Source organism: Sinohyriopsis cumingii, chromosome 3, assembly GCF_028554795.1.
Source record: "Sinohyriopsis cumingii isolate HCF-2022 chromosome 3, ASM2855479v2, whole genome shotgun sequence".
Lineage (NCBI taxonomy): Eukaryota > Metazoa > Mollusca > Bivalvia > Unionida > Unionidae > Sinohyriopsis > Sinohyriopsis cumingii.
This window is the reverse complement of record NC_142963.1, coordinates 45,735,414-45,797,530: the sequence shown is the minus strand read 5'-3', so window position 1 is coordinate 45,797,530 and position 62,117 is coordinate 45,735,414. Positions and strand designations below refer to the sequence as shown.

General features: G+C 34.9%; 1 protein-coding gene across 1 annotated transcript; it reads left to right on the top strand.

Annotated features, from left to right (window-relative positions):
• The first annotated feature begins 9,852 nt into the window (after positions 1–9,852).
• LOC149802789 (transmembrane channel-like protein 7) lies at positions 9,853–58,795 on the top strand. Its single transcript, XM_089952222.1, has 17 exons — positions 9,853–10,542; positions 14,360–14,426; positions 15,577–15,658; positions 28,233–28,492; positions 29,029–29,174; positions 33,351–33,504; positions 35,501–35,662; positions 36,487–36,659; positions 37,078–37,195; positions 38,762–38,859; positions 40,123–40,230; positions 41,636–41,711; positions 46,135–46,265; positions 47,428–47,583; positions 48,416–48,494; positions 50,376–50,567; positions 52,606–58,795. The coding sequence occupies exons 1-17, from the start codon at positions 10,325–10,327 to the stop codon at positions 52,753–52,755; spliced, it is 2,370 nt and encodes a 789-aa protein (XP_089808348.1). The 5' UTR covers positions 9,853–10,324; the 3' UTR covers positions 52,756–58,795.
• Positions 58,796–62,117: the final 3,322 nt, after the last annotated feature.

Sequence of the window (62,117 nt, the reverse complement as noted above, 5' to 3'; positions counted from 1 at the left end):
GCAAAGAACAGACTAAAGACTAAACAATGCTTTCTTCCCATGACGTGTTTACGGCATGCTTGTTTGTAATTTTACGGCTTGTTTGTCTAGTCCTCTCTCTCTCTCTCTCTCTATGTGTGTGTGTTTGTATATATATATATATATATATATATATATATATATATATATATATATATATATCCCCTAATGTGGTAACTGGTACTGTAAATGGCTATCTGTTGTTTAAGATTAAGAACTGTACTAAATCAATTGTATTATTATAATTATAGGCATCATTACGAGTTTGAAGATCTACCAGCTCAGTTACTGTAGCTCCCTAGTCTTGTGTGTCGATTTTGAAAGACGAAATACGTTTTATTTTTTATAAATACGTCCTCTACGTTTCGACATTAGGCATGTAGGAACAATACTATATTGACTGAGCACGTGTTTAAAGTGACTTCCCCATGTCTAAACGTGACCCGCTTTTCCTGCTAAAGCAGCTATGCTACGTTTTTGAACAATTTACCACCGAAGAAGGCAGGATACCATTAAATAAACAATTTGCTGATTCGTATCATAGACCTTCATCTCCGTGAATCGAGAAAGGTAAGAACATATTCGATTTAGATTGATTTATTGGAAATTAAACACAATAACAAAATCTGGTTCATATAATTTCACTCCGGTACTCAAATGGTACTCTTCCAGTGTACCAATATTATTCTTCTTCGCTAATATTTGCAGTACTATTGTACTATATAATTTAGGTTGTGTAAGTGTTTGCGTGTATAATTGATTGCTCAGAAAAAAACTAAACAAGAAAGATTAATGAAAAAGGACACGAGCTCTTGGCCATCAAATGTCGATGTCGTTAATAGACCTATACTGCTTTTAATCCCTGTGTATAAACTACATGGTCTTTTATAATCACCTTTGCATTTTGCCCACGTGTGCCCTCGGTTGATATTAGCGTGCTTGCTTCGAGCATTTTGTTTTAAATTAACACTTTTCTAAAGCTAGTCATTGATCCTGAACTCTACATTAAAAATTGAATAGAGCCTAGTACTGTATTCATAACAGCTTACCGCGCAATCAATATGTTATGAATTATTCCACAGGGTATCTCAAGTGCAGTCAAAAAGTTATCAATTATTCCACATGTTATCTTACCGTGAAATCCCTATGTTTATAGGTTATTGCATTTGTATGGGAAATGTTGGACGGAATACTGCACGACCTTGGGAGTTCATAGTTTCCCATACAAACGCAGAACCTTTTTATATTATATGCTCATTTTTTATTCTACCTAAGGCTTAATTACGTAAACAAAATACACTACAAGAAACAAAGTAAATGAATGTATGCTGTATTCCAAACTAAATACACAAGCGCATATTCGTAATTACACAACAACAACATTATTACTGCGCACATAACTCCGTCCAGATAAATTTGAACTTAGTCGCGCGCCCGACATAACTTCCGAAAGAAAATGGCGTGTCTCGTTATACTTGAAATTTGGAGTCATATTGTTAATGAATGTGCATAGCAACAACTTTTCCATTTCATCTGGTATGAATAGATTTTCGTATTTGTTTCGAGTCTGCGAAATTTCGTGATTATGGACTGGATTTGTATGTGACAATTACACATGAAATACATGGGATTGAAGCAGCTAGGGAGAAGCGTGTTGACATCTGCAAATGTGTTTCTGTTTCTGTCACTGAATGTTTGAAATCATAATGTATGGAAAGTATGAAGACTTTCAATTGCAATTATCAAAACGATGCTATGGAATGTTATGCTTATTTCATTTTGAGTGCATTAAGGAGGATGTAATTGAATTTATCATCGAAATTGCAGTACAATTTCGAAATGTGTAATCAAGATTGAGTACCTATGACATGGCTCGTGTAATTCCGATCTGCATAACTATGAAAGTACATTTTGAGGAAATTCAGCTAAAGAAGACAGTATATGACTTGTCACTTGTATGTTATTTGTAAGGACCTGTTCTTGCGTCTGTTGTATACTGTAGCTATCCTAAATCCGAAACATTGTATCAACGCGGAAAGTGCCAAAGAGGCTGATATGTGTCAGTCCACGAAACATCTGTTGTAGTTCATTCAGAAACAAATTTAAACAACCACAACGTAAAGCGCCTACTACGCGAGTGTACATGATTTGTTTAAACATCAAAATTGCTGGCGTCTACGTTCATTGTTTGTTTACAATAGAAAGTAGTTCCTTTATGCACGTGAATGCTATATGTGTGTTGGCGCGCGGGTTCAGTATCGGATAATACTGCACGAGTCTGGCGATGTAAAGTTAACGGGGAAAAAATGAGCATATAATAAAAATTCCACATGGTATCTCACCGTGTAATCAATAGGTTATCTATTATTCCACAACATATCTCACCGTGCACTCAGTAGGTTATCAACTAGTCCACAGGGTGGACGTTTACTTTTAATTCCTTGATATTCAGAAATAAAATGCCGCAATGACGAAGAGTATTCTTGCGCGAGCTGTACTTTTGGCTCATGGTGTATCTGATGCAAGAAACGATCACAAGTAAATTTGCAAAGGCAGCAATACGCCATGTATTTGTTGACATTTCTCAAGACGTGTCATGTTCGTTTTCTTTCTATTTCTAAAGATGTGAGGAAGGTGGGAATAGCTTAGAAGGTGAGAACTAATAGTAGTAATGGTAGTGAAGATGAATGTGGTGGGAGTAGTAATGATAGTGTTGTTGGTGGTGTCTTATATGCGCATGAGTTTAATTGTTAGTGTCCCGAGATTTAGACACGCACTATTATAGGCCAGGTTAACAAATGCTATCGAATAAACTGGAAATATAAAACGATGTGAAAGATCACACTTGTTTAATTTACATTATATTCATATCTCTGATTGCTTTCAGTCTTTGTTAAAGCCGTAAAGTTATATTTATATTTTGAAATATATTTTCCAACATTAATGATTTCAGAATGTTTCCACTGACAACGATGCAAAATGCAACTGTAAATCCTTATTTGATGATACAAGGCCCACAAGCGAGTTCTCCAATCAGCTCCCTCATGTTAACCTATTGGACATGTGTACCCCAAAGTGGCCCACGTGTATGTCATCGTATGCCCTCAAAGTGGCCCATAAGGCTACTAATCATAATATATTTTCATTCGATATGACGATAAATAGTGAATGGTAATGTTGAAATACGGAATAAAATATTTTATTATTCGAAATTATACTGCATATTGATTAGGCTCAAACGTAACAGCATCAGTGTCAAACATTATCGACAATATACATGAAACCAAACGTCTTCGATACCAAAAAAGTACCAGGAGAATGGGTACACGTCGCTATACTGTGGCTATGAGTGTATCAATAAACTTCAAGTTGAAAAGTTGAAAGTAAGAACTGAAGTTAGTTTCGTTCCTGCTAGAAATCACAGACGTAAATTTATAAAGGATGCAAAACTATTTGCCGAATACCGAACTTAATCAGGTTTTTACGGAGTACAGTAGTTGTCTTTAAAATTTTATTTTATTTGTTTAACATTTTTAAAGATTTGTTTTGACAAATAGGTACATTATATATATATATATATATATATATATATATATATATATATATATATATATATATATATATATATATATATATATAGACAGACAATATTTCAACTTCAAGACAAAAAAGGTATACATTTTTACACTACTTTCAATCACTAGAGCACTAAAGGTACCAATTTATGCAAGTAGAGAATAAATGAAGAGTAGAAAATTAAATATTATTTAAATATATATTTTATATATAAGATAAGTATGCATATGCAATTATTTGCTTTTCAACAAAATTAATATGAAAGCTGCCTATCTAGGGGTACTCTTAACCTGTTCAAACCGGTTTATTAGAAGCCAATTTTATCGCTTAAGACTCGATTGGACAGATTTTAACTGGATCATACCAGTTCAGTCATGCTCAAACCGGTTTACATCAGTTTTTCCTGGCGAAGTAGGCATGGGTCAAGAAAGAGCAAGTCGATAAATGGAAACATCCCTAATATAAACCTCTGACACCAGAAGGACGGGGCATTCGCCACGGAAGTCCCACTTCCGAGGAGAAGCGTCATACTTTTCTCTGAGTTCATATTTACAGACATCGTACCCAATAACTCGAACCCGCCTTATTATGCGTGGAGAATGGGGCGCGTGATCAAGCACTTAGATAGCATCATGGCGAACATTCGCCAGTCTACAATTTCCGACCACCTGACATAGCGAAATCCAAACCTTTGCTTTAGTCAGAGCAAAGGATACATATGTCTGATTTATAATAATGAATGCGATGTGTGCTGGGAGCCCGGTCATGCCAAGTAATCCATAATTGCAGTATCGGCAGATGTACGCCTTTGTTTGATATCATGAATCTGTGGCCGGCCGTTTTGTCGCTGGCCCTGTTTATCCTTCCCGTGTCCTGATAATTCACGTACTGTTCTAAGGTTCAGCGCCGCATCTCTCTCTCTCTCTCTCTCTCTCTCTCTCTCTCTCTCTCTCTCTCTCTCTCTCTCTCGTCACAGAAGTGTCCATAAAGAGAAATGTTCAGCAAAAGCCTCAGTAAACCGAAAACTTCTTTAAACCAAAAGAAAATCTGAGTCCAAATGGATTTCGAGGAGTTTCACTTTATGAAACCAATCCATAACATAATACTGATAGCGAAAGCAGAATGCAAGCTTATATCTCACGTACCTCTTCAGCTGAAGATTGCTCTGGTAAAGTGGACAGCTTCCTGAAAAAGTACGTTTTATTCTGATTATACTGTCTGACGTTACTGTAAGTATCCGATTATGGTGAAATTCATGGCCAGAAATTTTATGGCAATCAGTTTATTTTCACCTCAAGCTCGTTGATCATGCAACTTTGGATAAACCGAACTCAATATTTGAAATAATTAAAGACGTAAATAAAGCACTCATGGGTACGGACGTATGCGGTAATGAACTCGATCACGTTTCAGTTCAGGTATAATGCATAAGCATTAATTACACACAATTCCGAGACATGTGCTGGAAGCAGTCATGAACAACTAATTATTTAAACTGAACACTTCAGGAAGTCCAACAACAGCCGGGTCTTTTACCACTGGCAGAGGGGCCAATCAAGTCAAGGCTGTGGTACCCTAGCAATGCTCGTAAATGACGTTAGTGACTGCCCTCAAAGAAGCAAAAGGTCACATTCATGAGAGCAGCCAAGGTTACAAAACTGTATACGGTAGCGATATCTCGGGCAGCCATAAAACCTTCCAGGGCTGCTCAAGAGTAAGTGTCACAGAGAATAGTACCTGCCGCGATACAGCTATTTGCGGACCTGGGATCTGGCTCGACATCTGACTTGACACCGCCAGTGATTCGAAGCCTGAAGAAATACCCATCACTCGCGCATGTTCAATGACTGAGATGCAGCACATTTGGCGGCCTGTTGGGTGACTCTCGGTCTGTGAGCTGTTGTGTACGTCCCAGGGGCGCCTGATGATAGGAACATGCGTGCTACCGACAAGGTATGGTCTTATTACACTTCTACCCTGGCCAAAGAGGTCGACATCTCTTGTCAACCGCTTTTTTACTATTTGGCGAGATGTTGTGTCTCCCTGGTGTTTTGTTTGCGAGGAACTACAAGTCGTATTGAATGGCACAGAGGGTCTTCAAAGGGGGTTTTAGCCTTGGATTAGCTCGTTGTACGGCGCCGCCCATTCCGCGTGAACCTGTCCCTCAGCCTGGGCGTGACCATAAGCCCTATACATGATTTCATCGGGTGCGATGAACACATTCTTGCTGAGTAGGAAAAGACTTGTCTTATCGCATTGTTCGCGCGAATGTATTGGCTCACGCTAGGAATGGTGGTGCACTTGTGGCAGACCTCTCGGCCCTACATTAGGCAATCACGGTAGAGCTTGTGCCAAATCTATGCTTTAACCATTGCGCTTGCCAGGCCCTAGTTGTCTTGCTTGAGCATTTAAGCATTATGATCGCCGGATGGAATACGACGTGAGCCGCAGACTTACACAATCTGCGATGGGGTCGCTATAATACTCATCGATAAACTTTCCAACGAACGTTTCGTTGGCGTTACGTCTGACGGGGTAGCCCTATGAAAGTCTCTCATGCCCTTTGTAGATATTCTCCATCTCATGATTAATTGCCGCTACAGGAGCTCTGCCTTAGCCCTTTCACGGAACTTTATCTATGTGCAATATATCTCATAGGTCGAGCACGAGTGGACCAACCCGAGGCTACCGTCGAGTATCCTACTGTTCCTAATAGCAGTGTCAGTTACAGGCGCCACAACCTTTAAGCAAATGTTGAGACCCTCAAGGTCGACGTAGATGACATATATCAAATTCATCGGTTTAAACATATGTTTAAAACAAAAACAGCTTTTTCTTTCCAGGAAACGGTATGATGGTCGGCTAGGGCTTATCGCAAGAAGACGTGGAGTCAGCAGGAGCAAATGGGCTTCCAATGCTCGTGTGTGCTATTATTAACTAGCATTATGGAGTGGTCTTTAGTTATATCCTTTGTTGTCGGCTTTAGCATAAGGTCTACGGTATTTTCTAGCACTTTGGTGGTTATGCAGTGGGGTAGAGTGTCCTGTCCAAGCCAGAGATATTAATGGCGATGGATTGTTTAACTCTCTCAAGCTTTGATATCTCTGAGATATTCATTGGAAACAAGCTTATCAAAATGGAGCTCGAGTTAACAGTGAGTATACTTACTAACGCGTAAAGTGTTGACGAGTGTGAAGGACTGAAAAGCAGTTCCAATTAAAAGTGTTGTTTTTTGCTGTTCTTTACTTTTACGACAGACCGCGTGGGAATTCTGCAATCGTGGAGATATGAGTGTTGCAATTATATGTTTGGTACTGCAACATCAGCAGCTCCATCGACTGAAACTTCACATCCTACACGCCTGAGCATTTTCCCGAGTACGTTTCGAGACCTGTCTCAATATCGGCGATGGATGTGGACACCAGGCTCTCTAGGTCGTTCGCCGTCAGAACTAAGACGCTCGGTTGCTGCGCAGGCACTCTGTATTCGACACGATGCTTATCAGGTGTCGAGCGTTCGCTTTTCAAGAAGAACCTCTAATATAAGGCATGCTTAAGATTCTTTCTTTCAATCTTTTGTTTCGACAGAAAATGGCTTTATTTCCTTGGTTGTCATTTTACATATACCACAACTTGTCACTTAGACACATCGACAGCGTGGCTGGCTCTGGCACTGCTGATATTGGGGATGATAGTGTGGTGACCCCGGCTTCTGTTAGGGTGGCTTAGCGCTTGACAGACTTCAATAGCTCATCTGGATGTTGTCACGCACTATAATCCGTTGCGGATCAGCATGTTGGTAGCGGAGACTAGCGAGGTTCACTCATTGCAGGGCATTAGCACGTAGGTATGAAGACATGCGATACCTCAAGTGTATACGTGAGGTGGCTTTGCAATGTAACCTAGCACGCAGCTTTTATCTAGATGATAAATTTCACTGGGTGTTGTCACATACTAATGTCCGTTGCTGGTCAACAGGATGGTTATGGAGGCAAGTGTGGTTCACTCGTTGCAGGTCAGCCGGTTGGCTATGGAGTCGTTATATACCTCACGTGTGTAAGTGAGGATGTGAATGGTGTAACAAAGCACACTACTTGTGCCTAAATGAGAGAGATCGCTGGCTTTGGTCGCGCCCTACAGTGAGTTGTAGCTTGAAGGGAAGACATAGAGGCATCAAAATCTTTCCTCTTTATTGTTTTCCGGGTTTAATATCTTGGTACGCTGCACAAACTTGTAGCTCGCCTGTCCTTTTTATAACTTTCTCACTGCCTTGAGTTTCCATGCTGCTTGAGTAGCCACAAAACTCAAATCTTGCCGAGCATCTTGCACTGGCATGTGAGTCGACCATGACGCAGCAATGTCTACTTCATTATATTTCGCAATCTAACATCTCTAATTAAGAGAAGTTACCTATGTTTATAAAGGAAATGCTTTGGTTAATACGTCATTACTTGATATTGTCTGGGTAAGGTCACAATCAAGTATTCAAAGGTGGAATTGTATAGATTGCTATACACGCATATATAATAGATAGATGGTCTGACCAGCAAATGTTTAACACTAAACATGTCTCACCACAGAGAAATATGGATACACATCTTGATGTCTAAAATGTAATTGGTTTTTTTTTAGTGTCAACGGGTTATTTAGTGTCAACGGATTATTTAGTGTTAACGGGTTCCTTGGTATGCTTTCAATAAGAAGACAGTATACCAAGATATTAAGCGATTGCCTTCTTTTTTGTAACGATGTTTCAATATACCGATACATCGTCTGTGAATGTTTGTTTTTTGTTGGGTTTTTTTTTTGGGGGGGGGGGTAGTTCCTTTCTTTCGCTCGTTCTTCATTTAATTTGGTGTATAAAATTAATAAGTAGATGCCATTATTCTGACATTTTCATGCGTTATAATATATAAAAGGTTTCATTTATTTGATTTGTTCAATCCAAGTATTGTAACAGCATTGGAAATTATAAGGTGAAATATATTACTTAACTTTCTGAAAACAATTAAATTAAAAGTGAAAGAGATATTTAAAAAAAATGAAATTCTATCATTTAACTTCGTAATAAGTAATACAATCACACTGTTGAAAGTGAATCAATAACTGTTCTAACTACAAATCAAATTGATCATTCCTGTGCGTACAGTCTCAAATGTCCGTCGAATTCCATCGAATTTACATTTTAAATGGATGAAACATAATACAGAATGATTGGATGTGCTATATTAATTTCCATTTTAAATGGGATAAACGCTATACAGAATGCGTGATATGCTATTCCAGTTACAAGAATAATGCACCAGTTATGTATGGATTTGAAATTGCAACGGGGATAGGTTGAATAATATGTGATGTCTCACTAAACGAATATTTTTAAACGCTTTTATAATGGATACATTAATCATATGAATTTGAAGCTTATGTAAATACATTAACAAATAATTTTGTTTCAAAACAAGAAGTCTGCAGTAAAGCAGGATTATTACAACAAGTTTTTCGGTTATATTTTGCCCTACACCATTATTCATATTTGCAAATATTTTACTCCCTTCAAGCTCCACCCACACGGGGTGAAATTTAAAACCATTGTCCACATCTACGCACCATTTCCAATCACACTTGATAGTTAAAGTTTCTCTCCAAAACGATACTGGAATTTCGCACCATTATTCTTGTTACGTTTCTTTTTCATGAATCTTATGAAATTTTCTAACCTTCTTTCTTCTATCTTGAGATCATTTTTTGTTCATTCGTTTCTTCGTTTTTCATTTTTTTTTTATTTCTCATGAGGATAGGGGTGGGTGTATTTTCTGTATTGACATTTTAGGTCCTTACCTTTAATCAGTGCTATATACCCCATATTGTGCTGACGTGTCGTTGGAAGGATCATGTTCATACCTTTTTCTGAAGTGGAGTGTGTGGAATGATTCCCAATCAGTCGTTTTCCATATTTTGTGTCATTATTATGCTACATGAGATCAAAAGTAAATACTGTAAACCTTAATAAACTAACTCAGATAAACCTCAGTATGGCATCTCTTTGAAAGAGATTTCATACAAACAAAAAAACTTAAGGCTGACTGGCATGCATGATCAACAAAACGGTATTTACGTTGTGAAAAGGGTTTGTCCTATTTATACCAGTCACGATCTGATTGTGGATAATGGAACTACCACACGTATATGTCCTTCTCAGTTTACCTTTCTTTACGCAGCCGCAAGGTATCCTGTTGTGTATTCTCCCAATCGATCATAAAGAAATTAGTACCTCATGGAACGGCGATTTATGATCAAGAAGCAATGACGTTAATAGTTTGTGTTTGTCTGCGTAATTAGAGCTTCAGGAAATCTGCAGATCAATATTATTGGCAAGCCTACTACAGCAACTTATTGCGGATTGACTGGACATATATATTTGGCTGTTTAATCCTTAAGTTTTAAACTAGACCGTCAGTTTGAAGGGAAAAAAAAAAACGAAATAACAAACCCCAACTGTTGATTTGATTACAACTTTTTCTATTCTTAGCGTGTATAGGACGAGAATATACGACATTGTACATTTATACAAGGCGTTTCATTGTGCATGATAACAATCTTAAAACAACAAAGAATTCCCCCGCACCGTAGAAAGCGGACAACAAGAATTCGTATAACGGTAAATCAGTAACTTCAGCGCTGCAAATACGTAAGAATTTGCTCTTCGTGTGTGTAAAAGATCAAGACAACAGATGGGTAAGAAAAACCGAGTTAGTCCGTCTCTGCCCACAGAGGAGGGTGGTGTTAGTTCTTGGGATGACGAAAATCCCGAATACCAGTACAAGGAAAAGCAAGAGGATAATAATGGGGTGCGTAAGAGGAAAAGAGCGAACAGTGCCATGGAAGTTTACATAGATAGGAGGTTTGGGAATAGACATGTTTGGACACCACCATTAAGTGAAAGGAAAAGGTAGGAGGATACGTCATGGTTGATTCGTTTTAGGTGCTTTCTTACTGTAGGGAAAATAGGAAAAGTTAGACTTATTGTCACTACTCTCCTTTATATATCATTAGATTATAGCCTTAAGATGTCTTTTATATCATATCCTTCCAGTGTTTGGACTGTCACAGATAGATAGATGTTGAAAACCATATTTATTTCCCAATTCATCAATTAGGACTTTATCGCAAAGCATGCCTAATATTTATATAATTGAATGAAACAGCTGAATCAAAAGCAAACTCACCAGTAGATATGCTTGCACCGAGCCCAGGTAAAGAACACCCATTCTATGATAATGACAACCCTGTTTGCAAAATTGATGTATTTATATGTAACCCTTGCGATGAGGTAAGGTTAGCAAGAACTGAGCAACTGCGTGATTAAATTTGATATCGTGTAAAACCACATTCAACTAATCAACCCGAAATATTACAAAAATAACCAAGCAAAACTTTCATTCTAATGTTCAACCTTACACTCATCTAAAAGCTCAGAGGATGATTGGTTAATGTTAATTCAGTGAGTAAGAAGACCTCCGATTTGTAGCGCAGTCTAGATTGGAGCGTCAAAATGTTTTTTTCTTTTTCTTTTTTATATTTTATTTTTTAGTCTTGTAACCAGATTTCCACCTGATACTAAGTTACCAGAGAAAGTCCAAGAAAATTTTAAAAGATGTGTTTAAAACTCACACTAGATGTCAACCGCACTTGCTCAAGGAAGTGACAAAAAAGTATCGTTAAAATACTACTTCTTTCCTGGCCACGATTTCTCCAACATAAGTCAAAACTTACGCATAGCCTTTAGACATTCGACTGATCGAATTTATCCGTCTGGGATGTTACACTGGCAGCAATTAACGGACCTTATTTGTATTGTTAACGAATACTGTAACAATATGATAAGCAATGAATGATTTATAGTTACATATAGATTATCCGAACGATCCCTTTTAGAATAAATATATTCATTCTTGATTACATAGCAATTATGATTATACATTATGTTCGGTGATCGTAAAATCTTTTTGGGACCAATAATAATAAGCATCAGCTAGATTCTTCTAAACGAACTAAACATGGACAAAACGAAAATTTCCAAATAATAAACTATTACAGTTTATTAATTCCCCCCCACCACTACCACCACTCTCTCTTTCTCTCTCTCTCTCTCTCTCTCTCTCTCTCTCTCTCTCTCCTGGAATCTTCCGACATAAGAGTTGAAATAGATTTAGTAAATATATGGTTACTTGCTAATTCAAAGGCTTTTATTATGTGTAAATAACGTACGTCTTTGTTTTATATAGATGTTGTGCATTTCGTTTATGTAAACAGTGAGTACAATGAACACCAACCTTGCCACCGTAATATGTCTGAGGCAATATTTGAAGAAAAAAGATGCCTTTCTGGAGCTGGACTCCCCAATGCAGCCGATCCGTACAGAACCAATGTGTATTCTACCTATTTACATAAATACATTATATTTCTTTCCTTGACGCCGATTTAATGACCACTTATCATGATGATACCAGATTGATGATTTATGATTACAAGTTCAAGGGAATATCTTCAAGCATGTTTGTCAGAATAGATAATGTCTTATCTAAAGTCAAAACACTTGTTGTGTACCGTTTCATTCTTGAATATATTACGCTCTCATGTTAAAATGCGCTGGTGAACTACAAGCTTTAAAGCACAGTGATAGTGAACAAATGATAATTAGGATCAACTATGATACCCCACCCCTTAAAAAAAACACAAAGAAAAGATGACGTAAACAAACACGAGAAGATGACGTAAATACTAACTGCATGTATGCATCCAGCTAAGTGTTCTCAATAACAAGAAAGAATACCGTTGATGTGGTATCAAGACATTGTTTGTATTGCACCAGATTTTGTCTTTCTGCAAGATAGTAAACGTTTTGCAATAATTTAATATTAGCTGCCGTTTCAATTGTCATCACTCAGTAGCTTAGGGTCTAACTATGCTGGCTACTGTTTAGTTGACGTTTGCTAAGTTAGCCCCCCCAGTGCAGGTCTCTAAAAGTAGGCATACTTTTGGCTGTGCTGTTATTACGTCCAAATATTTATGATAAACTCATTAGCCACCTCCCCTCCAATTCGTGTTATCCAATGATGGACATTTTCTTATTGTGACACGTTTGTCTTTTTATAAATGAGACTCGTTCATACTAAATTATCTAAACTTTGCTTTTGCTGGCCTGATTTGCCCATCAGTGATTGCGATTTGTCTTTGCTGGTCTGATTTGTCCATCGTTGTTTGAGATTCTTCTTTTTTTGGCTTGCTTTTCCCCTCAGTGATTGAGATTTGTCTTTGCTGGACTGGTTTGCCTCTAAGTGACTAAGATGCGCATTTGAAAGCATGATCTGCCTCTCAGTGATTGAGATTTGTCTTTGCTGGCCTGATTTGTCCATCAGTGATTGAGATTTGTCTTTGCTGGCCTAATCAGACTGAGATGTGTCTTTGAAAGCATATGTCCCTGAGTGACAGAGATGTGTATTTGAAAGCATGATTTGCCTCTCAGTGATTGATAATGTCGTTGCTGACCTGATAAGGCCCTCTGTGATTGCGATTTGTCTTGAAGAAATGGACTCATTTGCACCTCAGTGATTGAGATTTTTCTTTGCTGGCCTGAGCAGCCCCTGAATAACTGATATGTGTCTTTCAAAGCATGATTTGCTCCTGAGTGACTGAGATGTGTATTTGAAAGCATGATTCGCCTCTCGGTGATTGAGATTTGTCTTTTCTGGCCTGATTAGTCCCTCATTATTGAGATTTATCTTTAGGAAATGGGTTTCAGCTTATGCTATCAAACAGGTGCAACAGAAAATAAAATACTGCATTATTTTGATACAATTATATGGTAAAATACGGTTTTGGCTGTTTGCTGTTTTAGTACAGTTGTGTGATTAAATGTAGTTTGTGATTTGTTATTTTGTTATGTGTTTAAATGTGAGTTATGTATGTATAAAAAATAGTAGTAATACTTAAGAAGTTCGGGCCAATTCAATATAAAGTTGTGTATGTTTTTGAATTAACTTGTTTCAAAAAAGCTTTTGGTTGAATATTTCCATACTCCATACACACATCTATCCACCTATCCATCCATCCATACACATCCATACATACATATCGTTACAGGATATTTAACTCGGATTGTTATGACATGTAATGGATTATGATTAAATATATTTACAACAAAAACTGGAATATGCGATATTCAGAGAGAAAGAAAGTGTGTGTGTGTGTGTGTGTGTGTGTGTGTGTGTCTGATTTCAGATTTTTAACGTAGATTTAACAATTTTTCATTCATATCGCTACAATGTCTGCAGTGTGGCAGTTTATAATGATGTCTAGCACTGGTGCGTTACCATGCATTCATGTAGCATGATGTCCCACCCAGTCACATTATTCTGACATCAGGCCGACCAGTTCTAACACTGACCTCTTAATGCTGAGAACCAAGCGAGGCAGCTGTAAGCACATTTTTTATAAGTCTTTGGCATGACTTGGTCGGGGTTCGACTCAGCGACCTCCCGCATCCAAGGCGGACGCTCTAACCACTAGGAAAACGGAGCGGTGAGAGAGATATTCAATAATCATTGGGTATTTCTCATGTGTACGAAAAGTAGAAGTAAAAAAGAAAGTAATTTATAGTTTAGGTCTTTAATCTAAAGGCAAATCTAGAACAAAATGATATATAAAATGTTTTTAAAATGTCATGTTCTTGATATTAATACATTTGCTTACTAATATCCTTTCAGAAACAATGTTCTGGGTGGCTCTAAGTCATCAAAGGGAGGTTATGGATGCAAGCAGAGCTGCAAAATGGTAAACGGCTTTCCCCTTACAAGATACAACACTTAGTATGTTTTGTCAAACCTGTAACACACGTTTTATGTACATGCTATCGAAGCTTTACAAAACTACGAATTATTAATTACGGATGTTAATCAATGGGTTTAAAAGTGGTATTTCAGGAAATTATTAATTACGGATATTAATCAATGGGTTTAAAACTGGTATTTCAGGAAATTATTAATTACGGATATTAATCAATGGGTTTAAAACTGGTATTTCAGGAAATTATTAATTACGGATATTAATCAATGGGTTTAAAACTGGTATTTCAGGAAATGTTATAAATTTTGCATAACGTTTTCTTGATTTTGTATTATAGAACATCACAGTTCTCAAAAAGTTATCATCATCATCATCATCATTATCATCATCATCATCATCATCAGCTTTGAATGAAAATTATATTTATGTTGCTGTATATTAATAGATAACAGAATGTATATTCTGTGCAATAACTTACCTACAAAGGCAACTGTATATGGACAATTACCTGCAAAATTCTTTACATTCAACACACACACACACACATACACACACACACACTGCTCATAGTACAGTACTATAGTTCAATGCTTTCCAGCCATACTGAATAGAGATCCAAGCTGGATAAATGGACGCCATATTGAAAGACTAAAGTTTCGTGTGAATAAAATGAGGACATGTTCAAACTGATATGTTAAATTACATGCAAATGTAGTTTGTTCACAGTATTGAATTATTTAAGTTTTGTAATAATTTTATGAATTATCATAGTTAATGATTTTAATGCAAAATTAACAAAAAATATTTAGGTTATTTTTCAATCCTTTCATAGCCAGAAACGTGGAAAATATGAGACCAGTTGAGGAATTCATACTAGTATGTGTGCAATCAATTTGAAGTTTCGGGTAGATAAAAGATTTTTTAAATATTTTTCATGGTCATTTGGATCTGCGTCCTTACATTAAATATCAGAGATGTTGACTCTTTTTATTCGAACCTAAATACATATACATGTTTTGTAAATTAATTATGGATTTTTGATACTGAAGATTTATTGGAAAGAACTTGATTAGGATGTTGATATGAGATGAACATGCAATCGTAAAAATTATAAGACATAGATTATATTCTTTTGCAGTGCTGCTTTGACTTAAAGAAGGGATGGAGAGAACTAACATACAAATTAGAACTGTGGAAGTCCTCTCTGAAGAAAATCGAGGGTGAGTTTCAACGTTTAGTATTCCATTACAAACTCTCTCTCCCTCCATCCTTCCCCCTTCTCTCTCTCTCTCTCTCTCTCTCTCTCTCTCTCTCTCTCTCTCTCTCTCTCTTGACCCTCTTGCAAGAGAGAGAGAGAGAGAGAGAGAGAGATTAATTACGCGATATTAATCAATGAATTTAAAACTGCTCTCTCTCTCTCTCTCTCTCTCTCTCTCTCTCTCTCATTAGAGAGAGATAGGGTCATTTTCCACTCATGTCTTAGGAGTGTACTATTTTTAGTCGACGTGTCGTGTGTCAGCACATAATTTTCCAATTATATACACTATTTTACGTACGTTTTAAAGGTTACCGTTAGCCGTGTCAATTACTTATGGTAAATGGGTCAGCTGGATTTAACGAAATAATCACGCGCTGTGCTGTTTTTCTACCTGTAGTTTCTCAGCCATTGACTTTAACTACAATAGCTTCAGACGTCATCAGTAGGTGGCCTGATCGCTTTGTCTGCATTGTTCCTTCTGTGTTTGTTGATGTTGCCATGAGTGGATACTGATACATCTGAAAATTGGGACAATCAAATAATAAGCACAGACTAGCTGAAATATAGAGCTTTCTTAAGGATACAATTACAGATGTTCTACCTACCGTGTGTATATATATGTATGTGTGTGTGTGTGTGTGTGTGTGTGCGTGTGTGTGTGTGTGTGTGTGACTCTGCCACATAAAGGCATAACAATAAATACCTTTTTGTCCCAAATCCCGATAGGGACGACACATTCTAACGCATCTTTTGCTTTGTCGAGGCATGGAAATGCGAGTAAAGGTTATCAAGGTTTCATTGGACGGGTATCGAACGCACTACCTGTGGAATACAAGTCCGACTCTCAAACAACCGAGCTACCGCTATTCCCTCTAAATATTACCGACAATTATTATTTATATTCAGACTCAAATCACATTTATAACACCGTGCTCGTTAGCGATTCATCGTTAGTTAAGCAGACTTTAAACTCTGGAGTTTGAACCGAGTTTGGGTATCAGAAATGTGTGTGATCTTGACAAAACAATCTATGTGGGATCACTTTTACGATTGTGATCTTCTTTAACAACAAACCAACAGTACAGACAAATTCACTGACTCATTTATTTTTTTTTTAACCAGTAGCTGCTCAAACATCAACATATTGTACTTTATCCTGAAAAAGTCCATTTTGAACGTACCCTGTGTGGTTGTCCTTGGTGTATTTTACCACATACAAGGTGTTGTTCAACACCATCTAGAAAGCAAACTACAAGCCAAGATACTGTAAAAATTTCTACATTTCTCTTCAAGGCGATTACATACGATATTCACGCAATGGAAAACGGCGGGGAATACGATTACCACAACCTGTGGTTCTTATGCACTTGGCCAGTTGATAAAGTCTTTAAAAAAGTTAAGAAAATACGAAGTAAACAAGTTCCATTTCTGACATGCTATTAGTGGAAAGCAACGCGCACACAAATCGATCCACATTAGCTCTACAGGGGTGGTCGTAAGCCACTGGGTCCACCAGCTAGAGCCCCATCAGATTAGCAAATGGAATTATTTAGTAAAATGTGTGTGCATCATCGTATGCGCATGGTTGTCATGGTGAATTTAAATGGGGTTGAATTATGATTTACTGTACGGGTCGAAAATAGTACACTTTGTATGAAGAAAAAAGAAGACTTTAAAGCCCTTTTCACTGTAGCTGAGACTATTTATGAGACTTGACAGCCCTTTTTAATAAACAATTCTGACAATTTGTATTACAATACAATAACATAGCATATAAAGTAATTTAGGCACCGTGTTGAGTATCATTAAATTGTTGCTCTTTTGTTTTATATGTGTTCTTATTCCAATTAATATGAATTCATTCGATAAACAAATGACTCATTAACATACGCGTTGATCCGGTGTGATTGGGTCGTTACCGTGCCGGAATCGTTACCAACGTAACGCGAGTCCGAATTCTGCCAAGTGGTTGTTTCATTGGCTAAGTCAATTTTCTTCAATCGTCACGGCATCATATATCTTGTCAGTTGTTTATGTGCTATTAGAAACCAATGAATTTAAAAAGATCTCTAATTGTATATGTATGGGCAGTTGGTATAAAAATTAAGACTCTAATGAGAATATGTTGTTCTCGCTTTGAAAAAAAATGAATGAAGAAAGTGTAAAGAATTAAGATCTCTAAATCGATTATAATAAGGTTGGTAACACAGAAAATAATTGTTTTAGTATTTGGTCAGTTAGAATTATGACTGTGTTCTGGAATCGTATTAATATATCTCACTTTTTCGACAATGAAGGAAATGCACATGACTTTTTGAGCTATCGATCCGGTACCTAGACGTTTGTATGAAACTGAGTAGCCGTAAAATAGAAAGAATAAATACACTGTAATTATATCCAGCTTAATTAACAAATAATTTATTATTCAGTAATGGGCATTGATTCGCCAGGTATCATATATTATGATATAAAAGTGGTATTTTGCTGATATTGATCCAATCACAGATCACCTTTTAATCTTTGTTCTTTGGATTGAATTTAATTAATTGTTATTGGGCTTGAAGCTTTATTGTTTTCTTTCTTTTTAAACCATGGAAAGTTCGTCAATTTCAAAATGGTATTTAATCGATATTTGTATTTTTTAATACAAATTTCAAATAATTTACAAATAAGAAAGCTCGTGTTTGATTAGGACGGCCACTATATTTTTCTCAGACCGAAGTAAAAGAATATACTGATATGTTGGAGGCTTACTGTAAAGGAATACATCTCTTGCATATTAAAGGTGCGGGTTTTATGTCCGATACAGTGATTTTATTTCATCTTCTGCAAATCTACAGATAGCCGTGTAAGCCAATTAAATTTCAGTGTTACTTCCTGTTAAAACAACAGCTTTATTACTCAGAAATTCAAACTTAAATGCGGAACCATGTCTTTACTCAATAGGTACTACTTACATTATTCATGGTGGGGTGGTTCAACAGTGGTACGAATATCTCAGCTTTTGGTGGCATTTTTAACTTAAAGCAGTTTCTTCTAAAATCATTTTGTAATATCTTACTGATAATAATCCTTAAACAGGTATATGGTTTACGAGGTTCATGCATTGCGTTATGGGTAAATTAAATGTGTGCCTTAAGGACCCTATAAATGTAAATGTTATGAATTAGGACACCATCCCTTCATTAAAAAATAAATAACCAACAACCCCTCCCACCCAACCCCAAACAAAACACACGATGGTCCTCAGCTCAACAAGATGTAGATATAAAATATCATCGATGATATTGATATTTACATTAAGCAGATTAGATGCATTTATTCTGATCAAAAGAGTGTCTCAGTAAGTGTCTCAACCTTCTCCACATTTCATTAATTACGGGACCTAGGCTTGAGCCTATACTCGTTTATAAACTGAGTACATTGCAAAGACATACAAATACCCTGATCTACGGTCTTATAATATGCAGGCAGATCAGTATATATGTTATTTGTTCTACCGATCCCTTCTAACAAACTGCATTGACCAAGACTGTGCGATGGCAGATCTGGGTCTAAACTGTTTGCAGTTGGACCCGACTTACAAATGAGTATAAAGATACACGGTGTTTACTCATCCAAAGTTGGTACCGAAATACAATGGATCATTATTTTCTATCACTCTGCACGCGAATTTTTCAGATCGAATCTCAATCTATTCGGTCAGATAAAACTGTACAATATCCAAGAATCTGACACGCAGCTTCCGTCACAGTCTGCATCTTAACTCTCGTCAATAGCTCTGTAATTGCATGTTACCGTCGGCAATATCATTGACTTGAGCACGGAAGTAGAAAAATTATTATAAGCATTTAGTAAAGATGATACATGTTTATGGATATGATTGTTATTCTTGGAACGACACTATGAATAAATAAATAAGTACAGTACTATTCAGTGGCGGTCCTCCCTCCGCCCCCCCACTCAACTCTAAAAATGAGGGCGAAACAAACGTTAAGTTTCCTAAAGTAAGTTTTCTTTAGAATTAGATGTACATCTATCTATCTATCTATCTATCTATCTATCTATCTATCTATCTGTTTGTATGGCTGTCTGTCTGTCTGTCCGTCCGTCCGTCCAACCAACCAACCAACCATCCATCCATCCATTTACGTTAAAATAATTAAATATACATAGGACACTTACCTACTATGGCTCAACAAGGGGACACCATTTGTACTGGAACGGTAAATTCATCAAACAGTATGGATTAACAAATACTCTCTGAAATACACTCCTACTTTGATGATCAAGAAAATGTACAATCTAAGTCATAAGCACGGTAAGTGAACGCATTCTTTGTAACTCGCTGTGTAAATATTGGATCTAGTTTGTATAAACATATAGTTTGAACAAGTTTTATTTCCATAGAGGTTGACAAGTGTGGCCGGTCTACATGTTCCCACAAATTATAATAAGCTATGCTTCTGCAGTCGATAAGAAATGTACTTGGATAGAGGCACTAAATTAATATGGTTTCATACAATTATGTCTAAGAACATTTTATTCAAAGAAAATAAGTATGAGAGAGAGAGAGAGAGATGAATAAATTAATGATCGTGTCAGAAATTGGACAAGAGTACATACACCAAATGAATACACAATAGAATTAATGGGAAAAAGAGAAGAACATCGTGTCTTTTTTATAAAAGTGATAATTCATTGAGTAGAGTATTAAAAATTTTGAATACTCTTTTTTAAGTAAAGCGTTTTGTCTATTTAATATATATTTAGAATAAGTCAAATAAGCGAATACTAAAATTCTGAAGCAATTTTCTACTCTGTTCAGTATAGTATTTGTAAGTAAATACGTATATAACCCCACTACAAACACTCGTGTGATTGCAGTATAACTCATTAGGAAGATCAGTACAGTTATTCCTAATTCTGATATTCAGAAAAGATCCTTTTCTTATTATCAGCTATGAAATGGGCAAACAATTGTGCTGTCTTTATCTCTATTTTACTTTTGAAAATCGAATAGTTACTTCCATCACTTATTGAATTTGGACGAGAATTGTTTTTTAAAAAAAATGCATTGCAAAGCTTAATAACGAGTTTCTACTTATTTCGAGTCTAACATTAATTCGAATTAATCTATTCCTATTTTAAAGATTATATCTGTCTGTCTCACCAACCGGCGGTAGTAGAAGGTTAGTAAGATAAGAAACAAACCACATAGAATGTTATGAAGTAACACAGTTTATGAAACTTTCGTCTATCTGCCAAGAAAGGCCATTGAATTACGACACAGTACACTTCTAAAAGGCACAATTCTTACTGCTTCAAATTTTAGGTTTTCGAATTTAAGAGATTATTCAGAGGAACAGCCATTCTTTATATATAAAAAATAAATATTGTTAACGTTTTTATACTAAATTTATAATAAGTATTTTCAAAGCAGTTTTCATTTTCGAGGTCGACGTAGATATGTTATCAGTACTTTTAGGTTCAGTTGAAAATACCTGCTAAACGTTACGACAAGATGTTTATGAAAGTCAAGGAAAGTGAGAAATTAGTTTGTTTTTTTAAAATTTTAGTTCTGGGAAAAGAGGCTCTAGCTTACGCGAGATGAATATACCTCGGTTTGGTTGGATTCTAGTCAACCGACCACAGCCTTGACTAATCATTAATCGTTTGTAAATAGGTTGTCGGTACGTATTCAATTTCGTAAGAATCATTTGATAAATACGCCAGTGGGCTATCATCAGAATAAAATCTATAAGACTCAAGACTTAGTCGCATATACTGTGATATGCATAATAAATAACAACGGACCTAAAACAGAGCCTCATGGTACTCCAGTCGCACCAAATAGGATACTTGATTCGGCAGTATTTACAAAAACTAGTTGGATTCTCTTAGATAAGCACTGTGAAAACTAATCAGTGCGAGATATAAATGTCATAGCTGTAGATAATCAGATACTTAAGAGACATCGAAAAAGACCACATTCATATCATCCTTGTATCAGATGCAGTACATACACTATGGTACATCGGTATGAAATGAAATACTGTAGAATTGTTGGGAAGAAATTCAGATTGTTATCTGAATATTTGAATGTAGGTGGTTGTATAGATTTTTTTCAAAAATTCTTCCACACACAAATAAGTACTTAAATAGCCTGTAATTTGAAGGGTCACTGGCAAATCCTTCCACTGGCGTGACTTTCACGGTTTTCCATCAAGATTAAAAATATTGTTAAAAAGACCTATAGACTCGTTGAATAAAATAAGAAGTGGTTTAAATACGAATCAGACCGTTCCTCTGAGCATATGGTGACTTATTTTATCCACAAAGCATGCTTTGTGGGTGAGTAATGCGTTAATCAGTACGTTTGTTATTCGTGTTGAAGTTTATATCCGGTAGATTAAAATTGTTCTCATCAATCTATAAACCTATGATAATGTTGTATCAATGAACCATTACGTTTATGCCACGGAGAAAATAATTACTGGGAAAAATAAATTCTCAAAAACGATTTCTTGCAACAGCCTGTCATCAGTCATCTGGTGTCCGGCACAAGTTTGTTATTGCTACTCCAAGTTTGTTATTGCTACTCCAACTAATCTGTCAGGACGATTGTAATGAAATATTAGCACATTTATCGAGAAGTGTTCTTGGTCATAAGCGAAAACAGTTCCACTCGAAAGTCTTATACTGTCACAACAGGGCAATATTGAAAATATCGTTGTCGCCACTCTAACATAGTTTCACTATATTTCGCTTTCTGATACGTTTGTAATCTGCGTGTTGTTCAATTTTGCGACGAAACCTGCTAAAGACCGGGACTTCGATCATATCAGACTATCCAGTGCATTTATTCGTTTATCAAGTCAGTCTTATTCTTCACTTGTTCATTTCCATCTTGTGAACATGGATAAAAATATTTCAAAATGGTAGTTTTGCCCTTTCCTTACTTTGGCAAACGAAGTTTTCTACAAGCACTTATTTAGAGATTAAGTATTTTAATTTACCTTTCTCATTACGAAACTTGAAGTAACATGTAATAACACTTACTTTCTCAAATCTTATCTAAAGAAATTGCTACACATTTTTACTTTCTACAATTGGGCGTTGACTCTGATAGCATAGGTTTGCATTCGAACGTTAAGGTAATCACACTGAGCCGAATACCCACAACATCTTAAACAAACACCTGCAAGCCAATATAAGCACCTGGGTGTCTTTTTTAAGCAACATATGTTTCCATATGTCAACTGTCTATGTTTCGTCTTTCTTTACGAATTTTACTTCAGCAAAATACTATATTAGAGAGTGGAACCTGATCTGATGTACTTCCGACATGGTGTTTTTAATAATAGACTTTGCGTGGCATCTATATAGTTTCAAACATTAACATGGTGCTGACCCAAGATGGCCATCTTAAAAATCGTCTTCTGAATCGTGTCGTCGCTAATTCTTTTGCAGAGATGGTTCGTTGAACATTGGGTTTTCATTACAATACGTCAATCGTGTCGTCGCTAATTTTTTTGCAGGGATGGTTCGAGGGACATTGGGTTTTCATTACAATAGGTCAATCGTGTCGTTGCTAATTCTTTTGCAGGGATGGTTCAAGGGACATTGGATTTTCATTACAATAGGTCAATCGTGTCGTCGCTAATTCTTTTGCAGGGATGGTTCAAGGGGCATTGAGTTTTCATTACAATAGGTCAATCGTGTCGTTGCTAATTCTTTTGCAGGTATGGTTCGAGGGACATAGGATTTTCATTACAATGTCGCTAATTATCGACACGTGATTGCCACTAAACGACTTCGATATTTACCTGGTCATTATTAAAGATCCAGCTTGTGTCATCTCCCAACATGGCTGCAACAGCCGTAATCGGAAACATTTGGCATGACTTCTTCTTAACTGATACTTTGACGTGAAGTTTTCACTAAAACACTTCCTGCCAAAAATAGTTGGTCCTATATTAAACAGATGCTTACCTAGCCTACAAAACGGTTGTCTTGTTGTCCATTTTGATAGCCTTCTTATAGCTTCTTCTTCTGAATAGAGGATTCTATCCGAGATCGGGATTTTAGTAAAGCTTTTGAACAGTATGTAGTTGATCTTCTTTTTGACAACCTTACAAATCTGGTTAAAGTTACTTCTCTTGAACGACAAATGCCACTTTTCACTAAAATATCTCCTGCAGTATGTAATTGGTCCTGAATACAAATTGCGCACTTCTGACCACCTGTATATGATAGTTATAGTAAATAAGCCTGAAAACCAGACCTGTTTCAGCTGAGGTCAGATCCTATGACAATGACAGCTCTCTCTCTCTCTCTCTCTCTATATATATATATATATATATATATATATATATATATATAAACTCAAAAAGGAATTTTAAAAAGTTGAGAAAAAACTTTGTATTTTGTTGTATTCCAATAAACAAATCGATAGCAAACACTCTATAGTTGATTTTAGAGACAATAGTCTTGTGACAGTCTAGCGACGGCTTGTGTGCACGATAAAATAAACATGTAAGGATTACTTGTCATTAAATCCTGTCTGACTATGGATATCTAAATAATGCTTTGATTGATGCAAGTTCAATAACTTGTTTTTGTTGGAAACAAAGTAGTATCTATGGAGTAACCAATTTATCTTGACAGTGTCTGAGACGAGTTTAATGGTACCCTATCCAAGATGACATGTTCAAAGAGAATGGACGCGATAAACATGTGTGTGCAGCACTTATCTCACTAGTTAATGGAAAACAAATTGCAGACTTACAATAAAGACTACTTATTACATGTCTTGTAAGAAAAGAAACACAACAGTACAATAGTAGTTTGCTTTCTCTCTCTCTCTCTCTCTCTCTCTCTCTCCATTCGCACTACGTGATGCCCTTATATAACCATGTCAAATATTCAAAGTCAGTTCGGGGCAGTATATAAACAATTCCACTACTTAAACAAATTAAAATTAGGCTTATTGGGGCAGGGGTGGGGGCGCTACACCTTCGCTGGGATCTGCATGAAACATATTGTTCCTGACAGCGTTCATTCCCCAGCTGTGCTAGGCTGATCCCAGCATTATAGAGTATTCTGAGTTCATCTCAAAGTAAATATAATATGTATTTTGCTGATCCCATCCTTAGAGCGTATTCTAAGTTCGTCCAAGATTAAGTAGAATATGTGCAGGGTTTATCTCAACATATCTAGATTGATCACTAATTAAGTAGCGTCTGTGCAGGGCTTATCCCTGCATTATCGTGTAATATAGGTGAATCCCCGATGAAGTAGACTGTGCCAGACTGGTCACAGCATGAAGAAATTATACGAATTTCAAATTCCATGTACCCTAACTAAACTAATTTTTATATCACTGTACTATGGTAGGAGTCTACAAAATGACTTTGGTTGATACCAGTCTACAAGATTTGTATAGTCCAGGCTGATCCCAAAGTCTCCAGATAAATCGGGATGGGGGTGGGGGTTTAATAGGATCATTCCTTAGTAAAAGTCATACGTAAAGGTTTTATGAAACAGGCATTGCACTTTTGTTAGTACAGCATATGAGTACTCGATTATACAGAAAGCATTTCGCATGACAGCATTATGAAGACATTAAAACAGGTGTAATCCATGTACAAGAGCTTGCTTCACATTGCATATAGAAAACTAGTGGGTGTCACGACTGGCTTAAGGCAAGTACAAACACAGAAATATAGTTGGATGATGACACTCAAAAACCAGATGTTTACAACTTCGAAAGTCCAGTGACAATAACTGATCACGTGACACTACATTCATACTCAGCAGTGATTTGATCGCAGAATACTGGTACCAATCATTATCAATTCTAGAGGTTCTGATCGTGTACCCTGTAAGCGATCGTAGCATCAAATAGATATCTAGCTAAAATGGCTAAAGAATCTTCTTACACGAGTTATTGTTTAGCTCCTCATTTTCAATAAACATTTTTTTTAAAAAAAACTTTATTCAGATATGTTTTATGACTAGACTCTTCTAACTTAATATTATTGTAATGATGGATTTTTTAAATGGAAAATTTTATTAAAATCAATTATAATTCTTATAATTCAAACGTGTATTATTTTATGGTTCCTAAGTAAGAGCCGCGAAATGTTTAGAATTGCACGTGCATTATGATTTGTGTCCCTATAGTCTAAGTCAGTGAATTTAGTGTTCAATAGTTTTAATAATGATTGCTAGACCAGAAAATTTATTTTCTGCTGACGCTTATCACATAAGTACATGTACGTTATGGAAAGTGCTACTACATCACATTTTTTTGCAACGATGCCGGTAAACCCGTAGAACAGGTATCAGGAAGGTTGCGAACTCCGAAGTTAGACGGAAACAAAAACGTGCGCAGGAAGGCAATCCTAGTTTGGAAGCGAAAATATTAAATTAAATTCGTATAATTTCGTAAAACTCACGTGTTAAACTCCAGAAAAGGAACATTGTAATTTTTCTAACGCTGAAACGTAAGTTAGGCTCATCACTCAAGGTGACGAACTTATATGGAAGCAAGTTATGATTCTTTGCTCTCCAGAATCACATATAAACAAAGCCCAAACAGTGCAAAACTTGGTTATGTCAGACTTTCACGATGAGAGTTCACCTTCCATTACAGTTCGAATACATGACTCACGGTACTAATTCAGTTCCCATAGTAAACCTATGCAAACACCATAATATCAAAAATTCAATAACTTAAACATTTTGAGTGCTCATGATCAAACCTATATTTATCAGTATAGATGAAACCTGGATGTCAGCTTCTGTGTAGAGGAAAGGTATATGAGCCGCGGCATTTTCTGGACCTGCATGTGTTTGAAACATGTGCTTTCAATTCCGCACCAACGAGTCAGGTGCTAATTTTAGTAATGAGTGTTCCAAACTCAAAACTGTTAAAGGACTGAAATTCGATCAATAAGACAATGTCTCTATTTTTTTCGCTTACAACTAGGATAAGCTCTCAAAAGATTCTTTTTCCTAAAACATAACTTACATTATTAGCGAATCCTGGTCAGCCAGACCCATGTATACTTTATTGTATGTTTACCCATTTCCAGGCTGGTTCCCAGTTGTCCATACCATTAGTACAGTGTGTCCTACAGTACCGCTCTCTGCATCACCAGAGATGGAAAATAACAATGTCACCGCAAGGAGTGATGCCTCCGTAAAGAGGCTAGAATGCTATGTCATCTTGTTATCGATCTGAGATTTCCCGCCAATAAAAGTGGCATGATGAAGAGATATTTTGCCATAAAAAATCATCCACTAATAATGTGTTGAAATTACCAGATACAAAAATTCAAATCAAGCTATGAGGAAAATCTCTTCATAACATGATCAGAATAGCCAACTCCCTTAGGAGAGAGAATGTGTGTGTGTGTGTGTGTGTGAGAGAGAGAGAGAGAGAGAGAGAGAAAGAGAGGAGAGAAGACGAAGAAGAACAAGATGCTGCTGCTGCTGATGATGATGATGATGATGACAATGATGATGAATTAAAACCCCACTCTTTTAACACATAGTTCTATACTGATAAACAACAAAATGTCAACAGTTATTAGTAAGTTAAAGATCACTCTTAAATTTTTGCTGTGTGTAAATACATTTAATGAAGGTCATGATGTCGTGTATAAGAAAATAATTGTCATTATCTGAATTAGCGCATATAAGAAATATTATTGCTACCAATCGAATATATCGGATTTCTTAGGAATTTCTTTGAGGATTTCAATTATTCAGAAATTAGAAAAAACGAGCGGATTGAAAAGCACGGATTAATCGTTAGTTCCTATATATTCTTTTTGTCATTGACTCCTTTTTTCATATGACGTGGTCCTTCCGCCTGTACCAGAGAGGTTATTTTCAAATTTTGTATCTCCATAATTTCAAGTGTGAGCATTAATACCAATGTGATGGCGCATGTAAAGAAACACTATTTGTTCTTTTTAAATCGCAGATAACGCTTATTCGAATTCAATATATGCTCGAAACCGTAACGAAGGTGAGTTAAGATCAGAAATGAAGTTTGTTTACAGGATCCTTTTGAAAGAAACGCATGTTCTGTGTATTTTATTATTCTGAGGGATTTAGACTGCATGTAGAGGCATCAAATTAAAACAAAATCTAGGAGAATACCGTACACGTAAAGTATTTGCTAAGATTTACCATAGATGTATTTAAATTCCGTTTGGTACTGTTTTGTTTTCCATTTGTAAGGCTCGGTTTATGTAAAGTCATGTGCTGTTTCGTGACGCTTTTGACCATTCGTGAGTGTGCTATCGCTTCTGAATCAACCAAAACATGGCATTTAGCGTCAGCGTCCCGTTCTTAAGTGTTTGATTATCGTATCGTTTACCGTGTTGAATGATGACTGCATTTGCAATGTTTCTTCAAAGCTGGAAATCAACTGCACGTCATCATTATTAGTGAGTTCGATTGGTAAAATAGTTTTTTTTAGGGGTAAATATAATTTGCATGGCATTTATCTATTTCAGGTCACCATGGAACTGGTGTCGTGTCCTATTTTGTGTTCCTGAAATGGATGCTTTTCCTTGACATCTTTCTCTTCATCCTTCTGTTTTTCACCATTGTTTTCTTCCAAGTCACCTTCAACGTCAATGATTACGATGAGCACGTCAAGGGGAAGGACAGTTTCCTGTTCACTACGACTCTGGCCGACACGTGCACTGCTTCGTACAAAGTCAACGTTTCCTCAGATGGTCTGCAGGTGATACTGGACTTCATACAAGGCACGGTATGTTGAATGACGTCCTCATCTTACTTACTCGAAATCTATGCGTACCGTCCATTTAGATGTAGTTTTCACTTTTAAGATGATAACAGTATTTTATGTTAGTAGGTAAAAAGAAAATGCGTGATTAGTGAAGCAATGGCAAAGTTTTGTTTCAGTATCACTTAAAGCGAAAATTACTTAATTGAGTGATGTTACATTTTGTGAAGACCTGGTCATATTGAAGGTTTTAATCACTGGAAGCAAAATTAGATATTTCTTTTTAAAAATTGTTGTTTTGCTTAAACAAAGTAGTGGTTACTTAATATAATTTCACTTCATTCGGTTTGATTGAAATCTAATGATTCTTTTCAGTTTTGGTAGAGCAAATTTTCCTAAGTCTTTGCGGAGTAATCTGAGAAATGTAACAAATAATTTATATCGTGCTTTCAAATATATCTCTTGAATAGGACTAATTAAACAAATTTTATTTAGTCTTTTCTTCCTTTGCAGTTAAAATAAGAAAATAAAACTCTAGTCTTTAATGTGATTTTTTGCAGGGATGGATGGAGAGAACGGCGATGTTTTATGGTTACTATAGCAACGCTGAAGTAAAATTGTCAACATCAGAGTACAACATACCACTTGCTTATTTCCTGGTTACTTGCTTTGCCCTCCTTGTGAGTTTACTCCTCATGGCTCGAAAGTAAGTGTATGTTTCAATAAAATAATTACCATTTAAAAAAGGCATGTGCAACTTCCTCCAGTATAAGCGATTTGTATATAAAGACAAAGACACATCGTATGAAGTAAATAAGCTGATAAAACCATTTCGAGGGCTCGATCTGGATTGCGGACTGTATGTTGTACATTCCTGATGTAGTGTATCTGTATGTGTGCTTAAGACTCATTTCGTCTGCAAAGAACTTTCCTTCAGTCTATGATGCCGAAAGAAACTCGTGGAAATCAATATTGCTGATTACAGAGTGATCTCCGAACATTTATAAGAGCTCGGAAAACAATCAGATAAGCTTGTTACATGAAGAATAAACATTTAAGGGATTACTTTTGGCAGCAGTGGGTCTTCAAATGTAATCATTGCTTTATGAGCTTTGGCGGTGGTGGTGGCATTATTTATGAATATTCATTGGCTGGTCATAGTAAATGACTGCATAATTATTATCGAGTTTGGGGCTGTATACATCCACAAAATACATGTATACAAGTAAAGCAGCCACATGGATGGCATGAAACAGCCATGGATGCCTTATAGGTAGTCATTTATGAAGCTACCAGTAAGGGTAGTGATTGCTTAGTGGCATCCACGTGGCTGCTTTGTTTAATCCTTATTGCTTAATGTGGTATATACATGGTTGATTGTTTATTCCACATGGCTGTACTAGACATACACGCGCGTGGTTACTTTGGGTGAATCCATATGACTATTTTATGGCATTCGCATAGCTTGGCTGCTTCAGGGCAACTTCAGTTCTGTTGCATGGCAACCACAATGATGCTTGTGGGTTCACATACCTGTTTCATGTCATCAACATCGTTGTACCATGTGTACCCCATATATGCCTCATGATATCCACATGACAGCGTTGTATCATACAGTTATGACTCCCCTGCTGACATCTACCCTCTTCCTTATCCTTAATTTCCGTCGTAATTACAACCACATCTTCCTGTCGTAATATATGCAGGTTCCATCTAAACTCCTCATCTATGCAATTTGTATTTTTTCTGCTATGTAAGATGCAAATCATTTAAGAACATGAAATTCCCTTTTTAATGTATCATATTTCATTTAAAAGGGACGGGGGAAACTGCCGGATGATATCCTGGCCCTGCTATGCATATGATGGGTCAATATAGCGTGACCCGAGTACCTTTATCACTAATGTTTCTTTCTACATAGTGATTTTGAAGGACCTTAAGGGTTCGACCCAAATTTGACATGATGCCTTGCATTAGAAAGATCTAAAGTTGAATTGTCACTATTTCTCGCCTTAAGTTCACGGAGTTATGGCCCTTATTTGACACGAACTACGCCCCTTCCTTGCTCAATGTCTTTTCAATTCTATAACATTTTGAGGACTTTCTGGATTCAAACGAAGATTAGGTAGGAGGCCTACGTTTAGTTCAATTTTCACCACTGCAAAATAAATAACGGAGTTCTAAAACCTATTTGACCTGGACCTTTGCGGTTTAATTATATCTGCATTTTCTTTCCGCTAAATATCTTTTGAAGGGCTTTTGCGGCCTGAGTAATAGAAAACTTTACACAAAAAAAACTGGGTCAATTTTCATTTTAATTTTTGCATACAAAATATGACCTCCCTTGTGTTTTTTTTTTCCCACCACAGCAGTGATAGGGCATATCAGTCTACCCATGTCTGTGCGTTCGTCCATCCTTTACACCTTTATTAGATTTTATGTTTAGGTCATTTCAGGCATTGTGCGTCTTTGTTCTGTCAACATATTTCAAGTTAACTAACAGCTTTGTCCTTCTTGTTGCATCATTTTGGCTAATTTGGCGGTAACAAACGTGTTGTATTGATACATTTAGAGAAAACAAAACTTCACTCAATACGGTAAGCGAAAAACGTTTCCATTGCGCATGCCACATGAAACTGTACCACGTATTTTTTAAAAACTTGTCCTGCTGCAATATTACACATCCAAAATAAGGTGATAGCTTTATATACTGATGCTTCTAGTAAAACATCACATGAGAAAACCTTGTTGAGTACTATTTGGTTACTGCGGTACGTATTTCAAGTGTAGTGAGAAAAGTTCAAATGTGAAAATACTCAAATGTATACGATTATACATGACATTTCTAACAGAACTGTGTAATAACATCACTGGAAAAGGTTAAAAAATAATTGTCAGTTTACTGATAATCAGTGCACTGTCTTTATAATATTAACTGGAACTTGGTGCAATAGTCATTGTCCATTTCTTACATGGGTTAAACTTGCTGACCATTTATCGTCTTTTATTAGATTTTTTATTCGTCTTTTAGCAGCCACGTGGGTTGTGGCTCTTTATATTATTTTAAGTACAAGAGTACTTCCTTGTTAGGCTGTCTATCTCTACAATACACGGAAACATATGCTGTAATAATTGAATAATGTAACCGTAAATTGAATAGAGTAGCCTATAGTTATAAAAAGGGCTCATCTCCCAGAGTGTAAAACAGCCGGATTCTTTCCAGCTTTCGTCGCTGAATGCGAACTGCTGTGTAAACCCCTTTGTTCAATCATTGTTCAGAGCGTTAAAGATTGCAAAATACTGTAATATCAGATTTTAAAGTATAATTGTGGATTTGTTTAGTTTGAGAATAAAATGTTCAAAGAAAGACCATTCGGACGAATGGTCCTTTTAAATTGCACAGTACTTTTATATTTATATTTGTACCCATTTTCTAAAAATAATTCCTATGGGTTAGTCAATTTTTTCTTTGGATATAAAACAATAAGGAAATCAGTTACATTGTACAGGTCATCCCTGACAAGTAGAAATGGCCAACGAATTACTCTTTCGCTCCGGTTTTCTCCATACAATGAAGGACCATTATATTTGTCAGCGAAAATCACAAGACCTGTGGGCAAAACACTTTTCAGAGGGCTTTGCCAAACCCAGCATGATTGTTCAGCGTGTGTTGCAAACAATAACACACCGATAATGGACAAAAATATTATAGGCAAAAGGCTTTTAAAGACGGCTGAGTCCAACCAGTCCAGTAAATGATCGCGTATTTCAGACACACGTCATTGAGAATACAATTATCAGTGAAGTTCATATGTAATTCCAGGCAGTATCCAGACGGTGAATCTTATATGGTGAATCTTATATGGTGAATCTTATATGTTTCTTTAAACAGATATTCCATTTCCAAATTAACAATGTCAATTCGCTTAAATGTAGAATCTTGGATTTTATGGAAGCCGTGCTAAAAAGAGAATGACTACGAGTAATATGGTCACATGACGCCTAAATGTGTAGTCTGAGACACTTCCAGCGTGTAGACCTTAAGCTGGTTTCACGTTTATTTATATTTTAAACGAAAACTGTTTACTGCATGGCAGCATTGTAATGCACGGTAATATGTTTTCAAAGGAGTAAAGCAGTTTTGATCGGCAATATTTAGAAAAATAGATGAAGTCATTTGTGCTGGGCATTCAGTGTGTTACCAAATAAATGTTTACGTTGTAATGCTCTCTCTCTCTCTCTCTCATATAGTAGGTAGACATATACGGCAGTCATAATTCCTCTGGCAAAATATGTCAGATAGTTTATGATTATTAAATAAACGAGACCCTAGTGCGTATTGTGTTAAGATAAAAAAGTAAATTCAGGTTGTAATGATCTACGTTTCCTTCCAGCTAAACTGGCAATATTAAATTTTTGGACTATACTTACTCCCACCCCACCCTCCTCTCTCTCTCTCTCTCTCTCTCTCTCTCTCTCTCTCTCTATATATATATATATATATATATATATATATATATATATATATATATATATATATATATATATATGTATGTATAGGCTAGCAGGAAAAACATCAACCGAGTTTTATATTGGCTCATTCTTTGCACAGGCCTTCAAATTTGAACCCATTTATAAGGGGGAAAGAATATAAGAATGTTTTATTTGGTTTGAATTTATGTTTCATGCATTATTTTACTCGAGTGACCAATTCTAATCTTGTATTTACCGAAGGTAGTAAAAGATACCCACATTCCAGGAACTAAGGTTTATTTGTCTGTATCTTAATTTAACCCTTACGTTTGCAATTAATTTTGTTCTCTCTCAGAATAAAAACCGTAAACTTTTATCCCTCCAAATATGCTATTTTTTATTTTTCCAGCACGGCTAAAAGTTTTAGAGAATCTGTGATAGATCAGGAGAACAAAAAGCATAGGGCAAACTTTTGCTACAGCGTGTTCTCAGTCTGGGATTACAGTATTAACGAAACGGAGGCTGTTATTCTGAAACAGAAAAATATCAACAGTGCTCTAGCGGTATGTATATATAGATCTTTCTTTTCATTGTCGATTCTGTTCTCTAACCTAACACAGACATCGATTCGCGCGGTGAAATACATTTTATAGACCCCTTGCATTGACATTAGGCAAACGCAATGAGATAATCAAGAACTCAAGAACAACATCATAATACCATAACATGCTTAGGTTTCATTGCGTACGTCTAAGTCATTCAGCTGAAATATTTTGCATTTTACTGAATGAACTATACTATCGTATTTCTTACAATATCACATTTGCACGAATTTTGTCTGAGCTGTATTATATTGGAAGTATTAAATTTGTGTCAAAACTTCACACAAAGCAAGCACTCGTGTGATATACGTTATTGTACATACCTGAACATCATTTCCATATTCAGAAATATAGCTCAAGTTTTTTTTTCTTCTAATAGTGAAACATGAGTTATGTTTCCAAAATAGAATTTCAAAGGTACTCTTTCAAACAGATATTGATGCAAATGAGAGAACATGAGACTTTTTCATTATTTTATATCGTTTCTTTATTGACTATATTGATTCATTCCAATCTATTTAGCATGGTATTGCTATCTTTTTAAATGTTACCTTCTGCCTTTTGTGTAATTTTAATTGCTTTTATTGCTGATACTTATCACATTGTTGACTGCGTCGCAAATAACCATGAAATTTGAAAAATTGCATTCATGTAAAATACATGTAAATCTTTTTGCTTTCGTTTTAAGTAGCAAAGGCTCATACAAATTACAATACTAAATTAAGTTAAAATTCGGAAGAAAATATCGTGTATTATTCAGTATACCAATATTTGAAGATGTAAATTTTAATGAAAACTACAGTTATACCTTTATTGAATTGTTATATAAATTTGATTTAATTATACCTGATTTAAGTGTTTTTAAGTTTAAATTTTTTTTTTTTAAATTTCATTATATGTCAAAATAATGTAGTTCTGTTTGCGGAACTCATACTTTTTCCAGAAAATAATGTGACGTTGAATGTTCGTTTTAGTAAACACCAGGTGTTGACCTGGATCCTGACCTTGATTCAAAGTTAGTAGTAGCCACGTAAATAAGTTCTATTTTTATTTTAAAATGATTGGTTGTTGTCAAGGTCATGATGAGACTACGTGATTATGAAGTAAACACTTTTTTAAAAATTCTATTTCTTAGAGTAAAATGATTGTTTTTTGTCAGGGTCATGTTTGGCGTACGTGATATAAACAGGATCACGTGCTCCCACCCCCCTTTTGATTTCGGAAATTTTGGAAACTGCGTTTTAGCATACGATATAATCTTTGTTTTGGAGAAATATTCTCATTTGGGTTATTTTCTTTACACTGGAAAGTATCTATTGCGTCGTTTGGAGTTATTTCAAATTATTTGGATTCAAAAGGATTATTCCTTTTGCGGAAAATACGTGTGCTCATATGAAATTCTTGAACAAAGACAGCTCTTATAAAACTTTATTCGGATTTCCAAAACTGGAGTGATATTTCTTGTTTCTACAAGGAACTGTAGACTTCAACACACTACAGATTACAGCATACGTCATCGTCTTCCATCTTGGATTCTTCGTCGGGACTTGAACTTGAAATCTTTAGAACATTTTATTATTAGGACTTCTAAAATTTTATTCGTGGTTTATTCTTGGATTATTTTTGGATTTGATTCTTAAAACCGTAAGTTCATATTTTTTCATTTTTACATTATTTTTCCAGGGAAACAAATTATTATATTTTTAAAAGCTTGTTGTTTTCACTCTTTCTTGTGTTTCTGTTTATTCGAGGGTAAACACGCAACATAAGAGAATAACCATTCATATTATCCTCTTGAAGTGGTCAAAACAAACATGTGGTCACCTTATTCGTATAGGTACATTTTACATTAATTTTTGTTAAATGGACATATCGCCCTCGACTTTTTGCTCAGGTGGTTCATGTAAGAAGGTAATTGCTTGCACAGATTTGATTGGCTTACAATTTTGTTTCCCAGGCGGACTTGAGTGAACAACGCTACGATCGTGAAATTACTCAACGAACGTGTGCAGATAAATGTGGAATATACACTATTCGATTCTTTGTAAACTTACTGATTATCTGCATGTTGGGAGGTGCTGGAGCCGCCATCTATTACGCTCAGGATTTTTCGTCCGGTGTAAGTAAACTTAATTTCATCTTTCGTGTGAATTCTCGTTTGTTTCTTTCATTATGCATGTTTCCTTACTCATGCTTATGTTGATCTCCACAGGAAAGCCTCACAGAAGCTTACAATGTTAGCAGGCTTTACTTGGTGAATCCTGCAACATGAAAGACTGTATTAATCTCCTTCATCACAAATTTATAAAAATGTACAGAACATATTTAATAATATAAAATATTCAGGGGAATGGGGGTAGGTCATGCTTTCTTGTCACATGCTGCCCAGTTGGGTTTATTATTTTAAGCCAAAAGTATCCAAAGTACATTAGTCGGTCTCTTTTGCAGTAATTTCCAGGTACATGCAAGCGAATGAGGCTACATCTTTGAAGCGCTGATTTTAGACCTATTCTAAATAATTGGATAGAATGCACAAACAAGAAGTCATATCCACCCATCATACTGAGAAAAATTGCTGATATAGGTCAAGTGTGTCGGTATCTATTTACCTGCATATAAAAGTTTGTGTGAAGTTGGTACATATTGCATGATTTGGTAATTTTCGGAGACTATGCAACACATCGTTATCAAAGGTATAACAGGATTCACTCTCTCCACTCCGAGTTTCAGAGAATTTATAAACAAAATGCATCAGTTGCACAATATTTTTTCTCCTTCACATAAAACCGTATACCTCATCTCTAATAAATAAAAATACCATTATGATTTCATAATTAAAGATATACGTGAACTGTATTTCTTGTGAGTAGCTGTGGCAATATTGAACTTCAATGACAAAGGTACTGTAATAATATTATATGTCTCCATCTGTTTTTTTTCCAGTTCACAAACAGCTCCAATATCAACAACTACCACAGCCTTGTTAAACTGCTAATACAGTTTCTACCGTCCCTCGTCATCACGTTGCTTAATGCAGTCTATCCAATCATCTTCAACCTTTTAGTGATTCTGGAAAATTACCGACCAGCCTTTGTTATCAAGATTTCGCTCATCAGGTACGTTTCAAAATATGCCGGAAAAATGAAAACCAGTTGCAACAAAGAAGATGTGCTGTTTTATCATCAACTTGTGCAACTTGACACTATAACGTCTGTGAAATTTACATTTTAAAGCAAATTATTTATCAGGTTATGATAAAAGCTTGATTTTAAAATGGACACACGTTTTATAGTTTTGAAATCTGAAACCATCCAAAGTTCCCGTAAAAGTTTTTCTGCATGAAGTATATTATTGAGAGAGAGAGAGAGAGAGAGAGAGAGAAAGAGAGAGAGAGAGAGAGAGAGAGAGAGAGATTCTACTAATGAAGATATATTTAAAAATGCTCCGATTTCAAAGTAAAAAAAAATGCAGTATAAAGTAAGATATACTTATTATAGTTTTACAAATATATTAACCTCTTCAATTTTTTTGTAGGATGGTATTTTTAAAGCTAGCGTCCCTGGCCATGCTGATGACCTCTCTGTACGTACAGATAACCTGCAGTGATCAAAACAGCTGCCGTGTGGGACAAAACAAATGCCCAGCTATTCAGGTACTGTTGTCGACCTGCCCTGTTGCAGAATGCATTATGGGCCAGTATTGTTTTGGGGTGGTTTTTGTCGCATTTTTTTGACCCATTCTATTCAAAGTAAAAATGAAACCCTCGTGATCGTTCAGTACCGTCAATACGCGCGTGCTTGCAAAAGTGCATAATGACGACCAACTCTCGTATGATTTAAGATACATACTGATACCTTGAGAAAAGTGTCTGCAGATGTACACATAACCAAATATACGGGTAGAGCAGTGGAGGGCTATTCCAATACCACCTATATTGATGGATCAGTGGAGGGCTATTCCAATACCACCTATATGGGTTTGAGCAATGGAGGCTATTCGAATACCACCTATACGGGTGGAGCAGTGGAGGGCTATTCTAATACTACCGATATGGGCGGAGCACTAGAAGGCTATTCCATTACCACCGATATAGGCGAATCAGTGGAGGTGCTATCCGGTTTGATTGCAAATGAGGAGAACCAGTAACCGAGACAAACATAGATACATGATGCTTTCCTGCAATTTTTATATTTTTACTTGAATTTAAAATGCACACACACACGTTATTCACTTTTTTTACTGAAACCAACTTTTGTTATTGATGTCTGAAAATTCTATAACAATGACGTCAAGTTTATGTGTGATGATACAATTTGAAACTGGTCATTAGTGATATGATTCAGAACTCGTCAGATACGTGTCCAGCTAAGAATGTTAAATAGGGACGAAACTCTGAGAACAGACAACCAATTATTTAATTGGGTGTATGTGTAATACGTGTGAATCGTCATCAATATGAATCATGACGGTACAAAACTTTATAAAGAGAAAATCATGATTACATTCAGATTTTCCGAAATGGATATTCATATACGTTTTAAGTTAGAAATTGTCTTTCCACTAGACCTTTCATTTATAAATTTGACTAAAAACAATAAATTTTCGTTTTGATGCTTGTTATTAATACTCTAGCGATATCTTTTTAAATTATGCACTAATATTCAAATGACCCTGTTCAGATGATGCATTTGGCGTTCATATTGGATTTTAAGTCCTAGATTTTATTTTTGGCTATATCGGTTGTATGACCATTGAAATTAAGTAGGTAAGATATTCTAGTAAAATATGACACCTATTTTATGTTGTAACGTCATCGTTATTGTTATTGAAAGTTCCCGAATGAGGTCAGCAGCAGCTGTATCTGTGGTATGTTGGCAGATTCGCCGTTGCGTTTATTAGGTGTTTGGAAGTTGAAATAAAATTTATTAAATCTGACGATACTGTTACAAAATATACATACATAAATAAAACGCAAATCAGGCTTTTTGTTAGAATCTATATTATTAATAATTTATAAGTTGATTTTACTTCAGTTTCGGCTTGTTCAAAATTGTCAAGTTTGGTGGATGCATATAGGAGAAACTGCCGGCTTGCCCATTGTCAAGGTAAAATGGGCAAAATATCGTCTGCTATTGACCTAATCGGGAAGCATCTACTTTTATTATTATTATTATTATTATTATTATTATTATTATTATTATTGTTATTATTATTGTAGTGCTGGGAGACCTTTGTTGGTCAGGCTATATACAAGCTAATTGTGGTGAATTTCCTCGTCGAGATCGTGTTCACCCTTCTGGTTGAGCTGCCTAGAAAGTAAGTTCCCTAATTCTCACACGATAAGCTTATATTTGAGGATAAACACAACCTATTCTTTAGGAAAGTTACAAAATAGTTCCAACTGACACCCCACCCCCTCTTCAATGTGAAAGAAATAATGCACAGGTGCTCGACGCGAGCTTGATGTTAAGAAAGAAAAAAAAACAATAATATTATGATAGAGAAGGTCCTATGTCAGAACGGGTCATGGGGGTAATCTAAGGTATTATTGCCACTCTGTATGATTTTTTTCCTTTAGACGATTGTTTTTTTTTTCTCCTTCTTAAAATCAAGCTCGCGTCGAGCACCTGTGAAATAATGTATTAAGAATAACGTGTCGTTTGAAATTTGTGCTAGATACACATTGATGAACACACACCAAAATTATGATTCTACATGATTTACTGTGTTTATTTAATTTTATATCGACTCTTACAACAGCATTTTTCCTAATATTTGTACGGCGTGCACATATTGCAAATAAAGCAAGAAAATCAATTCTTAAGAGTCCAGAAGTGTAGTAGCTCACTGGTTAGCATGCTGTACTTGCAACCAGAAGAGTGAGGAGTTCAAATGTAACGAGATTGGCGGACCGCTCCGGTGGCCTAGTGGTTAGAGCATTCGTCTCGGATGCGGGAGGTCGTGGGTTCGAACCCTGGCCGAGTTATACCAAAGACTTATTACAAACGATACTAACAGCTGCCTTGCTTAGCCTCAGCATTAAGAGGTTAGTGTTGGGACTGGTCGGCCTGGTGTCAGGATAATGTGACTGGGTGGGACACCATGCTACATGTCTGCGGCATGATGCATCAGTGCTTGACAGAACCATAAACTACCACACTGTGGACATCGTAGCGAAATGACTGTAAAAGTGTTAAAGCTACGTTAAAAATCAAAATCAAAATCACACACACACACACACACACACACACACACACACACACACACACACACACACGCAAGCCAGATTGACAACTTTGGCCTGTCTCAGGCAAGTTGTTTTACTCAGACGCTGGTAAGATATAACCGTTACTAAATAAAAGCCGAGGCTTCAGAATATGTTATAATGTGTTTAGTAGACTTGCTGCTGTTGAGAAATTTATGAAAACTGTATGGTGTTTTTCTTCTTCTTGTGTTCAACTAACTATAAGAAAAACATAATTATGTTAAATACAATGAATTACAATTTAAACAGAAAAAGTATTTGTAACAAAGAAAGTATAACTTAATCTTACATTTGATTTACTCTTCTACTCTCAGGTTGATCACAACAAAGTGTGACTGTGGGTTGGCAAAGAAGATTGGACCAGCCGTGTTTGATCTTCCTGCCAGTGTCCTGGATCTGGTATATGCACAGACTCTATGCTGGTAAAAGTTGGTTATGTTGCTACTATTACCGTCTATATTCACTTGTAAAATAAGTCCAACTGCAAACTACACAGACTCAGACCTGCCGGTGCATAATACGTTGGTAGATCTGGGTCTGTGAAGTTTGTTAGGAGTAATCAGTGAAACAAACAAATAGACTCTGATCTGCAGGTGCAATATGCTACGGCAGATCAAGATCTTTGTGTTTTGCGGTTTGATTCGACTAGTATAGACGGTGCATTCAATGACACATGACACAGACACTGCTGGTAAGATCTGATTGCATTGATATAGCATGCATATACATGCATTTCCTTTAACCACACATCTATGACAACCTCGGGTTGTTGTTGCAGTAATAGGTATTAGCTGTGCCAAGAATACAAAGTCCCCATATCCATAGGTTATCATATATACTTTCTTATAAGTCGAGTCAAACTGCAAATAGCAAAGATCTATATCTGCCATATATTAATACACCTGCAGAACAGGTTCTATGTTGATCGTTCTATTGATTATTCCTAAGAAAGTGCACAGACCCAGATCTGCTGGCATATTGGACTCTTCTTATAAGCGAGTATACACAGTAATACATATACATGAACTTATAACCACATAATTTTACACAGTTGTGAATTCAAATCCAGGCATGGTCATACATTTTCATTTTTTATTACCCTACTTTAAGAAGCAGTCAGAACATAGGATTAACTTTTTCAAATTTGATCATCTAATTGTGCATCCATCTTCCATTGTCATTTGAAAGTGACCACCCTCGATCCATCAAATTGTGGCTACATATACTGTGTGGAGATAGTATGGACTTTATTAGGTATTTTAATTACATACATTATATCTCATTCATTTAAGTTCCTTGTTTATACTTTTTAACTTGTAAGTCTGCAAAATGCCAAAATGAAAAATCATATTAAAAATATCTCAGTATTATTTATTTGGTTTGTATATAGAGGTGAATTGGATAGGACCATAACAAAATTGTTTTAACTAAAACCTCACACGGTGGAAAGTTATTGAAAATCAAGTTTTCTTTATAAAAGAAGGCTTGAGCACAAGTTAAATATTTTTCTAAGCCAGTTTTGTGACCATGGGGCCAAGGCTCACAGTTTTATGTACTGCACATTGGCAAAATATTGTAATTCTCAGCAAATTGTTGCTCCCTAGTGTATACAAGGCTAGTACAATAGCAGTTGCAGTTAATGAGATTAGATTTGGTATAATAATTTATATGCCAGTAAAAGCAGACCACATGCATTGTTAACCTCCCACTATGGTTATAAAGGCATAAAAATAAAATTTATATTCTTGAAAGTTTATGTTGTTTTCTCAATTCGTTTCATTACACCTCTTCAAGTGTCTGTTAACAATGATTTGTTATCTTTTCTAGGCTTGGATTATTCTATGCACCTCTCATACCAGCCATCTATGTTTTGAAGCTGTTTGTTATCTTTTACCTGAAAAAGGTGAGTAATTACAGGTAAACAATACTGTAGTAGTCTATGTAGTTGTTTATCCAACTGTGAACAGAGTAGACCCAGGTTTACCATTGCATCATACCTCAGCAGATCAGGGTTACCAAAAACAGTTCCTCCTATTAGGTAGATTAAACATTAAGCGTGGCATTTTATCTCATTCTTTGAAGCAAATTCTTCTGGAATCAAGGTGAAATTAGATAAAAAGTCGTCATGCATGTTTCCATCAGATTTCAGCTTGGTTGTGTGGCACTGGCCTTGTCCAGTGTCTAAGGGCAGTAACCCACTGTGGGAGTATGGTGCATATCATGTTTATTCTACTTGTGATTCAGACAAAACAGTTTAGACTATGATCCATGAACACAGTGACAGCCCAGTCAAATACACTATTCACAAAAAGATAAAGTTCAAAAATCCCCAATTGGATATCATAATTGGACTGCATCTTTAAAATCTAAATGTTGCAATTTGGTAAAGGGGACACAGTTCAGAAATGTTTTAAAAGGTCTGTGACTGCAACTGTATTGACACAGAAGTTACAGGTACTAACAGTTTCCAGAAGGAGAGCTTGAGTTTCATTGTGAACAGATTTTGTGAATATTAAGCATGATATGTGCTTTTTACCTCTGGATGCATATTGTTCATTAAAATTATAGTAAACAGAAAGAAGTTATCTAATAAAAATCTGGAACAATTGGTTGCACAGGCAAACTTTCATTGTTTAGTGTCTTATTAGTATTATAGTCAAGACACCTGGTATAAGGGTACCACCCTACTTTCTTTTTTAAATATCCCTACTTCCTTCCCCACCCAATCTCACCCCAGATGCCTCATTGGTAATCTGATGCCATGTACATAGCTTTCTTTTCTATCTAAGATAATTCAGTATTTCTTTGTAATTAAATGTTTCAAACTTATTTTCTTTTTATAAATAATTTTGTATTTAATATAATTTATGTTATTAAGGCATACCTGGAAATGTTGTAACATGTTCAAATTTATTTTTTAATAATCTTGACAAATCTTAACTGAAAATTGTGTTGAGGTTGTAGGTTTTAATTAGTATTGTTGTATTGGAAGTTTTATCTTAGTTCTTTTTTACGAGAGTAATTTTATTTGTCATTTATTAAAACGAAAATTTGGTGCATAATATTTATTGATTTATATTATGACCATACACCATTGTCTCTTCAGGAAAAAAAACCCAGAAAAACCTGCAATAATTCAAATAAACATGTAATTTATATCACATACAATTTCTTCAAAGTGTATTTAACCATGAAATAAACCAAACATTCTTTGATAATTTTTTATGTTGTTGTTGTTGTGCTGCCCTTGTTGTTTACAATTATTCAGAGTCCAAAAGGATGCAGAAAATTTTATTTAAAACAACTACTCAGAAACCATGATAATGCCTCACTATTTAACCATGATTTGAAGACAAGTTAAAGGGCAGACAAATTCGCATAAACGTTAGCTAATAAAAAGTTAGAAAATGGGTAATTAGTTCCAGAGCTGACTTATTGTGGTTGATGACTTACATGCAAACAAACTGTATTAATCTCCATTTTGAACCCAGTGTAATAACATCTATTGAAATGTTTGGTTTGGATATGACCATTACCTGTCTATTATAATGACTTTTAAAAACACCTATCCCTTGTAAGGTTGCATTTGATTATCAGGACCATGCTTGATGAAGTGAGCAAAGCCCAATAATACATACATTGTCCTTTCATACATGCATCTATCAATAATATGGTTTGCAAGAAAACCTTACTGACTATTCTTGGATTTTTGACAAGTTGGAATGGAGCATCGTATTAATGAGACCTCAAAAGAATTCAATTTCCAGCCATCTCTGTCATCAAACAGAAGAGCTATACTCCCAAGTTTTCTATCTCATAACTTTTGTTTCCACAGCTAAGTTTTCCTAAAGATTGTTGATCTTTAAACAAATTTGGTACGTGAACTGAATGAGTTTGACTTCTAGCATTTCAAAACACTATTTACAGGAGTTATGCCCCCTAGTTGCATGTCTAAGTGACCTTGGTTTCAGCAGCATAACTTTACTGTGTCTACTGGATTTCAACCAAATTGCTATTTTTGGATTTTTATGAGACCTGGAATGAGTTTGATTTTAAACATTCCACAATTCCAGTATATGATCAGCCCCCTTATACTGTATGTCCACCTGAGTTTGGTTTCCTCATTATGACTTATAGGTTTGGGAGTGGGGGTGGTTGATCCAAATCTGATTATTAGACATTTTTTTACATGCAGGAATTATTCCCCACTAATTGTCATGCCTTCTGACCTTGGTTTTATTGAAATAACTTAATCGATTTTTTTTTTAAACCAAATTTTTGGTTATTTAATTTTTTTTCAAGAGGCCTTGAATAAGTTCAGTTTTCAACATTGGTGATATTGTTTACAGGAATTATTTCCTCTGATTTGTATCATTCTGATTTTGGTTTCTACACCATAAAATTATCAAGGTTTATCAATTTTCAGCTGATTTTAGAATGTGACCTTTATGCTTAAGATACCTTAAGTTAGTTCTATTTCCAGAATTCCATGACATTATTGCCAAGAGTTATGCCTCTAATTGCATGCCCTCCTGACTGTTTTTTTTTCTTCCTCTGAAAATCATTATGTTACCAAGGATTAAAGAATTTCAGTCAGATTTGGCATGCTACCATCTTCATCCTGAATAAACTACATATTGTCACTAAGAAGAGTAATGTCCCCTAGTTCATCATGCACTTTATACTGATAAGCCCTTGAATGAGTCAGATTTCCTGCATTCATAGACTTCTCTGTTTCTGCTTAGAAAACTGCAGTGAGAAGGACCCTTTTGATGTACCCATTGCTAATAGCCCAAGTGTCTAGCTACATGCGGTAAATAATTTTACTTCAGTTATTATGTCCTGACACTGACATATGATTTAGGTTATGGAATTTAAATATCATTATCTTCATGGTGTCAAAAATAAAAATGACTAATGGCTACCTCTTCCAGTATGAAGAGCTATTATATTTCAGCATAGCTGATATGCCAGGTAATTAAAGTTTAATTAAAGAGCAATGAGAATTATTAAGAATGGTTTCAAGTTAGAATGAAACTAACCTTACTATGCCCAAAAAGTCAAGCATGTGCACATGTGTGTGATGGGCCAAAATGCAAATGGCATCACATTCTTTTCCCCAAAAATGTCCAGTGGTGTAGCAAGAAATTCAGCAACCCCTTCAAAACTTAATTATCCTCATAATGTTTGGTGTCCAAATGAAATCACATTCAAAATGACTAACACAGAGTTAGCACCAAACATTCTAAAACCAGTCAGAAGATATATCAGTATCAGTTGACTCATGTTGACAAAGTTTCAAAGCTAATAACTCCAAAATAAGTCCCGTCATCTTCATCATAAACAAAGGATTTTATCGAATAACTCATGTATATAACAACCAGTAGTTATATGACATGTGTCGAAAGTAATTCACTGATTTAGTAATGTGCAATTAAATGAACCACAATCAAGCCACTGCAGTTTAGAACAAAAATGGATAAAAGAATGCTTCATTTCATTTTCTTATTCTTTTTTGTTCTCAGAATATTTAATTTACACTACATATTCTAACTTTTTTCAACAAACTCAAACTAAACATTGATGTCCCAAACAATTGTAATATCTAGCATAATAACATTGAATCAACTTAAACTTTCAGATTTTTTCTATATTTATCTTTACTTTTGTTCTCTATTATTAGTTTCCATGATTCTAAGGACATACCATATATATTTGCTTATAAGTTCAGTCCAGCTGAAGAAACAAGATAGACCCTGATCAGGGTCTATATTATTTGATTTAACAATTACTCCTAACAGACTGCATAGACCCAGATCTGCCAGCTCATTACTTGATGGTTGATATGGGTCAGTGTATTTGCAGTTGGATTTGACTTATAAGTGAGTATATATGGTAGATATGCTGTTCATATAATGACCAGATGCTTGGAGTTTTTAAGCTTGAGATTAATGTTGAAAATATTTAGAAAACATAGGAATAATCTACCTTATGTACTTATTTATAAGTTAAGTCCCATTGCTTGAAACAAAGATCCTGACTTTCTATATCATAATGTGCCTGCAGAATAGGAGGGTCTATGGTTTTTTTCTTCTAATTACCCCTAATAAACTGGACAGAACCAGATCTGCCAATGCATAATGCGACAGCAGATCTGGGTCTGTGCAGTTTGCAGTTGGACATGTCTTTTAAGTGACTACATATGATAATTTACACTGTCATTTTTTGATATATATATATATATATATATATATATATATATATATATATATATAAATTGTTATGATATCTTGATTTATAAAATTGTTTCTATATTCTATGTGCAGTTGTCAGCAATGTACAACACAGTCCCTGCTGAGCGCCCCTACCAGGCATCCAGGAGCAATTCCTTCTTCATGATCGTCTTGATGGTGGCCTTTTTCATGATCTGTATTCCTGTCAGCTACACTCTAGTGGAGTCAGTACCACAATGTTTTGTCAAGCTTACACAACAATTATTTGTATTATAACATGTTTGTGCAAAAGTTGTGTGTTTTGTTTAATGAAGATTATGTAACAATTGTTGGTCTACCATTCCTTTACCATATGAGTTTGATATTTCATCCATAAAAGTGATAAAAAGTTTTTAAAAAAAAAGAAATATGAGAAATCTTACTATATAAACAAATATTTTAAAGTTTTAGGAACAAAAAAAGGATAACAGTATCTCTACATTAAACTGATATTTTTTTTTCTCTTAAGTTTTGGTAATTATCTTTTTTTAATCCATCTACCTCATGTATTTGGTCCACATACACTCATTTCTGTCCCTAAAATAGGGAAACAGTTGACAAGATTTGCTTCCCTTATAGCACTTACCACATGGTGACTTACTTAAATTGGCAAGAAAAAAGATTTTAACCATGTGTGTTAGTCGCATTGTCTTAATTGGATTGGCTGTTGTCAGTAGTTTCCTTTTTTTACTGGCAGAATCAAGTACCTGTCACCAGGACTTGACAAAACGAAGTAAAATATTTACTGGTTCTAACATTTTTTTTAAAAACCCACTTGAATGGACTGACCAAATACAGTCGTCACTCAGTATTACATCTTACATGAGAACCATGGATTATACTGACTTATAATTACCTAGATTATACATAATAATTTGGAATTCCTGGCCATATTTCCTATAAAACAAACCATGTTGTAATGAAGGACCTAATGGTTATTGAGTGTTATACATGAGGATATCATTAAACATTTTAGTAACACTAAAGATAATTGGGACACTTTTGAATTTTCCTGCAGATTATGTAGGAATTAACTGAGAGTACATACCTTGTATAAAACATACTTTCCCTGAGTTTATAAGTTTTGTCAACATTTAGCCTGTACGTGTATTTAAGTAATGTGGTTTTTCCATTACTGCATCATTCCATAAAGTTTTAACTGTTTATGTAAATTATGTGAATAAACAAGCTACAATTGTACAGAGAAACTTAGCCTCAGAAAGTGCGATGACGAAGGCTATTTTAAGCCAAATTGTTCTTGATTCTAGTGGTAAAATATATCAAGTGGAAAATTGTCAGTTATTAGTAATTCAAGTATACCAGTACATTTATATACATATATTTCAGGATGACGCCATCCCCCATGTGTGGACCCTTCAGGATTTACAACAGCCCCAAAGATGTCTTCACTGTTGCTATAAAGAATACAGACTATGGATTCCAGGTCACATGGTCTATATTGACTTCATCAGCTGTGGTGGTAGCCATTATCATTCTCCTCATGTAAGTGTAGTCTAGCACCCAAAATCACTGTAACTTTTGAAACCAAATTAAAACACAGACCAAACTTTTTCAATAATTTAGGCAAAAATTACATTGTTTTTGAACACATTGATTGATATGCTAAAAATGTTCCCTATATATCTTTCCCTTGATCCCAGTTTTTCCAAGTTCTTATGGAAGGTGCTAATTAATTATTCTCCCACTTATAGAAAAATTACAGATGGTACCTTTTTCATGTCATAATGGAAGCAATATTTCATTTTTGTCTTGGACATATATCATGATGGTGTAAAACAATTCTGACTTGCAATGTTGTCTTTGAAATCTCTGTCATGTATCTCCTAAATAAGCATGCTGAGAGCGTCAAGAACCTTTAGATACAATGTAAATTATGTTACTCTCAAGAGACAAAGAATTCAATATATAATGTACACATGTACATAGAAAGTCAATAACAAATCTATGCATGAGATGCAATTAAAGTACATGAACCCTTTGCAAGGATTGTTCTCTAAATACAGATTATATAGAAGCTTACCAATATTTCTTTTTCAAAGATATGCATTTTTTATTGTTTTAATTGTTTACTGAAGATGCAAATGTTTGGTCCAGATATGTAGTAATTGGCTGGTCTAGATGTATACAATGATTCTCTTATGATGAGTCCTGGATGCCACTCTAATAAATTTATCAAAATGTAAGGCATGGACAAAAAAAAATATTTATCCAAATTTTGTGAAAGTCTGGGATGGGCTTATTACAAACCATGGGCTTATTATCAGATAAATGTGATTAGTTGCTTCTAATAATTGATCTCCATTATTTTTTGCAGACTGGCACTGTATTATTGCTCAGCACTGAGGTCAGGACACAAGGAAATGATTGCCTTGATGAAAGAACAGATTGTTCTGGTAATAATAAAAACATTATGGATAATAAATGTATATAGACAATATGGGCAAATAGACTTTCCAGTACTTTTATAACCAGAAACAAGCATATTTGTGTGTACAAACAACAAACAAGTTTAAGACCTCAAATTTGGTCTTGTGATCACTGTTTTTATTAATTACATGATTAACAGGCAGTAAATTCTGTATATAGTACATTGTTCTGTTACTTCCTATTTCTTGGCTCTTTGTGCCTTTTTCTAATGAATCATCATTTCATTCCTTTTGTAATATACCTTAAACTATGGAACATGAATGTAAATAGCAAAACTTCAGAAACATACACAGTGATACATTTCAATGTAGATAGAAACAGTATCCAGTATTTAACATTTTATAAACATAAATAAGGATAATGGGTGTGTGCTACATTCAAATTTTACAAACTTAATTCCAAAGGTTTTCTTGTCAATCATCAAATGAATTTCAAGTCCAGCTGCAAACTGCAAAAACTCAGGTCTGCCATTGCATAATGGGCTGCCATATATGGGTCTTTAGAGCTGGCCTACCATATATGCTTGCTTAAATGTCCAGTCCAACTGCAAACTGCACTGACCCAGATTTGCCCTTGCATCACAATGGCAGATCTGGATCTGTGCAGTTTGTTAGGAGTAATAAGTAGAACAATCAGCATAGAACCTGGTCTGCCACCACATAATGCAAAGGTAGATCATAGTCTATGTTGTTTGCAGCTGGACTAGACTTGTAAGGGAGTGTGTGTGTGTGATTTGGATTTTTAATGTAGCTTTAGCAATTTTTCAGTCATATTGCTATGATGTCTGCAATGTGGCAGTTTATAGTGATGTCTAGCACTGGGGCATCATGCCGCAGACATGTATAATGATGTCCCACCCAGTCACATTATTCTGACACGAGGCCAACCAGTCCTAACACTAACATCTTAATGCTGAGCACCAAGCAAGGCAGCTGTTAGTACCATTTTTGTAAGTCTTTGGTATGACTCGGCCAGAGATCGAACCCACAACCTCCGGCATCTGCATGCTTTTGATGAAAAATAAATAAAGAAACAAGTCAATATGTCTTAAATATTTACGTTGGTGTTACATATTTATAGTTTTTATGATATCTACATAACATAATACATTACAACATATAAATAAATGAAAACATAAATTGGTCAAATAAAATAACTACTGTAATTTTTTTTAAACTATACCCATAACCTATTCCTCATTTTTACACGATTTTGAAATTTTTTATTTACAAATGCTGTGTTTAATGATGAGTGTATTCAATACATTTCATAAAGCTTCTAAGACATGCCCTATGAGATCCTAAACAATAAAATTTTAAGAAATTGTATGCTTACATGAACCAATTCATATGTCCCATGGGCAACAATATTAAGAGACTTTATTGATGCACATTCTCCAATACTTATCACTAGCAAAAATATGACATTAAAGATTATAAAGTTACAAGTCCATCATTATTTGTAAGAATACTATTAATTATATGCTGTCCATGTTTTATTCTGTTAGTTCTTGACCTATAAGCAAATGTTTCTTTTTCACAAATCTTGTAATCAGGCATCACAAGTGATTTGTTGTTTTAAATCATCAGTCGCCATAATAACTGTCCATAGTGGAAACCAATGTATGTCAATGAATGAAGATAGCTCATGAGAAGAAAAAAAGTTTTTTTTTTTCAAAAGTGAGACATTTAAAGGAGAAATATTCTTTCTCTTTTTGGGACATATTTTATTTTTAAAACACTTACAGAACAAGTTTTTTCATTAGTTTTTTGGGATTTAAATCCCAGATGATGATGGTTTCTTTACTTGCATTTTTACTTGGTGTTTTTTTTATTTGCTTCATTCAGGAGGCAAAAGATAAGCAGTACCTTTTGTCCAGAATTGGGGGGATGACAGGAGAAGAGAAGAAAAAACCTCTACCACTCAAATCCCAATCATCACCCATCAAACAATCCCCAGCCAAAGCTGTGAGTGTAAATGAGGTCAGTACCTGGTCCTCCACTAAGCAGAAAGAGCAGACAAGTTACCAGAGTAAGAAAGTAAGTAGAAAATGAAGCGATCCGCCATATTAAACAAACCTTAAAATATTTACTTGCTTATAAGATGAGTTCAACTGCAAACTGCACAGACCCTGATCTGCTGTTGCATAATGCATCAGCAGATTGGGGTCTGTGCAGTTTGTATGGAGTAATCAGAAGAATAAACAACATGTATCCTGATCTGCAAGCGCATTATGCCTTGACAGATTAGGATCTTTGTTGTTTGCAGCTTGACTCAACTTATAAGCAAGTATAATTGGTACTTGATACCTTCTTAGTACCACTTGTTGGACTTCCATCTGTTACTAATCATGAATAAGTGAATGATAGTGGATAAGGTACTGTATATACTCACTTAAAAGTCCAGTCAAACTGTAAGCAACAAAGATCCTGATCTGCCATAGCACAATGTATCTGCAGATCAGGGTCTATGTTTGTTTGGTCTCAGATTACTCCTAAAAACCTGCATGGACCCAGATCTGCTGGTGCATCATGCATGACTCATCTTATAAGTGAGTATGTACATTAGGACAGCTTGTTGGAGTAGAAGTCTGTAGAACCATAAACAGACATAAACATAGATACACAACAACATGCTGGACCAAATATGTGTGGTACCATAAAATGACAGAAAACACAGACACACAGCAATCTATGGGACAAAATGTTTGTAGAATCATAAACTGATAGCAATTTAGATCCACAGCAGTTTGTGGGACCAAATATTTGCAGATCAAAGACTTAAACATACATAGGAACCTATGGGACCAAATGTTTATGGGACTACAAACTGACAGATTCCTATCAGCTGTACTGAATTCTTATTCTTAAAAAGCAATTTAATACTTTTCATGACCAGTTTTCAAAAGTACCTCAGCCGAAACAGTTCTTTTATGTCTACTTAAAGAACAGTGAAGTTGACATGATCATTGTCAAATCAAGTGTAGCAACTTTTATAAATCAATGCTATTTACATGTCAAAACATCCTTATCAATACATTCTTAAACATAAAGTACTACTAGAACTGTAAATTACACAGTCACCATCTTTTGATCATCACAGGCAAGAACTGTCATATGGTATTGAAACAAGTTTCATAAAACTGCATGTCAGAAAAGGATAAACTTTACATATTTATTGCATCCAAAATTTCATGCACTGACACAACTTGTTGCAAACAAATTATTATAGGTCAAAAGGGTCAGTGACTAGCATGACCTTAGTTATCTCTCCTGATGAAAGTTCCACCAAGATGTTGTGCATTACTTCCTTGACTAGCAAGACTACAATAATGACAGAGAGATTTTATGAGATATAAGATATTACAAGATCATGTGCATTACTTTTATGGTCAGCATGATAACTACTGTAAGAGATTTTTTGTGATATCATGAGACATTGTGTGTTGCTTATATGTTTAGCATGACAATATCAATGAGATTTTATGTAATATCACGAGATATTAGAAGATGATGTGCATTGCCTTTATGGTTAGCATGTCAAGCTAAGATATTTGATGAGATATCACAAGATATTACAAGATCTTGTGATATGCCTTATAGTCAGGATACCAAATATAACTGAGAGATGTCATGATATTTTGAGATACATCAAGATCTTGTGCATCACTGTTTTAGTTTTAGCATACCAGCATGATAATTGAGAGATTTTAAGAGATATCATTCAATAATGTGTGTATTGCTTTTTTATGTCAACATGATAAGTGGGAGATTTTATAAACTATCATGAGATATTGTGTATTGCTGTTGCATGCCAGCAAGAATAACTGAGAGACTTTATTAGTGATAACAGATATTACAAGAACTTTAGGAATGCATCAATGGTTAGCATCACAACAACACTGACTCAGCATCAAAATTTTTGATGTGGAAAAAATTATGTCAGCATTATTTGAGTGTGGCCACTACAAAGAATAACTCTATGTGTGGAGCCACTATAAGGAATCACTCTCTGTGTAACTTTTTATAAGCAAGACAGATTAATCAAAATTATGCAAATCCTGTGATTTTATTCTAGGAATCCCCACCACCATATGACAGCAAGCAAACAACTCAAGTATCATTTGGTCAGGCTGACAACACCTCATCCCAACCCAGCTACGAGATGAAGGGCAATGCAAAACCTTCAGTCTCCACCAACCCTGTTACAGCAATGGCAGAATGGTAGAGTTTTTCATTATTTTTATGAAATATGTGACCCCTTCTTCTCGGGTCATTCTCATGTGGAGATTTGATTAATCAACCTGATAATTTGACATAACTTTGCTTTCTACAAGGTAAATTAAATTTTACTGAACAAAACAAACAACAGTTTTATTATAATGTGATTGTATCTATGGTTATATATGAGTTATTTGTATCATGTATCAATTTATGTGGTCTTTTTCTAACAGTATAAAGCCTTGTTGTATCTATGCTGCTATTTTTCTAAAAGTTAGTTTGTAGCAATGCTAGCAAAATTTAAACAGATGTTTTGCACCTGGTAACAAAGCTGTAATCCTCTGTTTTTTTATGAATTTGGGAGGTTTTGGTTCTGACAGACTTTTTTCATTATTTGTTGTCAACTGTCTAGGTACGATGACTTGTGGATACTTAAATCTACATATGGATACCCACACACCACATATAAATAAATAGTGTTAGCATTTCATAATACCATGACCCATATTTCCTATTACCATGCTTTCAGTTATGCAGAAAACAAGTACAAAATGTATATCTCAATATGTGTAGAAATCATTCAAAAGTCCATTTCTGTCAATTTTCATATTTAACCTCTTGACAGAAAATAGTTAAACTTAATACTCAATATATTTTATTGGCCATTATTATCAAAAATCTTTAAAAATAAACAAGATAAGAGTTATGTTCTGAAAACCTAAAGTATTGTTTTAGTTTTGGAATGGAATTTAATGCTTTTTTGATTTTGAGTGCAGTAATGAGGATGTAATTCCACTTATATTCGAAATTACAGTACAATTTTGAAATATGTAATCAAGAAACATTGTATCAAAAAAGTTAATGCAGAATGTGCCAAAGCAGCTGGTATGTGGCAGTCCACAAAACATCCTTTAGGCATGTGAATGCAATATGTGTATTTGCACGTGAATTCAGTATCGGGTAATATTGCACAATTCTGAAAATGTAAAGTTAATGGAGAAAAAAATGAGCAAATGATAATATAGATTATAGAATGCATTACCCTGGGACTGAACAAGACATTTGGACATAGATTCAGATCCCTAAAGCCAACTTTTGACCCCTGATTTGATACTTGACATTAGTGCTAAGGTCCCAGACACAATGAAATTCATAGATCACTCTGATCAGGAAGACACAAATATGATAGAATCATTAAGATATCATATAACACCAAGACACACTCCTGGTATCCTGTCTATCTTTTTCTGAACACACCCAGCATTTGGGAGGTGAAGGTCAGAATCTATTGCCTTCACCAGATTTCTCAGAGCTGGTCAACATCTAGAAATGTACTATTCAGCTACCCACCTTATTAAATTACTCATGTACAAGTAGATCCAGAAGTGTAATGTCTTCATGCTGCATTTTGCTAAAGAAAAATGACTAGAAAACATAACTGTCGAGCTGTATGTCTTATTGTCTCATTCTAATGAAGATTATACTATAGAAAAATTCCAGTTCTTGGGATTTCTTCAAGAGTTTGTAATGTTATTGAATGTGGTACTAATAACAAGGGACCAATGGAGAGGTCAGTGATCAGTTCCAAGTTGAATTTGGTACTGATAACAAGGGACCAAAACAGAGGTCAAAGATCAATCCCAAGTGCTATAGCATCATCAACAAATCTGGCTAATACTAGAGATTTGAATGACTGAGGATCTACTTTTCTCTGGAATATCCTTAAAGTACTAAATATTTTCTTAAAAAGTAGATAAATAACTTTTTGTGGTATAAACGGATTCTTCAGTCCTCATAATGAAAACATATATCTTGCTTATATTGTTAGATGAAGACACTTTACAGCTTAATCAATCTGCCAATATACAAAGTTAGGAAATGGTTCATTCTGTTGAAAGAGAATTTCACCATGACATCATAAGCAGATTAAGTTTTGCATATCTATTGTACTGAGTCTAACTGTAAACTACACAGACCCAGATAATGCCCTAGCAGCTCTGGGTCTGTGCAGTTTGTTATGGAATAATCAATAGAACACACAACATAGACCCTGGTGTGCAGACACATTATCCTGTGGCATTTCAAGATCTTTGTTGTTTGCAGTTTGACTCATCTTATAAGCAAGTATTTACAGTACATGTTTTGGGTATTTTATAGTTTAATCTTTACGATAAAAATAAAATTAACTTTATAGACTATCTGCCTAGACAGGTCACTCATAGGCTATAAACCTTTGTCATAGGTGTGCATGTTTTTTGGGTGTGTGTGTTATTTTCTTTTTTTTTAACACAAAGGTTGTTTACACAGTGCTGAAATTCAGAAAAGTGATGTCAGAATATTTTTTTATTTTTGCAAATATGTCTAATAAGATAGATTAAGCTTGACATTTTTGTAACTTTACTGTCTGTACTCACTTATAAGTCAAGTCCACCCACAAACTGCACACAAACAGATCTGCAGACTCATAATGTGCAAGCAGGTCTGGGTATATGCAGTTTGTTAGGAATAATCAGTAGAACAAATTACAGAGACCCTGATATGCTGGCACATTATGTGATGGCAGATCAGGACATAAGTTGTTTCTAGTTCGATTTGACTTATAAGTGAGTAAATATGAATGTCAATAGGACTAAAAGCTATACCCTTCCAGAGTTCTGAGAAAAAAATACTTCACTAAATTAGAAATGATAATGAAAAACCTCAACAACATTAAAGATCAAATATTTTGAGCAGATTAATGAGTGTTAGAAATATATTTTACAGCAGATGATACTAAACGTGACAGCTCCTGTACCAATCATCAGTTTTTCCAAGTTATTGTGGGTAAACAAGGCATTGTAGATAAAACTGATACAGTGTTATACCTTTAATAGTTCATGCCATTTTCCAAATTAGAGACCTATATCCAGACAAACCCATTCTACCTTGCAAAAAATTACCCACAATGAATTTCAAAAAATGGCAAATTTATAAGGATGTTTGCCTCTTCTGACATCTGCCATAAACTGTATATTCCAATGGAAATAAAGTCATTACCTGCTCAGATTTAACTGAGCTGTTATGTTGTGATGTCAAATTTCTTAATTTGTTGAAATACTTTTTATAATAGTTCTAATGGAAAGTAGTTTTCTTATTTAAGTAATGTGGATGTAATGTTGTACTGTTGTATGTATGACAGTGTTAAATGTATATTTAAACAATCTTTCACATTTTTCAATGGAAATAATTACTTTTGTAAAAGTTTAATTAATGGCTTGTAATAACACTGGTTTAATTTGTGACTTATGAGTATTTATACATGTATATACAAGGCAGAGGAAATACTTGAGTGTTGAACTATTTAAATAATTTCAGTTTTGTAATAAATATGGTATTTAGTACAAGCTGAGTGCAACAATAATTTTTTTCCCATCAATACTTCAATTATCTGAAGAATAATTTAATTTTCCATTAAACAGTAAATTCTTTTCTGACATGCATGTAGTTTTTATAAAGATGTATTATTATTGATCAACTGTTATAATCATGCAGCTTTTATGTATGGATTATTGTAACAACTGAATTAATGATTATGATAATATTTATTAAAACATGTGATTTAAGGGTATGTCAATACACATCTAAAACAAAGAGGAAATATTAAAAATGTTGGGATTATATTTCATTTGAATGTTGAATTGTTTAAATGTTTTTACAATTTCATAAAAATAATTTGGTACTTGCAATTGAATCGCAAAAATCATTGTTTCATATCAATGTCAGATCTACACATTATATATATATATATATATATATATATATATATATATATATATATATATATATATATATATATATATATGCAAACATTGCTTTATTTTTATAAAGAGTAATTTACTTCATTAAGCAGTTAATTTTTTTCTGACATGTGCATCAGATTTTATAAAGTTATGGATGTAATAGAATCAATCAATGTTATACCTCACAAAAAATCTTCTGTGCCTGAAACACACATACACATGCACACACTTATATATATATATATATATATATATATATATATATATATATATATATATATATATATAGGAAGAGAGAGAGAGAGAGACAGAGACAGACAGACAGACAGACAGACAGAGATAGATCATATTAGATCATATCAGCATTGAATTGCCCCTTAAAAGTCCAAGACAAAATTTTCTCCTGTGATGTCTTGTAAATGATAACTGACTCATGGCATTTGTAGTGTTTTTGGACCCAGGTGTCAGGAATAGATTCCCATTAGATAGCTGGATTGAAATGGCACATTTAAAATCTACTTTAATGTGTCTTGCAAAATAGATGCAAATCAGAAATGCTGTAAACAAAAGTAGATTAAACATTAAAATAAAATGTTTCATTGTTATCTAAGTTGGATCATTTTTGCTTTTGAAGCTAAATCCTGTTTAAATAATTCACAGATAAAACTAAAACCTGCCTTAATAACTCACATTTGCAAACAAAACCTCCATTAATAACTAATAGGTTCAACTATTACCTGCTCTAACAATCCACAGGTTCATCTAAAACCAGCCCTAATAACACCAAGGTCAAAATGCAACTTTTCATAATGACCACAAGTTCAAATGAAACCTAACCCAGAGTTTCGTCTAAAACTTACCATAAGAACCAACCCAAAATTAGCTATAATAGTCAACAAGTTAAACTAAAGTCCTTCCTAACTACCTACAGATTCAATATTTGAACAGTTTTCATGACATGGTGCTCAATTGGTGGACTGAACTCATCATTTGTTTTGTAAATTTCAAAGGAAATCAATTTGACAAAGATAGTTCTGGTATTTCAATTATGAAAGGTAACTGCATTTACCAGAAAAGTGATTTGGTATGACTTGCTCTTTTTATTTTCTAAATAACATAATAATATAATATAGTAACTCATAGACAGATATAATAAATCATGTGTTGTAGGTATGATTGTATATTAGATCCTTTCTAGTTTTTCTACAACAATTATAAACAATTAAGATGAACAGTAGTAATTTCCATTTACAACAACAAAAACAATATTCAAAATTGATCCAGATTTTACTCTAACTTCCCTACACCACAATTCAGCGATCTGACACATACATCTGCATTAAAAATGGTAATGTGAATGAAGATCAAAGTGGTTATATAAATCAGTGAAACTTTAATTTTAAAGGTAAAATTTGAGAAATGGAATCAAACTGTCTGAAACTAAAGTAAAAATTCACTGGAGGAAAGTTGATGACTATTGCATTACTTGTTCATTGACTGGTATATATACCATGCTTAAGTTCAGTACATTTTGGTGACTTGGAGATAATGCATTCATGTATTGTTGATTATGTTGATGTGTATATACATTTCTTACATTGAGCTGGTCTCCTGTATCATTTGTTTGCAGTCATATGTGTAATTTATCCTGTAAAAACTTTACTATACTCTCAAATTGCTAGGGCTATTAACCTCATATTAAAATGGTGATATTGGAATATGTTTTTTTACCTTTCAATTTAAGTCTAGTAATATTTTAATAAATTAAAAATGAATTCTTGATGTTATCCAATATGATATAGATGTACAGAAAAAAATCTTAAATATTGAAAGTATCAAAATCTAAAGCATATGATGATAAAATTATAAAAGATGTAAGCTTAACGTTTCAGTACACATTGTTTATTTTTGAAATATTTGGAGATGTCATATTCAAGGAGTTAAAAATCTAAACAAGAATCAGCTCTATTAAATGAAAACAAAGTCATGCATGGTTTAGCACTCAAAATTTCTAAAATATAAAACGTACTGATTGTTTTCTCTCTGGTAAGATTTAAGATACTTTTCCAATGCCAACATATGACTTTCATTTTATTTGTATTACTCTTTGTCAAAAATATGTTATTGCTTAATAGATACAAGTGCAATTGGTTATCAGTTTATACCTGTGATAAAGAGCTTTTACTTTCCTTTGTGTGCCAGACAACATTTTTTGGTGAAATATTCCGTCCAAAATACATTTATGTTAATAAAATATTTCCAACTGAAGACATTTCTTTTGTTTTTAGTGTGAAATTATATGTGGATACCCTGCTTCTTGACATTTTTATTCAACCTGAGTCCTACAGGGTTCTGTTTTATTGTATGGCACTTTATCATTACAAAATACTATTTGTCATTGAACTTTCTGAAAATGTTTAACTTATAATCAGACCATATCTGCATTGTGCAAGTTTATTTTCAAAAGCTAGGCCTGATTCAAACATAAATTACAATACATACATATTCTATTTACAGTTAATTGGAGATGAAAGCTTATGGATTTAGATTACATTAGCTTTACATTGTATAATATGCATCAAAGAAATAATAAATGGCATTTTTACATACTGGAATGAAAGTAATTCTTACACTACAGTATGCATTCCTGCTAACAGTTCCTTTTCTTCATTATTTCTTATCTTAACAGTTTTAAAATCTCAGTGGTCTGACTTTCCGACTTGAATATTTTGTTCATTTTGTTTAGCTTAAATGGTCAATTTTAAGATTTGTGTTTTTCTAATGCAACATCATCCTAAATATAAATGTGGTACAACTTATGTTGTTCATTCCTGCCATGGGAGGGTAAGATGAATGATGGGGGAAGAGAAAATCAGGAAATAGGTAATAAACGATACAAAGGTTCATGAGAGAACATAGAGGATACAAAGGTCCTTGAGAGAACAAGTGGCTCTGGGGAACAAGTGTTTGTATGGCAGCTGTTAGCAGAAGAAAAGCTTAGTGGCAGTTTATCCCTCTTTCTGCCATCTTAATGGAATTTTGGATCAAAACTTTTAAATCTTCTAAAGAATAAATGCTTCTCATCTATACTATAAATGTACATATATTTATGTACAGTTAAAACCTGTTATAATGCGATGCTTGGGGCCCAAAGAATAACTTTGCAATATAAGTGGGATCACATTAACACATTTTTGGAAACACTTCCCCATTAAAAAAGGTGCATTGAAATTTCAATATTATTTTTAAATAACCTCTTGATCATTTATCATTTGTTTTGTTCACTGGGTTTACTTCCTCCAAACATTATTCAGTGCCAAATGTATAAAAAAAATCGTTTTAACTTATCTGAACATAATAGCTATTCTTTTTTTTCATTAACAAATATAACACTGCAATATGTTTTAGAAAATTCTGTAAGTTAAGGCAACATTAAATGCAGTGCTGGGATTAAAATCTGTGAGGGATACGAATAATTGGCTTTTCCGAGAGCATGTATTACGTATGTTAAAAAGAGAGGTCACCTTAAACGAAAAAAATGGGAGCCATGCTGCCATTGCATTATAAGTGGCTTTGCATTATAAATAATCGTGTTATAATGGGTTTTACCTGTACCTTGGATTCGGCTAATGTGGGTATGTGAGAAAGCTTGCCAGTAACTTTCGTGGGTCGGTGGTTCTTTCAGGGGTTTTCCCGAGTTCTTTCTCCACCATTAATACTGGCCGCCATGTATAGCCTATCGTGTGCTGAAAAATGGCATTAAACCCTACAACAACAAAGACAACAAACTGTACCTTGAGGTGATGTGTTTAACTTTTGTCCATGATTGTAGATTGTAAGGAACATTTGTAAACAGAATATTACAAAGCTTAACTGTGTACATGATTGTGTATTATACTTTAAGGTAATGATGATTTTTAAACAACATTTTTACCTGGATTTGTGTGAAGGACCTTGCTTATACCCTGGGAAATTATTTTATTTACCTGCCTATGGGGTGTCAAATTGTTATGCCGACACTGTGGTAGGTATGTTATGATTGGGGTGGGGTGCTCCCAATATACTGTTTGAATTATTATAGCAGTTCCACCCAGGCCCAATTTTGGTTGGAAGTTAAATTAGTGAAAGATAGGTGTAAACTCTGAGCCCCCATTTAAAATCTATCGCAAACACGAAAATAGCTACTGTTTAGAACTTCCACCCTTAAATATGATGATATCGGGTCCAGAAAAATACAACCACGAAAATACACAATAAAGCAGAAGGTTACAAGCTTCTCCAGGCATGTTCTAGATAGGTTTACGTTTTAAAATGTTTTCGATTTCTATTATATTATTACTTTTGTTTCTTCAAATTATCGACAAGTCTTTTTCTTCTACATAATTTTGTGCAAAACAAAAATGTGCTAATTTTGCCATCAACTGTGTCCATGTTCAGTTGATTGTGCAAGAGATCAGAAGCCTTTGTCCATGTTCGTGTACGTTTCAGGAAAAGAATAACTCGAACTCTCCATTAAGACTATCTTGATATCTCATGTCAGACTTATAATGCCCACGCTTACATCTTTTCCCCTCTATCAATCTAAAACTTGAAGAACAGTTTCAAAATTTGTAAATAATTACGAAAACCAATTCCTTATCGAACCAATCAGCGTATTGAAGGAAAATGTCGGACTTAACCAATGCCAAGAAGTGTGCACGAATATCGTGATTTACAAGTGGGGATAGGTCAATCTTTCAGAATCCTGCTCATAATCGAACTCATCCAAGATATTAAAGATAAATATTGTGTGATGAAACTGTTTTTCCCATAATACATTCCTAATCAGTAGACCAATGCCTCACAAATCCAGCCCTCTCAAACAGAAGAATGGTTTAAAAATCTAAAACGAATTCTGCAGAAAATAGTGATTTTTCCCTAGCATAAACTGACTGGCGTCAAATCCAGTTCATATTTCAGTTAATACTAGAACATCAATGCATACTAAACCAGTGGGCTACTAACTGATAGGAGGATTGGAGAGTTCGATGATATTATGATCCGCTGAATCTTATTGAAGAAACATTTTACTCCAAACATTGGCTTATTCGTCAAATGTGCTACCCGTTAGGTGGGAGGGAGTTATATCCCTTACACCGCAGAACGCCCGAATTTTCGGTCCCCTAAGGTATGTGAGACATGTACAGATCTTGAGGTTACATGGAGCTGTTTGGAATGAATGAATTAGAGGTTAAAACCTGTGGCATCCATGACACGGCCTGTATCAATGTCTTTTGGGAACAGTTACGCTTGAATACTATTCTAGTTGCTATTAGAGACGAGATGCACAACTAATTCCTTTGGTTAGTTCTCTGTATGAAGAGCGAATAACTCGTCGTATGCAAGACTATAGAACCCGAGCTGATATATCTCCCTTTCCTTCTATAAATAGGTGCCTTATCCAGTATGTTATGCCCATGGAAAATGTCTTTTCTTGACTAGGTCCAAAGGCTTCGGTCATGACTAGTCAAAAGTTCAATAAAAGATGGATAGGTCTTTGGTTTGTCTCAGATTATTATTTTCCTGATGATGGTAGAACAGTAGCGTTTTA

Coding starts and splice junctions, on each gene's coding strand:
- LOC149802789 (XM_089952222.1), top strand. CDS start 10,325: ATGGGTAAGAAAAACCGAGTTAGTCCGTCTCTGCCCACAGAGGAGGGT. Junction 36,660..37,077: donor ATCAAGATTTCGCTCATCAG/GTACGTTTCAAA, acceptor ATTTTTTTGTAG/GATGGTATTTTTAAAGCTAG. Junction 37,196..38,761: donor ACAAATGCCCAGCTATTCAG/GTACTGTTGTCG, acceptor TTATTATTGTAG/TGCTGGGAGACCTTTGTTGG.